General features: G+C 44.7%; 1 protein-coding gene across 4 annotated transcripts; it reads right to left on the bottom strand.

The window, feature by feature from the left end:
• Positions 1-16,576: 16,576 nt before the first annotated feature.
• Positions 16,577-58,188, bottom strand: LOC119461000 (uncharacterized). Of its 4 annotated transcripts, XM_037722171.2 has the most exons (21): positions 58,079-58,188; positions 52,551-52,714; positions 50,001-50,194; positions 48,797-48,950; positions 47,083-47,199; positions 45,920-46,048; positions 45,616-45,720; positions 45,180-45,319; positions 44,197-44,756; positions 42,521-42,687; positions 41,228-41,310; positions 40,331-40,400; positions 33,935-33,980; positions 31,057-31,265; positions 30,252-30,328; positions 29,757-29,825; positions 28,518-28,567; positions 27,332-28,066; positions 26,547-27,262; positions 24,113-24,530; positions 16,577-20,806 (listed from the first exon to the last, which is right to left on the bottom strand). In XM_037722171.2, exons 1-21 carry the CDS (start codon positions 58,134-58,136, stop codon positions 20,778-20,780), a joined length of 4,290 nt encoding a protein of 1,429 aa, XP_037578099.1. In that variant the 5' UTR covers positions 58,137-58,188; the 3' UTR covers positions 16,577-20,777. The 4 variants fall into 4 exon arrangements, with proteins under 4 accessions (XP_037578099.1, XP_037578096.1, XP_037578097.1 ...); XM_037722168.2 differs by having other exon boundaries at positions 26,547-28,066; XM_037722169.2 differs by having other exon boundaries at positions 26,547-28,066; positions 40,331-40,397.
• Positions 58,189-72,089: the final 13,901 nt, after the last annotated feature.

The following is a 72,089-nucleotide window of genomic DNA, read 5'->3' as shown; positions in this document are numbered from 1 at the left end:
TTTTGACAGTGGTTGTCTGCGGTCATCGAGTGTGATGTATTCATGTTAGCTTGTGCACGCTGACACCAGGCTTGTTAATTCAGTTAGTAAGCGAATGTGTCCAAGTTTATGCAGCCGATAAAACTACTATCTTTACTCCGTATAGCTCTCTACTAATTTGCTATCGAAATTGATGCTTCCCTTTCGGGCGAAACTGTGACTTTTTAGCTCAATGCGGATAAAAACTGTCCTTGAACTTTACTGGACGTCTGGTACAGCGAATCTTACCGAAAGAAACAGAATATATCCTAACCGAACTAATCATATCTAGAATACACCGCGTTCCATAATGGGCTTACGGTGACCAAATGCTGCGTTATCAGCTCCCCCGACTACTTAACACGCTATAGTGAAATATTTATTTATTTATTTATTTATTTATTTATTTATTTATTTATTTATTTATTTATTTATTTATCATACTCGCAAAGGCAAGGGAGGAGGAAAGAGAAAAGCAGAAGGCAGGGAGCTTAACCAGAATAACGTCCGGTTGGCTGCCCTACACCGGGGGAATGGGAAAGGGGAACACAAAGATGGCAGGGGGAGAGAGGAGGGAATGAAAGAAGAAAATTAGCGGTGAGTTCGCTGACGCGTGTGGTTACGCATGCATTTGTACTACATGCGTCCAACATACTATAACACCAAGATACTACACATTTCATTTGGTCTGGCTTCCTAATCGATATAGGCGGCAAAAAGTGCAGTTCTCTTAAGACCTCCCCTCCCCCCCCCCCCTCTTTTTTTAAGCTGCGATTTTAGGTTGTGCACAGAACAGCGCGCATGTTATTGTTCTGGGGGGGGGGGGGGGGGGGGGTCGTTTTTGTGCGTCTGTGTAGTGTTGGTAATTATATCTTGGTTGGTACAGTGCACGTTGTTCGTTGATCGAATTTTAACTGTATATTCTTGGCATCTATATCTTGGTTGGTGCAGTGCATGTTATCTGTTGAGTACATTTTATGTCCCCATGCGGAAACATGTGCACATTATAATTCACTCTTGTTAATGGTCTCTTTGTATTTCACTCTGTTTGTATGCCTCTTTTACCTTTGCGCAAGTGTACATGTCTCTACATCATCATCATGATGATGATGATGATGACATGTCTGTACATATATATGTTTATTACTGTTTTCTTTTCCCACCTGCCTTTCACTTCGGGGCACAGTCCTTTGTCAAGCCGATTTGTGGCTTTTTTTGGCTGTGTCTCTACGACATATTGGTGTCGAAAATAAAGATGTCATTTGATTTCCTCGTTATTCTCTACAACAGCATTATAGCATTAGCACCAAGTTTTACTACCGCTCGAGCTCGTCAGTTCCACTAGAAGTCTCCTCCGTTTACTAAAATAAGACTGCGCGCGACGCCACTGTTCTAATCGCGCCATTCCTCCAACGAAATAGTTTCGACACTGTGCAAGCCAATTCGTAGGAATGATTAATAATGCGTTCGGGCTGAGCGAGCGAGATTTCGCTTACGGAAGCCTCAGCTGCAGAACGGGGTGTAAACAAGGCCTTCGCGGAATCGTTAGCGCGGTGGCGTGCACGGACTCGGCGGGACGTCCTTGTAAATGCCATCGCAGGCGAGCGCGCTCTCGTTCGCAATTTCACGAGCGCCGATACAATTGCGGTCTCAGCGGGAACACTGTTCAGCGGAGCAGCATGGTGCTTTGTCTGTCGACGCTGGGCGACAGACACTGTTTCCTCGTCTGCTACAAAGTGTGCACGCAGGTAGGCCTAAGTTATATATCGCCGCCTTTCTTTCGCACGCTACATTTACAGCGATAACTCTTAAGGGGAGTCAAGGGTACGACGAAAGCTCCTCTGGTCAGGTGTCGATCGTTATGAAGAAAATATTGTACTCACTTGTCAAGTCAAGACATAACAAAGAATGCGTTTTCGGAGCCCTCACTGGTCCCTAACAGATCAACCACTCAGCAAATTAATTATTCAATAAATCAATATATCAATCTAAATTTTGATTATCTCAAAACGAAAAAGGGGTCGACAGGAATGAGTGACAAAAGTTCTGCTTGACTAAACCCGGGAGTACACCACCAGCGATTACAACTTCAGGTGTCCTCCTGAAGCGTCCGTTTGCAGGTATTATTTTCATTTTCACATGCTATGATCTCGACGCAATGCATATCTTTATTGCGGTGAAGCTTACCAAAGCACATACGCCATTATGGAACGCGTATGAAACACCTGCAGACATGACTCTGAACACTGCATAAGGAACAAAACAGTGACAAAAAAAGGTTATCGTGTAGCAGATACAGCTGCAAGACGTGCAAGTCTGACAAAATGTAGCAAAAAGCGCAAGGACAAACACGCAAGAAAAGCACGTACAAAAGAAAAATAATAAACATGTGTTTAGTACTTAGTAAACGTGTTCGGCTGTCAAACTGTAGGTGGCCAGCTAGCAACAAACATGTCCTGTCACTTCGTCGTTTGTCCTCGTCCCCAACGCGCTGCATCTACTGCTCGTCACCCATCAGTGACTTGCCAAGTCATTTCAGTCGTCGACATCTCTAACTTATGGAACGCTGCGTGGTTTTCAGCGGACCACGACAACCGTGGATTCCATTCGGCCTGAGAAGAAACGTTACATCCGCGAAAATCATACAAAGGGAAAGAACTGGCCGTCAGTTTGCTAAAACGGAGGTTAAGAGTAAAACATAAGGAGCGAGAGAGAGAGAGAGAGAGAGAACAGTCACTCTTCACGATCAGCAAAAATCGCAACGTTTCAGAAACGTCGAAGATGGCACAGTCTCAATCGAAGAACGAAAAAGGAAAATGAAAGGAGTCAGAAAGCCACGAACATATATACCTAAGAGACGAGAGGCATGATGATATTCACGAGGACTAGAAACAATGGCAGATAAAGAAAAGAGACAGGATGTACGTAGTAAAGGTGAGCCCAAGACAATGTCAGCAGTGTGCATTATGTATGGCAGGACGAAGCGACCACTGCGGTGGAAGATCAATCGCTTTTTTGTCAGTCTGCACTATGCGCGACGGTGGGGTACGTGGGGGAAAGAAAAATTGGGAGGACGGGGCAAGAATATGACACGAGATTAAGGAAAATGGCGGCGGGAAATAAAACGTAATATGCAAGTGTACGCAGGAGAAAAGGACAGATACAAAAAAAAAACGGGATTGCTACCTCAGAAAAAGAAATGTGGGTGCACCTCCCGTCTAGTGTGGTGCGATGTCGGTGGTCAACGAAGCAGATGACATCGTGGAAAGGGAAGCAGCAAGAACGAACAAGAAAAAAAGTAAACGATACCAACGCCATGTGTCGCCTTCGTGCAAGAGTTCTCATCGGCGATCATCGCGTTCTTGTTCCCCTCTGGCGTTCCGCAGTTGATATTCTTCTCGTCCGTCATCAACGCAGAACGAGGACGAACATCGTGCTTGTTGTGTCTACAGTACTTGTATGTACGACACAAAGAAGTACTCACGTGGTTAAAGAAAGCGTTGACTAGTGTCCACGGCTGCCGTATAAGAACGTATAGGCCTGGACTCGGTCTCTGTTTACTATGGAAGGCCCGTCTACGGAAACGTATATATTTGCCTCCGCGTACGATACAAGATCAACACGAAGGCTGAAGAGACAACAAAGGCGAGCAGCCCGGAGCAAGGTGAAGTAGAAAATACAAAAAGTGCTGTCTACTTCATTCCCTACGAGTATTGCCTACGTCATCGCAGCACTACCCATACATTGAGTACGACTCCTCGTGCATGAAGGGCCGAAATATTGTTTTACCCTCTCTGAAGAGAGTGCATTTATCAAAAGGCAATGTCATCTGTCACACGCTAGACGTTTCCGGGAGTAAGGAGATTTATTGCGGTCCCCTAAAGACGATTTCAATGATTCGACCTCGTAGCTACTGGACGCTGGAGCCAAAGTAACCATGGGGGTTCTACTGCGCCGACTTCCGGCGTTGAAGGTCAACCTTGTTCGCTCCAAATCGGGAAGTGAAATTTGTGAAGGCTGAAATTCAATAGCTTTCCTCGGGACGCGGAAGTTGCTTTATTCGATCACGCTTTGATTGCAAACTCGACAGAAGGCGATGTGAATAAGGCGCTTGCACTCTGTCGTTACTTATTATTGTCAAAAACTCGGAACTACTGAGCTCATGTTTGGACAGGCGTAGTGCCACGTGGGTAGTGCTCTTTCATGACGCTATTCGCATTTCTTCGTCTGTGCTGGTTACTTCCTGCGAAACAATTTCATCGGAAGTCACCGCGGGTACACTTTCCATTCTTCGTCCTCATCCAACGTTATACATTCTAAGCGTCCTCAAACAGCTCGTCAGTCGCAGCATCCGCACAACTTCTGCGCTGATACACATCCAAACAAAAGTGCTTAATGACCGTTAGCTGACAACCTATATGCTCGAGCATGGCAGACTGTCTTTTACCTGTATGCCTTCGTCAGTGCCCAACCAGCCGCTTCGTGTGCCACGTGTGAAGTGTTATCTGCGTACGAGATATATTGATGTGTTCCACTCGCGGAGCAGACGAGATCATTCAGTAAAACTAAGAGTGTCAACAACATAGTAAAGACACGAGGAACAGGCGGAACAGCGAACGCGACAGAGACGACATTGGTAGCTATAAGAGATCGCAAGGAGCAGCGAACGCTTGTGGAACACCGCGATCGCACACTCGTAGGAGCAGCGCAGACGGCGTGGTGCAATTGTAAAACCCAGTCGGGAGCGAGTGATTCTTTTATACTTTCTTTTACCGAAAAAAAAAACGCGTCGAAAGAAAGAATGAGTACATCCCTGAACCTGGACCTAGAAGGATCACCGTTCCCCGTCGAAGACAAGGAACGGTGATATCCACGACGATATCCATGCGACAGAATCGATCCTCTATCGACCCACAATACTTCCGCGCGCACTCCGAGGTACATACCTCTACGCCTCGGGTATCGCTTGTCGGCATGCATGATTGGGTCGAACGCGTATAACCCCTGCGAGCTCCGACAACACGCCTGCGTTCGTTCGAAGCCTCGCCACGAGCACTCGGCATCTCGTACATACGTCAATGCTACAGCGGCCCGCGATCGTTCTGTGTGCCTCGCCTCAAACACGTCGTTATGTTTGCATGTGGATGTATCGATAGGACATGTTTCTGCTACTTGTGTCTTTCCTTGCGATTTGCCCCGCTACGGTGTTCGTAGTATGGAAATTGTCTAGGATAAAGTAACACGCATTGGGATTTTGGCAGTTGGTCCGGTGCGCCTCTTGCGACACAACGTGCGTGTTGCATCTGTCGCTAACAGGCTAAAGCATTTCAGTTTATAGAAATGTCACGTTTGACGCTTGGTTGGTTAACTTGGGTGGCAGGTTAGGCTACTTAGTTATCCCTTATTGTGGCACAGATGTGCAGCGCGAAGCGGGGATAACGACGACGAAATACAGACAAGAGTACAAAATTCCAGCTGATGCTTATTGCGAAGTTCGTTAGATTTGTACTGGCTAACAAAAGTATCACAAGCAAGAAAGCGAGGAAAACGCCAGAACAGGCTGAAAACAAAACAAATACAAATGATCTACAGTGAAGCATAGGCAAATCACAACCGCCTAAGGCGCATGCCAGCAACCTCCATAAAACGAGGTCTTACGACCAACAGGAACGGCATGCTCGCGCAGGCGTCACGTTCCCACGTCATCTCTGCTGCATGCAAACAATGATGCGAGTACGGTCGTTCGTGTGTCTATAGCGAACAAGAAGAAAGGGAACCGAGGGGCCCAATACTTAGTAATCATAAGAAGCCAAAAAACACAGACACCAAGCGTACAACATAGGGAAAGTACTTGTACTTACTGATTGAATTAAAGAAATGATAAATTAACGTAAATGAAAGTGGATGAAAAGACACCCCAAACACATGGCGCCGAAAGCCTTTTCGCGGAGCAGTTTGTCTTAGAGAAACGAGATGGCGTTTACGGCGGCGCGCCATACGTTGCCTCAGCGACAGCGCACGAATACGAAACCGTTACCGCTTCTACCTTGCTTCTGTGCGATCAGCTGTCGGAAATGCAACTGGGTTTTCACTAACGCACTGTGCTCCATTCATGCTGGTTTGAATAATGTGGATTGAAGACGCGTGTAGTAGTTGGCCTGCAAAACTAGTGACTGGCATATTAAGGAATGTAATGAATATGTGGGGCCAAGTTCGCGGACCGCTGCTGCAACTGTCCATACGTGTTTCCGGCACTTCTAGATGTACTGCTTTCCTCGAAGGATACGCAAATTTGCCCATCCGCCAGCGTTGTATCGCTAACCTTCAAAGAAAGGGCTTCAGACCCAGTACGTCGGCAAGAGTGAGTACCGCTCGTTAAACAATGATAAATGGAGTAGCGCCGCTTCCTATCATAGTAGGCTTCGCGCACAGTGGCCATAAATATAGGCTGATGATGATTATGATGATGATGATTACAGTGTACAGAACCGCTACGTCTCAAGCCCTATGCGCAGCAAGAACAAATCTAACGAAACCTGAGCACGACCGCGAGCGATTAGGCAGAACATAATCAGATAGTGACCGCACTGAGGAACTTTACTGAGTCAGAAATATGACAAGCCGCTGCTTCAAAATTTATGCCAAATAAAGAACGAAGGGCAAAACGCACTAATCCTGATCCATTTCATGAGCGGAAAGTTTGGAATTCATATTTAGACCCGCTTTTAAAGCAAGTACCGTATCGCTGCTCGCGCCGTTAGGACGTAGCTTAATCAGCTCCGAAAGCGCTTTTGCATGTTCTCTGAAGCTGTGGGCAAAGCTTCGTGTCGTCCACCCAATCACCGTCTACAATATCTCCCAAAGCAGAGGTTTGCTAAGCCGCACCGGCGTCATACGTACACGTCCATTGTAAACACGGAGGCAGTTGAGGCAAGCAATGGACGCGTCACCACGTGATCAAACATGGCAGCGCCCACGGGATCACCGCGAAAAGGGTCAATAACGCTGGTTGCGTTCAAAGGTGCGTTGCATTGCAGAGCTCCTCGTCGAGGCACCCTTGAGCCAGATTAGAAGCTTCGCTGTATATAGTTTCCACCAGGGCCCGTTGGATCTGCTGCATTTTAACGCGAAAGCGCTAAGAGCCCCATGTCGCAGAAAATCCGGTGTCGGCACCGGCATCGGCGTAAGCGCCGGCATCCGTGGCGGAGAAAATCATCCCGAATCACCCCGACCGCGCAGACCCTCCGCATGGCGCAAGGTGTTGGTGAACAAAAATTGAATTTCTCACAGTAAAATCCGTCAGCAGAATGGTAAAGTACGACTTAACCCCAACCTACAGACATGGTGGCGTTGGATTGTAATTTGAATGTACGAGAAAAGATAATTCTGTTACGAGTAAACTCAAAAACAAACTTCTTTTTCAGCATTTCTACCATACCAACAGCGGCGCGCTCGGTAGTTTACTTGCGAAAATCCTATCCAGATGGCGCTCGCATCCTCGGCGGGTCAAATTGGGACTTAGCCTGCCTAATGCGTTTTGGACACGCGCGCGCGTCGGGGCAATAGCAAACAATTAATAAATAATAAAAAAAGCTCCTAGGGCCTTCACTTTTTAATATAAGACGACTTATATTGGCCCTGGAAAAACGTCTTCCCAGCAATGCATTTCTGTTTGAAGCCGACTTTAAGGGGATCGGTGTAAGCTTGGTCTTTGTAAGCTGGCTTTCCCACGTTCTGTCTACTCATAAAGAAAAATGCGATGCGAACGGCGCCCGATAACGCTAGCGCGTTCCACTCTGAAAGGTGAAGCTTAAGTGTCCTCCAATTTTTTATTGCTTACATTTGAATTATACCTGTCCGACTCTGTGTGCCCGTGTGTGTGTGTGTGTGTGTGTGTGTGTGTGTGTGTGTGTGTGTGTGTGTGTGTGTGTGTGTGTGCGTGCGTGCGTGCGTGCGTGCGTGCGTGCGTGCGTGCGTGCGTGCGTGCGTGCGTGCGCGTGCGTGCGTGCGTGCGTGCGTGCGTGCGTGCGTGCGTGCGTGCGTGCGTGCGTGCGTGCGTGCGTGCGTGCGTGCGTGCGTGCGTGCGTGCGTGTGTGTGTGTGTGTGTGTGTGTGTGTGTGTGTGTGTGTGTGTGTGTGTGTGTGTGTGTGTGTGTGTGTGTGTGTGTGTGTGTGTGTGTGTGTGTGTGTGTGTGTGTGTGTGTGTGCGCGCGCGCGCGCGCGTTTATGAGAAAAGACACAGTCTAAATTTCTTCACTATGTGTTGGGATAAACACGACATAGTGTCTTGGGATGCCATAGCTTTGTGCTATGACACTGCGCTGCTGGGCTGTCGCGGTGGCCTCATTTTGATGAGGGCGAAATACAAAAACACTCATGTACTTATATTTAGGTGCACGTTAAAGTAACTCAGGTGGTGAAAATTAATCAGGACTGCCACACTACGGTGCGCCTCATAATCATACCGTGGTTTTGGCACGTAACACCCTAGAACCTAATTTATTAATTTTTTGCCTTGGAATAGCCCTCTCTAATGTTGCCTTCCTTGCCACTTACCTATTTATTAGACAAGAACCACACAGTCCAGTCGAAAGAGCCAAATCAATTTCTCGAGGGCAGCGACTGAAAGCGACCTGAATAAACTCCTTTCGAAGCAAGCACGAACTCGCGCATTCCGGTGGCTGGACGCGAGGTTGACCTCGATTAATACTTTCTCGAGGCCCGACGCTGCGAGAACTTGACCTGTCACTCCGCCTGCTGCCGTCGGGGCAATCACAACGCGGAAATTACACGCGAATAAACTCCTCGGGTGACAATTTGCAAACGTCGCGCCGGAGACTCTGTATACGCAGCGATGTCGCAACATTTCTCCAGAGGTTGGTCACTACAGTAACCGCGTGGAAGACTGCCAAACGGCCCCTTGTGGCAACAGCTGGCGCTTGCCATTTACGCAGTGCAGACGTTCCAACGACGTTCCAAAATTAGTCGCATGCGTGATGCGTTTGGCGGTTATGAACTATACGCTATAGCCCGAGCCGTGTAGTTTGCTGCAAGCACCGTGTGTCAGTGCAAGACGAACTGCGTTGTTATATGAGCGAGAATAAGGGGAACCAAAAGGCTCAATTTCTTTATTAATTAAAACCACACATGAAGCCAAGAGACAATGAAGCCAGGGAAAGCGTAGGGGGAAATAATTGAAAATGAAGCGTACATACAACTTACCGCAAGTGGAAGTCGAACTACCGAGCCTATAGATCGAGCTAGCACAGAGCCGGTACTCCCATATGCCTTTTTGGGAGGTATTTGTTTTAGTGCGCTGAATCTCACACTGGGAATGTTAGCCAGCGCCACTAACGACCGTGGCGGCGGATGTGGATCATTCGGTTTCTTTATGTTCTGTACGTATAACCAGCCAAATCTTTATCGCTTACGTAAATGCGTTTTTTTTTTTCTTTCTTTCTAGTGCGTTACGGTGGAACGAACTTGCGAAACGGTCGAGGTTAACTAATGCTCACAAAGCTCGTGAAGATAGTATAGTCATTTGTTAGTTTGTTCCTAATTTAAGGTGCTGGCGCACAGCAAGTCGCCGCTCGCGCACGCTAGTTAAAGATTTGGGTCGCTGTACGTGCGTGCGTGCGGGCGCGTGCGTGCATGCGTGCGCGCCTTGTCTTTATGCTCATGATCTCTTTTTTTTTTTCTGTTTGCTCACGCACGACATTATTTGGTTGCGTAGGGACTCGCTACGCTTTTCTCTGCATGTTAGTGTACGTACCCTGTGTCGCGTTTGTGTCGCGTAGCGATGCTTCTTTTGATGCTACCTCTGAATTCTCACCCGTGATGAATTCCGTGCTTAAATCTAGCAACTTAAACGTGACACCACTCAAACACCACCCACACTGAGAAGTGGTGACGCAAGCAGCGACCATATACTCGTATCAGAACGATTGCCGTAATATATATTTTCTTACTAAAATTCACAAAAGTAAAAGTACGGAAAAAGAAGTATTAAGTTTGACTTCGTAGCAACGCTGCAAAGTAGACGAAGTAATTCAGTCAAAAACAAATGATAGAGCTTTAGAATCGAAGAAAACCAGCATGAGAGTCCATATCTTGCGCGGAATTTTAACTCTTTCAGAGAAGTTCCGCAAACGTTCTATTCGCAAAATAGTGGCATCTTCTACAGTCGTGTGTGATTTATCAATACCGATCAAATGTCTGCTATTTATTAAATAATAACTCGTTGCATCGTAACGTCGCTTTCACTGTAAGTCAGGCTTCTCCAAGTCAATACCCTCAACGAGGGAAAGCCACTCTTCCGGGGAAAACGTAGGAAGGGTGCTGTCGCCCCAATATCTTTTCATGCTCCCCACCTTCCTATGATATCGTCCACATCCTACCAACGACACGTGATTGAGTGCCCTCCTGCACCCCCAACAAAAATCGATAATCAAGATATGCCCTTCTATAACCCCCTCTCCCCCCCCCCCCCCGCCCAACCGAGAAATCCTGGCGCCACCCTTGCTTCATACATGGAAAGTTCTGCTAAAACAAATCAAAAAATAGAAATAGACTGACATTTCGAAATTAATTGTGGCAGCACGGTCGTGTTTCGGCCGTAATTCCAAACGGACCTTGCCCTTTTTACAACGAGTCGACATAATTCAACTTCAACGTTCTAGCGTTCACTTCAACAAAGAAAAGCAGACAGCATGAGAAACTCTACCAGAGGACCTAAGGGATACATTCCCTCATTTACACTGCACAAAACCCATCATATTCAAACAATTATTTGAGATCCTTGGACCCCTTTATGCAACAGCAGATAGAGGCACTCGTTGAGGCTTAATAAAAATTGATTGATTGATTGCTTTCTTCCAATCCTTGGACTTCTTTATTGCGACAGCAGATATTTCTTTATCTATCAACCAAATGGGGATTGACTAAATCAATTTGACTGATTGATTGATTGATTGATTGATTGATTGATTGATTGATTGATTGATTGATTGATTGATATAAAATTCATCCCGTGTGCTACGCAATATGTAAATGTTGTTCACCCTTCACAATTCGATTAAATTCCCGCGACCTTCTCTTTCCAGAGCATCCTACAGAGAGAGCGAAAGCGTTCGGCACCCGCCCTTACATCGCCCGTCTTAATACACATCTCCACACACCGCGCTACGTCTCCTTCATCTGCAGCGCACCGCGCCGCTGCTTCGTCCCCTTCGTTATTCAGGAGACTCGCACTACGTTCGACTTGAGCGCCGCTCCGGAATTAGATAGATGTACTCCTCTACAGACTCTAGAGGCTGACTGGCGATCCTGAATTCTTGTTCCCTTGCCAGGCTATTTAACATTATCTTTGTCTTCTGCATATTAATTTTCAACCCCACTCTTACACGTTCTCTGTTAAGGTCCTAAATCATTTGCAGTAATTCGTCTCCATTGTTGCTGAATAGGACAATGTCACCTGCAAACCGAAGGTTGCTGAGATATTCGCCGTTGATTCTCGCTCCTAAGCCTTCCTAGTCTAAGAGCTTGAATACTTCTTCTAAGCATGCAGTGAATAGCATTGGAGAGATTGTGTCTCCTTGCCTGACCCCTTTCTTGATAGGTAACTTTCTACTTTTCTTGTGGAGAACCAAGGTTGCTGTGCGATCCTTGTAGATATTTGACAATATATTCACGTATGCATCCTGTACTCCTTGGTTGCGTAATGCCTCTATGACTGCTGGTATCTCTACTGAATCAAATGCTTTTTCATAATCTAAGAAAGCCATATGATGATGATGATGGTTTTGCCATCACAGTTTTGAGAACACCACCCAGCAAGGACAGATAGCGATCATGGCGGTCAACTTCACATTATATTACGAAAGACATTACAAACATATGACTACTGCTACTTACGCATCCACATCCTGTGTATGTATGTACCCAAATGAATAAAAATTGTATTTCGAACATCTGGAGCATGCACTGATGCAAAGAGGCTACTGACCTGAAAGGATCCCTAGTGGCCGTCATGGCCTTGACATTGCCACATTTTCCAGGTCTAACAGGATCTGTGTGATGAGTATCAGCATGATTTCGTAAGTTCAGTGGATAGCTTGGTGATCTACAGCTTTAAAGGGGCACTGAACCACTTTTTATCCAAGTGGAGAAAGGCATTTGAATTGAAAATAGGCTATTTCAGAAATACTTCACCGCGCAAAGTACTTCAATGCGTTCAGCAGAAGCGGAGTTATTAGCAATCAAACACGGCCTCCGCTGTGCTTCTGCTCCTTCAATGCCTTGTACTAATAATAAAGGCTACGGCGGAGTGAGGCGTGGCCACAACGCTCGGCCTTCGAAATGTCACCGTGGCGCGCAGTTCAAATTTCATTTTGGAAGTTATCGTAGGCACCACGACTTCAGATTTTGTTGCCTACTATAGAGCACTGCACGGTCCCGGGCCGGCCCGAAAGCCCGGGCCGTCCGAAGCGTTTGTCGGCGGGCTCGGGCCGGGCTCGGGCCGGGCCCGGGCTTAAAGCCGCGTTAAAGCCCGGGCCCGGGCCGGGCTCGGACTTGAGGCCGCGGGCCCGGGCCGGGCTCGGGCTTGAAGCCACGGGTCCGGGCCAGACTCGGGCCCGCTCATTGAAGGGCCTAATTAGGCCTTCGAACACACGTGACCGTTATGCATTGCATGTTACAATGCATTCTGTGCCAAGCTGAAGTGACACGTGCAAGATGACTGTCATCATCATCATCAGCCTATATTTATGTCCACTGCAGGACGAAGGCCTCTCCCTGCGACCTCCAATTAACCCTGCCTTGCGCTAGCTGATTCCAATTTGCGCCTGCGAATTTCCTAACTTCATCACCCTACCTAGTTTTCTGCCGTCCTGGACTGCGCTTCCCTTCTCTTGGTATCCATTCTGTAGCTCTAATGGTCCATCGGTTATCCATCCTACGCATTACATGGCCTGCCCAGCTCCATTTTTTCCGCTTAATGTCAACTAGAATATCGGTTATCCGCGTTTGTTCTCAGATCCACACCTCTCTCTTGACTGTATATCTTATCAGATGACTATATCTTATCAAAGAAAATAGTAAAACAGATGGAGTTCTCATTTTTAACAGCGGAGGTGTTTCAGCCGGGTCTAATGTGTCCGCTGAATCCAAAAATGTCGGCCGATCCTGGCAGCAGTGCAGAAAGGGTCCAAGCGCAATAGCACATACACCTGTGAACTAGCGAAGCTGAGCCTGGTTAAGTCTAGCTAAGAATGGTGGGGACTAATTGCATATCGATAGCAAATTGATAGCCAATCAATAGCTAGTCGATAATCGATCAATAATCAATAAATTCCCGAAAATGCTGGGGATGACTTTAGCCTAGCCCAAATACGTGGCCGATACCTTACGATAGCCAATCGACAGCCAATCAATAGCTAATCGATAATTGATCAATAATCAATAAATTCGGATAAGTTGGTAGTGCTTAACCTATCCCAAATACGTGGCCAATATCTTGCAATAGACAATCGATAGCCAATCAATAGCTAATCGATAATCAATCAATAATAAATCAATTCCGGGAAATGCTGGGGATGACTTGGTAGTGCTTAGCCTAGCCCAGAAGCCAGGACTAGCTGGTGCCCATCTTCTCTGCTGTCTCTTTAGCATTGCGCCGCCAGTGCAAGCTACGCTAATTTTTTTTTTCTTTTCCGCAAAAACAAACATTGTTTCCGCGTAAGGAAAAATAAATTATACAAAGAACCACTCCTGAAATCATTTCCATGTTACCGCTTTTGCGATCGCACTATTACCAGTTTTAATACTATGGCATTATTTTAGGGCTGAGGCCAGTTACTTTTGTGCTTCAATGCATAAAACAGCGTTTTCCTCAAAAGGTTAACTGGAACGCCCATGCATTTCGTCGGACAATTGAAAGTTAGTATACCGAAACTGGTTCAGTCCTGAGAATTCGTTCGAAGTGGATACGCCTTGCGAACTCTGCGTCTATAATTCGTAGATTGAAAGATGTGCCGTAAAATAATTAATTAAAAAGTTAATTCGCGTAATTATGTTAAATATTCAATTAGGCCATCAATGTCAGAATTAGCTTGGAACTACATAAAACAATTAGCATCCTTAGAGCGTCGTCGCATTAATGCGAACACAAGAAATCCTGAGATATGGTCCATTCCATACTTCAGAACACTCTATAAGCTTCAGTCGTTAATACATTACCTACCATTCACTTTGAACAGATACAAAAATGGCGGTAATTTCAGTAAGAAAGAACTCAGCTGACATTTTGGTCGCTTGTAGTGTATCTGATGTGATTATTATTCTGCCTTTGTGTATGGTTCTGAGTATATAATGTAAATCCTGTTTCGTTTTCTTAGCAAATGTTGATCTTGTAAAATTCAGTCTCATGCTATGTTGTATAGGTGGTGTTGCGTTGTTTTGTATAGCTAGTATTGTTATTGTAGTGTTGTTTAAAATGCATTCTGTTAAAAGTTTTTCCAATTCTGTTAACTCGCCGTGACGCAAATATTCTTTGTCTTTCCGCTCATAGCTATTTCGTCTATGAGGAATTCCAGCAATAGCTAGAAATATATGTGAATTATTGTGCATGTGTGCACACTGTTTGCTGTACTATTGCCTTGCCTGGTCTTTTGGGTCACGTCAAGCTACATCATCATCATCATCATCATCAGCCTATTCATGTCCACTGCAGGACGAAGGCCTCTCCCTGTGATCTCCACTTACCCCTGTCTTCCGCTAGCTGTTTTCAACTTGCGCCTGCAAATTTCCTAACTTCATCATCCCATCTGGTTTTCTGCCGACCTCGACTGCGCTTTCCTTCTCTAGGTATCCATTCTGTAAGCCTAATGGTGCACCGGTTATCCATCCTACGCATTACATGGCGTGCCCAGCTACATATGTAGGTTTTAGTCCAAAATGACCGTCCAGCATGTAAACTGGACAATAAATTGATTTGATTCGATTGATTTCGTCGGACACTTTGAAAATTATCTCGAAACTGGTTTAGTCCTGAGAATTCGTTCCAGGTGGATATGCCTTGCGAACTCGGCGGCTATAATTCGTAGATTGAAAGATGTGCTATAAAATAATTAAAACGTTAATTAGCATAATAATGTTAATTCTTCAATTAGGCGTTTTGATTTCTCGTGGAAATAATGGCCACCTCATCGAGTAGTTTAGATCAAGGATTATAATTGCGCTATCTGCCACAGGCAATCTTTAAAAATTTCGTTCAGCTAAAATGAAACGCCCTGTATATTTGCATGCTAAATGACATCATAGAACTATATCGTACAAATCAAGGTAAGTGCATGCGCACCACCAGAAAAATAGTAGCACAGGCAATGGGCCGGATTACTGATGTTCCCGTGGGAGAAACAAAGATTTCTGCCTTTTATTGCTGATATACTGCAGCTTATTAAACCTCTAGAAGGTGAGGCTGACAGATATGGCACTATCTGTAAGTAAAAAAAAAGATTTTTTTTTATTACAGGCCGGGCCTGGTCATGCACACGCGGGCCCTAGCTAAGCTTAGTAATAAACGCCCGGGCCCGGGCCGGGCCTGGGCTCAGTTACACGGGCCCGGGTCGGGCCCGGGCTTGGAACCACGGGCCCGGGCCGGGCCCGGGCTAGTCTTGGTCATGTACGCCCGGGCCCGGGCCGGGCTCGGACTTTGTATTACAGGCCCGGGCTAGGCTCGGGCCTCGTAAAGCGGGCCCGGGCCGGGCTCGGGCCGAAAAATCAGGCCCGTGCAGTGCTCTAGCCTACTATGCACATAAACGTAAGCCAAACGTGGTTGTCCTAAGCAAGTTAACGTAGACGAGACGACTTTCGATTTTGGTGCCTATGACGTGCTAAACGTAAGCCAAACATGGTTGTCCTCAGCGAGCCGCAGTGCGTTAGCGAGTGTGCTTAGCGACTGCTGTGTAGCCAACCGGAGCGACCAATAGCAGCCGCGCATGGGAATGTGCTTTATTACGAAATAAAGCACACAGAAAAGAGTGAGGATCATGGCTTCTGTTGAAACGAGAGCGTTTGAGAGAAAGGTCACTTCGCACTCCGCTTGCAAACTCCATGCACCGCGTACGACAGCAAAACTTGTCTGAGATGTTCACAACAGCGTATGCTACCCGCAGACTATGTTATTTCACCAAGCCCGAGAGGTAGTTCAGGGCCCCTTAAATATGCTACATGCTGAGCAATGTTGCAATGGCTCAAATGTTGACATGACATGCTGATGACACATTTGATGCTCACATTTAAGTGATTTCAAGGTCCATAATGCTGATGTAATGTAAAGCTTGTCCGCAATGTGGTCAGTGCCAATGAATACATGCTCGGGTAACAGATGCATTAAGTTCACGGCAAGAGACTGCATAAGTCATAGATTTCAGCTGCTGAAATCAACTCCGAGTGTAGCAAAATCGAAAAAGGCTGGTCATGCTGGACGGCATATAACCACAACTTTCACATGTCAATTACAGACCAGATTCTGACAATAACCACGCACACCAACACGTTGCTTGTTATGAAGCATAACACTGAATAAAATATTTAATATATGCACCTTGTGTATACAATCCTATGTACAATATGGGGACAAAAATATACATTTGTACAAGACTGTTGCATCGAAAAAGATAAACACAAACTATACCACAACTTCTTTACAAGAAGCAATTCTTTCGAAACCTATACTACTCTTTCCCCCAGAACTTCATTTTCTAAATGTAATGACTGTCCCAAGTTTATGCTACCCCAAAATCACCTGTTGTTATCAACAGGTTACCAACAATGGCACACCAAACAAAGTTGATTGTGTGCACTAACACTATTGTACAGAAAGGCATATATAGCTCAGACAATCTGGACAAAAAAAAGCTAATAAAGGTCTAACGGTTTAGAACGTCCTTGAGCAAATCCTTAAGAAAAACTGGTGCTGTCAACACAGCACAAGTCACACATAAGATAAAGGTTTTGGGCACGTTTCACAAAGACATCTGAATACAAAAACATTGAGTCTGATACTGACTCTTTCTCTTAACTAGTATGTGTTTGTCATAGTCTAAGCACTGGACTGGGGGCTTTTTTTAGCAAAGCATAATTTTACCCCTCTCCTTCATCAGCCTGCAGAAGAGCTGTAATGGTGGGTTTTGGTGTTGTTAATAAAATCTTTAAATATGACAATGGTACCAACATCAGAGGATCACTGCTGGTAGTGTTCTAAACTGAGAACTCGCAGTTTTTTAAACAAGACGGGCCTAGCTTCCAGCATTTTTGTGGCAGCATTATCAACAAGATGCATTTCAACGACATACATCTACGACCTATGAGTGAAAATATCATAAACAAAGGAGCATACAGCACTGAGCTCAGAGCAATATTATATATATATATATATATATATACACACACAACATACAGAATGTCTGCTTGAATTTATGCAGCATCCAATAAGTGACCACAAATGCTTGTGTGTGACTTAGCTCTTAGTCAGAGCGCTCGAAAATGCGCTCACTTTAGAGCTGGGAGTGCAACCGAGATCTGACAGAATTCCAGTCATGTGGCTCCTTTCCCTGCTCTAGGAGCAGCTGAATATCAGTTCGGGCAGGCTTCCCCCTGCTCCAATGACAGAATGACAGAGGGCCTCTGCATCGCTGCAAATAGACTTAGAGCCCGGTAGGAACCAATCAACTGTACCATAAGTTTCACATGTGACCTAAATTGCATAGTATAAAGAAAGCCACAAGAACCACAGAATCAATATTCTTACAAAACAATAAACCAAAGAAGACTGGCAAAGTAGTCTAAGACAGAAGCTGGCAAAGAATAGCTTTGACTTGCTCAAGGACGTGCTAGAACAGGAGGACCCTCACTATAGACCTGAGCCTAAATGAACAGTGCAAAAATGTCAATGCTTTTTTGAAAAGCCTTTTCAGCATTTCATTCCATAGCACTACTACTACAATGACTGCAGGCAACTTGCAGACATCCGAAAATGTGCATCAAGATTTAAGTGATGCCTGTCATACAAAGGCACACCCTTTCGCTGACAAGTTTCTCTTGCAAGCAATGCCCATAACAAACACCTGTTCACAACAACTTGCATGCATCAAACAAGATGCATTCACTCCTAGCTGGCACCAAAAAAGGCAGCCCACATGGTGAGTCGGGGCAAGTTCAATAGAAGTCAAAGCAAGATATTGTCAAGTTTGATTAGATGTTTAAGTTGGCCCCTGAGTCAAAATGACGGCAACACCCTCTCCCAGCTCTACCGCAAAGAACAACTCTTCTATACAAATCAAGAAATCAAATATTCATTTAAAAGAAAAGTAGACTAAAAGCACATGAAACATACAAGTCACCGCTTAAAAAGTCATGCTGTCTACACTAGGCTAACAGTCGTAGACATCGTTAAGCCTGACATTAAACCATCTTCACTACAATAGTAGAGCAACTCCAAACACACAGAGAGCATGGAGAGAGAAAGACCAGATAAGGTTAGTGCTAAACACTGCAGAACCTTGCTGATGCACCCTCAGTAAATATGGCTTCACGATTTGTACATTCTCAACAGGAAGCTCTAAACCCTATTTCATATCATACACGTTAAATCCTAAGTGCTCCCGTATATCTCTTCTTTGTCATCCCTCTTCATTTAAATGCATCAACAAGGATCTACAGAAGTCACTATACGCTGCACTAGTCTCTCTTACACCATCCTGCATATCTTCTGCACACATCTTCAACAGACACAACGCCCACTGGCCCATGGCATGTCTCAGGGCTCATGGCATGTTTCCATCACAATCACCTGGCTGCAGTCGCAAAGCTCATCTGAGATGCCTTAACTAACACACAACTGACAGCAAACATAGCCGGTGCAGCTAGAGCACAACCCTGGTATTTTTTCTCATGTAGATGATTTGCAGTAAGGAACACCATCAGATGGCAAGCTGTGTGTAAAAAACAGGAACATTTTACAAAGAATAGCAAGAGTCAAAAAGTTTGTTCATGAACACTTCCAAAGGTCCAGTCTCGTCAAAGTTACGTCAACTGGCTCTCCATTACACTAAACCCTACTACTGCGAGAAAGCACAATAAGAAATACAGATCAGCGTTGGGGCATGAGAGAGCACAGAAAATACTGACAGCTTTTAAGATAGCTTGGCTCAAACACAAGCACTCTCAGAAAGGTGTGAAGTCACAGAGTAAACTATTGCAAGACAGCAAAACATATATAGAGTCTCACACTCACATGCAATTACAACAGCAGATTTAAAGAATGAGTGGCTAAAGCCCAGGAAGAGTTAGTGAACAACACAGTTTGTGTAATATACTAATATACGCTATGGAAGTGTCGCATGGGAAACAGGCTACACTAATCTAAAAACATAGCCTCAAAGCAGGTCTGTCACTCACAAATACATTACAAGACAGGAAACATGCTATAGTACATAAGACATGGCAACTCACTTAAAAACAACTAAAAACAGCGCTCACTGCGCAACAGTTCTAGGCTCTGCAGCACGCTGGGGCGCAAAACATTCCTCACTCCACCCATGACAAGGTGCGTCAAAGACACTTTAAACAATCACAAAAGCTCCGCACAACCTTGTTTAAAATGCCTCAAGGACAGTGAGGAACCAAAAGAAAGAATGGCACTGTATACAAGTGTGGCGCTTTCTCGTCACACTGGCCTAAATATTGCATGGTACACAAGACTACATCATGCCCAAACACCACAACCTTGCATTAGTCAGCACCTCTGAATGAGCATTGTATGTGTACCTTGTGGTACCCAGTTTGGTACAAGAAACGGAAAGCTCTCATCAAAGTCTGTCAGCACCTGCTACAAGAGTATGCGCATTAACCAGTGCAAAAAAAAAATGGGGCAACATAATTTGCTGGGAATGCTTAGGACTTGCAGGATCTTGTGAATGACTTGCAGGAAATTGTGGTGTAATAACTGCAACTGATTTGGAAGCAGCAGCTACTTCCAACAAACAACAGTATGTAGTGCTTGACCATTCATTCTCTTGACATAGCTAAGCGACCGGCAGGAACATACAGGCACTGGTGATTTCAGTCGACGGTTTGTTATTACATGATGATGTCTTGTTATTTAAGAAACGATGATCACCAGAAATTTTCTTCGTCAGTTATTTTGGGCGTGAAACTTGATTCAGAGGCTGCTACTGGTGAGTAAAATATCATTAGTGCCAGCGATGATTTATTAGTTCCTCCAATGCCACCATCACACTGAGTAGGTTAGAAAAGTCAATTATTTCAACATCACAACATGGCATCTAAACTGGTTTTGCACACCATCATCAAAAGTAGTAATTATTGTACGAGGCACTGCTATAAATGTACTGCACTGTACCTCATCAGACACTAGCCGTCCATTGGCCCTGCAAGATCGAACAACTTTATCACTGACAGACGACACAGGAACTGACGGCAGGAAGACAGCTAATCTCACTAACAGGCAAACATGAGAGAAACTCTGCAGCAGTACATATTACTTATAGAAGAGTGGAGAATTACAACGGGTGAAAAAAAAAATGTAATGGGAAGAAGGTTTCGTCTTGCAATATCCTGTATAAGTGTGGCGCATTTTAAATGTGATAATGCCTAAACACACAGAATACTGGCGAGAGAGCCTTGGCTCAGTGCAAGTCTCCTTCCGTCCTAAAATGCCACTATGATCCAACGGACTTGTCACTCCCTTTCAGATCCACTCCCTAAAACTGGAATGAAGGAGGAGAAAGAAAAAGCAGTGTTGTAGTGAAAAGCCATGTTCAGGGGACCCCACAAAAAGCAGCAATAACTGACGGCGTAGGTGTACAGTCGACTTGTGTTAATCCAAATTTCTCATATAGAAAACCTTTTCAAGCTATCATAAGCATGAATTATTCGAAATTCAATATTACAGGATTACCAACCAAGTTATATATGTTATCACATAAATAAGCAGGCACAGCATGCGAAGTACATCTCCAGTTTCCTTTTTTCCTTTTTTTTTTCTTTAAGTGAAGGTTGCTATTAGCCTATGCCACCATTCCAGTATACTAGTGGTGATGCAATACAATAATCCAGATAAATGTACTTGCTTAAGCTAACACAAAATTTAACTTGTTGAAACCCTATTCTGGTAACTCTTTTGTTACTGCTAGAAATGTGCTCATTTTCGATGCTTTTATGTTTTAACATTTTATTTCAGGATGTAGCAGTCGAAACGTATAGTGTATACATAAAATTATAGCCTGATCACTGGTGTTTTGAATGGATGTATAGCAGTAATAATCACTCAGATAATTTCTGATAATTCTTATGCGAAACATCAAAGAAGCACCTCAAGGAACAGGAATGAAAGTAATACTTTTCTATTTTTAGTAATAAATACCGAGTGTGAAAAAAAATCTGAAATATACAAAATATGCACCTGGTTCTCAGTTTCCAACTTTCGTAACTCAGATCATGCAAAAAAATTATTATAAAGGTTTGTTGGCATCAATACTAGCCCTTGTGATGCCCATGCTATGTGGGAAAACAGTAGTTTCGCAAATGTGAAAACAGTTAAGTTCCTATTGTACATGGAGCATTTGTTTTTAATCATTGCAGCAGGCACTTGGTTTGTTTTTTATGGCATTCCTTAGGCTCACGAAGCAATGGTTGTCAGGTCAGGGAGCCTGCCTTCCCATACTTGATTATTGTGTTGAATCAGCTTTTCTGTGCAAGCAAGGTGGTCAACCTTGCTTGCACAGAAAATGTACCTTGCAAGGTGGCAAGGTACATTCAACTGGTGCTGGAGCTCCACATGCTTTGTTCAGTTCATGTGCTGTACAGCAATGTGGAGTGTTGCACAATATTGTATAGCAATGAATAAGGGCACTTGCACAGGCATGGTTCAAGTGTAAGAGGTTAGACAGCCAGCCAAGTTTCGATTGAAGGTCAGTCCAACTATGTGTTCTTGTGTGAGTGAAAACCCCATACAACGGGAAGGATTGTTTATAATAATTTGTACATACGCTGTTGAAGCACTGATGGATAAAAGCAATCCATAATAGGGGAAATAAGATTGTGCTTGATATTATACGAACAAAGTTATCAAAATAACATGCACTCATGAGCATAGGATTGGAAAATGACAACTCGAGAGAAGCTTCTATGTCTTCAATGCTGGTGTCATTTAAAAATTATGTTGCTGAGTCGATCAAAGCGCAAATTTTGTGTATTTTCATTGAAGAAGTGCTAGAAGCACTAGAGGCTAGTTTCAAGGATACCTCCTGTCGCCAGCTTCATTTTTCCGCTCTCCAATATGCCAAAAATCATCAAATCTCACAAATAGTTAAAAGTTCAAGTCGTCATTACAGACGGTGCATTATGTTGCTAGAAAAATTCAAACGGAAATGTTTAACAACGTGTAGCACAACTGTCGATAAAACTGATCGATTTCTATAATCACGATAACAAAGGAGTTAAGCCAACATTAAGGGGACTCAGTAAAGCTTTCGCAGGTAGTGCTCAATGCAACTCAAATCAGTTTTGGAGGTTCACTGGAGACAGATGCAAAAAGAATGACAGAAATTGGCTTGCATAATTATCAGTTATTCAGCTGAGGAATATTTAAATACAAACAAATGAAATGCCATTTCCAACAAGAGCTAGCTGCATGTACATAGTTAAAGGTCATACCACGAATGGTTTTCAATAACCATGGGAACAAAACTGCTACCTTGGTTATGACAACAACCTTAATACAGAAATGTTTCATGTATAAGCATCCAAGTGGTCATTCATTATCATTTCAATGTATACCCACTAAACAAGAGAATACAATATATTCTGTGCTCTTCTGCTAAGCTGAACTTCTGGTATGATATTCTTCCCATGTACATTTAGGTTATATAGTGAAATAGCAAGCAGCCCAAGGTCTTGCTCATATTGGCATTGTGTAGTGACGGTGAAGGAGAAGAAAACACTACCAGAAATAGTGAATAATGAATATAATGCATTAATTAGTTATTGGTGCTGTCAATTTGGATACAATGTCCATGAAGTTTCAGATACACTAAACTTATCTTGAGCAAAAAGGCAATAGCCTTATAACAGTAGTTATCCAGTGAAAGCGGTCATTGGCAAAAGTAAGACATTGCTTTAGTGCAAATACAGTCCACTTCCGTTACTTTGACTATGGTTATCTTGATTTCTTGGTTAATTCAATTTCAACCGAAGGTCCCAGCCGCCACCCATGCATTTCAATGAGCTTAAGCTTCCGCTATTTCGATCCTAAAATTGGCCTTCGCCGGATAATTCAAACCTGACCAGTCAGTGCACATGCGCCTGACCACTATGATGACCCCAATAGCGGCCCCCTTTAGTGGCAGCATCAGTCTCGGAATGGCTTAGGTGACTGTGATTGCATTGTACACACATTATCTCCCATCGAAAGCTCCTATTTTCGGCCTGCCATCGGAACATTTTCAAGCAATAACCATAGCTCACAATGTCTGCTTATGGTATTTACTCGATTCTAATGCGCACCTTTTTTTTTTTTTTTTTCCAGAACAGCTGGGCCTCAAATTGCTTGCGCAGTGCAATCGGATACGAAGCTAAAACCGCCTTTGCAGCTTTTGTATACTGTACAACATGACTGGTTTGCGGCAAAGCTGACTTTCAAAACTATGCAGCGAAAGCTAGATTTAGGAAAGTGGGCACCATTGTGCAACACATATTAGACTCTTGCCGATTTCTCTTGCTGAAAAATTGCCCCAAATTAGATTTCTACTTTGTTTAGGAGCTTTAATGTCATCTCTACTTTACTTTTACACTTTGGATGCATAGAAAGTGAACATGTGTTGGAATCAGGGGAAGGATAGAATTGGGCATATACTGCCAAATGAATTAGCGGTGTGTTTTGCCGTTTTTTCTGAATACTGCTGAATTTGACCTGCCAAATAATTCGATCTATTTCATCGGCCCTGTCAGGGTAGAACTAATGGAAGTCGATGGGTCAAGTAAAGAGATTCCTGTACTTCATCACTGCTGCTCACCACTTTCAGGGCTCCCATCTGTCCCATGCCCAAACTGGAAAGCATCGCCACCACCAGGTGATGTCTCCTCGCCAAAGACACTGCCATCATCCCGCGCCCACGGCGCGCCACTGCCACTCCCTCCGGCAGACGACGCAAACGAGCAGGGTGAAAAAGAGCGCTCCTCAGATCCCGCCGCACTTGATGAAGTGCGCCGCTTGCCCCGAAGCATAGACACTCCCATGGTTGGGCGTGCACGCGGCGTCTCCGGAGTCTCTGGCCTTGCTAGAGGCGCTGACCCAGGTGGTGCAAACACTTCTGCGTAGCAGTGCGACGACGACGATGATGTGACAAAGCTGCCCGCCGAAGTGCTGCTGTTGAGGCTGCTGCTGCTGCCACTTTTGTGTGTCAACGGCGATGGCGATGACTCTTCAGGGACCTGCGAAAGCCAGCACCCACCGCAATAACAGGAAGATGGTTACTCTCACTGTATTCACCACAGGTGCACTCATTTCAGCCCCTTCTTTGTTCTTATGCATCATTTGTGCTTTTGCAATAGCACACTGTAATGCCTGCCCAGTCGTGCAAGGTGTAGGGGAAGCAGAAACGGGGTCAATAATAGTGTCCTTTCCCAAATACGGACGTTTATCACAGATTGAAGGGTGCTGTTGAAATTGATTGCAACCTTCATCTAGTATGTGTTTGTGCTGCTATAACAGCTGCATGTAGATGCAGAGGAGTGGCAACAGTGCATGCAAAAATTGTTTGTGCTGTGAAAACATGTGGAAAGTGTCGCACCATCACAATAAACCACTGGCTCCAATTCACTTCAGAAAGAGTAGGTAAGCACTGTAAATACACAGGATGTAGTATCAATTTACCTTCATATTATTGTGATAGCAATTATATGGACACTTCAACCGGATTTCTGCCATCAGCGTCGTCGGCGTTGTCGTGAGGTTCCGTATAAAGTCCAAGGGCGATAAAATCGTCGCCGCGCGCCGTATGCGCGAGTGAAAGCGCGCGGGGGACGCGCGCTATCACGGAGAGCGAATGCACGGCGGAAAGCAAATGCGACCGTCGCGCAAGAGGCCGTGGGGGTATGGGAAGGAGGGAGGCGGGCCGACGCTGTGCTGCTTCACCAAATGCTTATCTTGCAACCGGGCGCAAGGGGAACTGGCCACTCAATCTCCCACGCGAAAGCAAGAAAGCGGGAAGGCAGCGCGGGACGGAGGGCGGGAGGGGGGCAGCTTCTCCTCTGCCAACAACTTCTCCTCTGCACAACTCCTCTGCACTTTGCCCGGCGGTGGCAGTCGCCCGCACCGTCTCTTATCTCCACACGGCTCTGACCTTTGTATGCGCTGTGCATTCGCCGCTCAGTTTCCGTTGAAGCGATAGACCGCGCAAACCTTTGCCTGCTGCGGCGGATGCGCTTGCTGCCAGCGTTTTGACAGTCGTTGTCTGCGGTCATTCAGTGTGATCTATTCATGTTTGCTTGTGCGCGCTGACACCATGCTTGGTAATATAGCTAGTAAGCGAATGTGTTCAAGCTTATATAGCCGATAAAACTACTATCCTTACTCCATATAGCTCTTACTAATTTGCTATCGCAGTTGATGCTTCGCCTTTCGGGCAAAACTGCGACATTTTAGCTAAGCTAGCACAAACAAGACACAACACATGAAAGGAAGGAAGGACAAGTACTCTAGTGCTTGCCGTACACTTGTCCTGTCTTCCCTTCGGGTTTCTTCTGCCTAGTTTGCCAGCTCTGCGGGTTAGCTGTCACAATTGCATTTCAATGTGGTCTGTGGGCCCCCCAAAATTTTTTAATTATACATTAAAAAGCACCATGCAGTGAACCATACTGTCTAAATTGTATATTCTTATTCTATAATTGTCTAGGCAATTTATGGCAACACGTGGGTGCACATCACCAGAAGTGCATGCATGAGTCCTCGTAACGTCAGCCATCATTTGTAGATCCCCAAGTGCCCACTTGATGCAATCTCAACTACACATCCGCATCCTGCACTAAGAAATAGTGTAGGAGGAAATATTCAGGCCCCACCCTCATTTCTAAACCTTGTTCCACTTGCTTACTCCAACATGATGTTCTAGAGTGCAATATGCGCAAAATGCATTCGCAACATCTACAGCACATTAATTTATTAAGTGATAGATCCTATACATACTGCTAAGCCACAGGGAAGTTCAAGGCAAGCACAGCCTTAAAGAATATTGCTTAGCCTTGAGCTTTAAAACAATTTGTATCAACTATTTTTTCAAGGGTGTGATTAATAACAATATTAATAACATGTCACCACAAACATTATCCTAAGAAGTGCTATGTTCACTGTTGGTAACTACTCTGCATGCTTTATCAAGAACTACCAGATGGCACTTTTTTTCAAGTCACACACACACACGAGGATTCATTGTTATTCACAGCACTCACCTCTGCAGGTGAAGATGACACTGCAGATGCAGATGCTGACGACTTCAGTAGCCGGACACCAGCAGAGCGACTAAGCTTGGGAGACCCATACATATCTCGTTCTGTAGTCAGTTTCTTTCGCTCAAGCCGTGGCGAACGTAAGATGTTGGACAGGCCCTCACGTGTCGAGGAGGCAAACTTCTTGAGGAACTTCGGCGAGTGAAAGAAACGACTCGATGTCTTGGTTGGAGTGGGGGATGGCGCTGCCTGACAACAAGATGACGCAGGTGCCGAACCGGCTCTTAGGAAAGAGGACGATGGCAGCTTCTCACCTCTACCTCTCGGTGTTCGTTCAACACCTTGCGATGGACTTGGGGCACTACGGGGGACCCAGGGGTCAGTGCCTGCCTCCTCGGGTTGGGGTGGTCTGGACCGACCCTGGTGGTACTGGGAAGGAATGACGTCTGGCCTCTGTGATGCGTAATCGGGTGATGCATAGTCCCGATAACTGTAGTCCGGTGACTGCACACACCCCTCTAGAGGAGAACCGAGGTCACTACTGCCTACCGATGAAAGCGGAATCATCAACTCCTGCTGGGAGCCCCTCCACGAGTTTCGGCGATTCGTGTAGAGGTCTTTAATCTCCTGGCTTGTGGCACAGCGTGGCAGAAGAGAATTAGTCAGCACTGGCAGTGGCACCGGGGAGGTGGCTGGACTATCCGAGAGAGCAGCAGGATCTGGAGAGGACGACGCCGATGGCGATTTCTTAAACACCCTGTTGTACTCTCGGTCAAGCAGCGTCTCACCCTTTGGCGTCTGCATCTGTGGAAAGCTGTCCGCAGTCTTGCTTCGCGACAACTTGGAGGAGTCTGATGGGCGGCGCTGCACAGCACGCGACAGCGCCGGGGACGAAGGCGCCAAGGTCGGCACTCTGGCTGGATTGCCAGGGTTGGCTCCGAGAATTTGTTCACTCGGTGGGGGCAAGCCTGTGCAGGTCGGCGTGGACGGTTCCTTGGTGCTGCTGCTGTGCTTGAAGGAAACATTCACATAAAGGCCTGACGGAGGCTTTGACTTAGCAGTACTGAAATCTCTTTTTGCTGGCTGCACAACACCTAAAGCATCACTGTATCTATCCCAGGCACCTGACAACCTCTGCTTTGCAGTTAGGCTGCATGTCGAGCCATCACTGCACTCTGAAGACAACTCCAGTGAAGAAGGGCACAGCACCGATGGTGGGGACTTGGACGACTCGCGATTTCTGGGCAGTGAGGAATTTGAAGCACTCGTCGTCGGTGGCTCGCCGGTGGTGCGCCGTGGGGAAAGAGTGGCTGACCTGTCTGTCAACTGCGGGGGCACTATGGCTGAGCGCAGAAATATAGTTCTGGGCATGGGCTTTGGAGACGGCTGTCTCGGCCTGTCCAAAGGTGCCGGCCCTAGGCTAATTTTGTGGCTGGAAAACGATGAGGATGACGATGCTGGCTTGAACATCTTGCTGTCCAGCACCGCGTCTTCATCACTATCACTTGCCCAGAGGCATGAACCTAGCATTGCAAGGACAAAGCGGGGAAGAGAAAGCAAATAGTCAAATTATTGTCATCATCATCGAAAGCAAATAGTCAAAGCATCATCATCACAGCCTAACCCAATTGCAAGACAACACTTTTTCCCAATTACTGATATCCTGCTGCCCGAACCATACCCACTAATAACCATAGATAACTCTTTCTCGGTATCCATTTTACTGAATAGCCCCCTTAATTATCTGCTGTATGTTCTGCATAGGTTGCTAAACTGACTTCTTCCTGTCTCTCCCAATTTGATGCCCTTCTAATATAAATACTATTAGAAAAACATCACCCTTGCAGCTTTGCCAAGATTGTTTCGACAGTACATACTACAAACCTGAAACTACTACTAATCTGAAATATGTAGCAGCTGGCCTTTATTGTGCGTTTTAAAACAAGGTGTAGCAAGAAAGTAATTCCTCTTCACCTGAGTAGCTCGGATAATGTTTGGCCGCCTGCTGAAGCTTGGTTAACCATCTGAAAAACAAGAATGGGTTATTAGCTGTGTTCAGCAGTGTACACGTTCTTTGATTTTCTACACAATGTCCACCGGAGAGCTGAACCAGGCAAACATTTGCTTTATTTATTTTGTTGTATTATACAGAAAAGGAAGCACATACTATATGTACAATAAAGTCACACAATCACAATAGGTACAAATACAGATAACTATTTCTACACCTGTATGTGAGGTAAAAAGAGTATTTTATGACACCAACCTAATAGGTACACATCACAGCATACAGAAAATGACTTCTGGAAGTTCCAATGAAATACACTGAGCAATAACAAAGACATGCATATGCAGGCATAAGTAACACTGGCTAGATATCAGACACTGAGAAAACAAAAGAAAACAAACGTCCACTATGGAATGACAAAAGTAACCAAGTCGAAGTCAGGTCTAGCTGGAGGATCAAAACAGCGATTGCAGACACTACATAGCACCTGTGAAGTGACAATTTGCTACATGTCTCACAGTATTTATAAAATAGAATTCCATAAAAAACGCAAACATTTCCATTGTTCTGAAAGCAGTTTGATACATTGTTTCTGGCAGCCTTATCCAATGGGCACACGCTGTGAAAAGTGAATGCTAACAACTTTAGAAAGAATGAAATCGAAGTTGAATCACTACTGAAGTGGTGTTGAAACTTCAAGCTTCTCGAGGTGTAAATAAAGAGCAGCTGAAGCATGTTCTCAGTTATTGTGTTTTTTGTACACACTAGTATAAAGGCTCAAGGCACCGGCACAAATAAAAGCACAAGGCCACATTTAATTCTTTTTTTTTTCCCCCAATGCTTCAAACACACGTAGTTCAACTGAATCTGCACATTACCCCTAACATTTTTTTTTTTTTTTAACTAGCCTCACACAATGAATTAGAACTGCCAGTTTATGCAGAAATTTTCCATTGGAGGTAGTTTAAGGCTGATAACCGTAATAACAACACCAGCAATTTAGCTGTAATTGCACACTTTAAAAAAATTCTTGCAGAAGAATGTGCCCTGGACAACAAATTATAAACACCACTTTACGAAAAAAAGCTCTGGAGGTTGTTTTAGAGTTTCTTTGAACAAATCTTATATAAGGCAGAAATCTCTACAGCTGGCAAACACAAGCAGTTTATGCAGTAAATTATAACCATAGTAACACCCAAACTCACCTTGAAGTGTCTGCTTGGGACTCTGTAGCGAAATAAAAAGTGTTTTCGGAGTTGGAGAGCTTGAAGGCACTGCAGAAAAACAGGAAACATGGTACTCTTCAGGAACAGAGAGAATATGCGAAATAAACAATTAATAGGTCATAAGCCACTGCTAGAGTGCTTCTAAACAGTTCCATCTGGTGAAATCCCCTATGCTAAAGCATCCCAACAAAACTTCTCTGATCAGTATTCTACCCTAGTACTATGCCTTAAAATAAAAAGCTGGAACACAATTCACTACTGGCCCTCTTACAGGCCAACAGCAAGAGTTTTCCAGCATTTTTGTGCAGGACATGAAGTAAAAATATTTCTTTGACATACATGGTCTAAAAAAATATTTTAAAAAACTGTATTTGCCTTTTTTAACTCATGTCACACAAGGAATCACACAAGGAAGCAATAGACAACCACAGCATAGGACGCCAGTCATCCTGGCAGTTTAGACTGAGTGCTTACCCGTTTTTGGATTTACAGTCGGGCGCAAGGGACACCACAAAACCAGGCACATACAGCAGGCATTCTGCTTTCTGGTCCTGAAAAAAAGTGGCAAAAGTTTAGCAATCAGTAAACTGTCAAGAAAGAAGGAAGAGAACGCAAAGCTCAGTTCAACGAACATTCTGCCAAGCTTTCTTTTAGGCTATGCTGGTTTTTTGATGCTGTTAGCATTTGCAGGTTACAGCTGAGCTATGGAAAACACCGTAATAGACAACACTGGTTAGCATGCTCTGAAAGCTCAGTGCACGAGTGTCTTAGCAATTCTGTCCCCACTGGAATGCAGCCACAGTGGCCGCAAGTCGGGTCTGTGACTTCCTAATCAGCAGCAGCATGCCTGAAGCCACTCAGACACCACTGCAGGTAGGGAGTTCTTACCCCCAACATGAAGAATCCTGGCAAGACAAAAGATCCATTACAGTAACTCAATAGGTACGGCAATCAGCTGCTGAGCACAAGGTCACAAGTTTGATTTTCCGGCTGCCACGGTCACACTCCGATAGAGGCAGAATGCGAAACCCTCACGTACTGTGCTTTGGGTGACCGCCAAAGAACCCTGGGTGGTGAAAATCAATCCAGAGTCCACTGCAACATCTCTCGTCATAACCTGTGAGTTGTTTTGGGATGTTGAACCCCATAACTAAATTCCTCTTTTGCGAGAAAAGATGGCGACATGGCTTGCCATAGAGCACACAGCACCAAACCTTTGCCATTATAGCGGCATCAGTTCAGAACAGTAACCATGGCAACGGAGATAGGAGGTGCGCACCTGGGGAGTGGCGTAGAGGAAAAGCTGGGGACCCCGGAGGAGGACCCAGCGGCGGCGCCAGGGAGGAAGGGCTGCCATCGCTGGCGCTGCCGTCCTCCCCCCTGCTAGGAGGGGCGCTGCTTGCTGCTGCTGCCCCCCCCACCAGCGCCGAAGGAGCCACCCTTCGCACTCGGCCACCCCCAGCTCCGGGCACGGCACCCCGCGATTCCCTGCAGACAGACGACAGCAGCAGCCATGGTGGCAGCAGCCACAGTTAGCCACAACGCCTCACTCAAGGACAAGGCACCTTGTTCTGAGTGCACATTTCACAACAATGACTTTGCTTCAACATGTTTATAGCATACAGTGATACCAACTCGTTTTAGAAGTGGTGGCACAGCACAAACAATGACGAGAAAGGAGGAAAGACGACCCACCAACCCTCAGCTGTGCTCTGCTGCCCACAACATGTATGTTAACCTGAATTACACTGCGCACAAGCACAGGAAAAAATGGGGAAAAAACAAATAATAAAAAACTGAACTTTTTACTCTCCACATGTCGCAACTGACTGCAGAGAATAGACTGGCCTAAGGTTGATAAAGCTATGTATGTTTCTGCTGTGACAAGAGGCAACTGAAAGGGCACCCCTTATGTAATACCCCCAAACCCTAGGGGCCTTTAAGGTAATAAAGTGAAGTGAAAGGTTTGTGTTTTCTTTTAGTTCTTTATTTTATTCTATTTCTTTTTTTTTTCCTGACCACATTTAAGAAATTTAGGTGACTTAAGAAATTTAAGGTAATACAACCTTACAGAAAGTTTCCTAATCTTTCTGCCCCAAAACAAAATGACGACCACAAGGCAACATACCACACAAGGCAACCAGAAATGTCAACAATGTATGTCAAAAACTTCTGATTTTAGAAAGACTGTCAGCACTAGGACAGAACCAGTCTCCCTATCTTAATACTGGGTGTGTGCTCTGATGCCTGCTCAAATTGGACATTATGCAACAAAAACAAAGCACAGAAACACATGGGAATTTGTACACTTATCATTTTTCATATTGCAATATAGTTCCCAACTATACATCCTATAATGTTGTAGATTAAGAAGCACCAAATGCAAAATACATTTCATACAAAGCTGGGAGCCCTTTCAATACTGCTTTCTCATATCTTTTGACATTTGATGGCTGAACAAAGTATGGACCTAAACTTTCATGTCTAACAAGATTCGCTCATACAAAGCACAAGAGATGAGGAACAAGCTAAAGGAAACACAGTTTATTGATTTTGCAAGCCACTGATATGATTGAACTCTATGTACAAGCTTGTTCACCGAAATCACTATAGCAATAGTGACATCATGGCTCTTAAGAGGTTGAACTTACAATGCAGTGTCTTTAAGCATTCTTAGCATTCTTAGGCAAGTACGTTTGAATTTAAGCTACCTAATACTTACTAGTAGGGTACTAATATTAACTCTGCAGGTATTGCATGTACAAGCAATAGCTAGCACAAATTTGCTCTATGTAAGCATTTAATCTGTCATCATTGTATAAAGATTGTGTTCACTGCATAATCTTGGAGCAATGCATGTCTGCTTAAATTTTTATATTTCAGTGCCTTGTTAAATTAGGCAACTGTCCAGAAGCGACATAAGCATCTGTACAAGAATTCAGGCAGTTAAGCTAAGCCTAATCATCATAGAAAGTAGAAGAGCAGCACTGAGTGAGACTTTTTGTGCCTGTGAAGAGCATACACCTGGTGAATGAAGGAGGTGTGTGTTTTACATTCATATGATTATTTTAATTATTTCCAGTCAGAGTGCAGATAGTTTCAAGATGAGTGAATAATTGACAGCAAATTGGCATCGCTGAGTATAACTACAGTGGTCTTGGCAGTTGTTGTAAATAACCTCAGAGCCTAATGGCATGAATGTTTAGTTTTACACCTCGTATTGTAATGCCTTAAAGAGAAAGACAGAGCCACATGAGACCAAATGACAGAATGCACGCACAATCAGTCAACATACGCACTCTGCCTCTTCTTCTCCCATGTCCTTATTTGCTTCTTGCTTTCTTTATTCACTGTTTATAATGTGATGTAACAATATCTCTCCCAATTTAATATTTTTCTCAACTCCTGAACGCTTCATTTTCTCCATAGTCATGCACACCTGAACCTCACCTTAAAGAGCATTTAACTTTCACAACTTGGCAAAATGAGTGGAGCTTGAGTGCTAAAACTATTACGAAAATCCAACGCTCTCATTAATCATCCTTACTGCGCACAAGTTTTAAAGGCAATTCTGATTAACATGCAATGAACATGCATTGGCTCCCTTCTATGCATGCAAGTGGATGTTAACACACACCTACACTCACATGTTGTAACATTGCACAGTTCACAACATTTACAAGACGTATATGCTCTTGTACCGCGTCACAAATGACAGTCTGCACGTCATCACAGAATTCACTTAATAAACAACCATGACATACACACATTGAACACTGTACCCACATAGACACTGATCCCACATAGACACTGAACCCACATAGACACTGAACCCACATAGACACTGAACCCACATAGACACTGAACCCACATAAACTCACACAGGAAAACAAATAACAATAAACGCACAGATAGCCCCAGAATGAAGAATAAAGTTGGCAGTACACTTGACTGTTAGAAGCCTAACGCTGTTCTACCATTTGCCTGTGAGCACATCTTTAAGTAAAGCTGCTTCGTAAAATGATTTGCTATCCAAAAACACTCTTGACTATCTTGCAAAAATTGGCCATGTGCTACAGTGATAGCCAAAGTGCAAAGGAAAAGAAGAAAAAAAAAGGTTGAAAAAGTCAGCGTGTACCAACCATCAACACACTCACCTAGTGTGCTCTCTGAACATTGTGTCTTTGTGTTCATGGCTGGAGGCTGTAATGGCAAGTGTAAAAAAAAAAAAAAAGGCAAAAAGAAAGAAAAATCTATGTAAAACAAAACACAGTGACCCAGACAGCCAAGAAAGGAAAGACAGCAAGGACGCAAAGAAGCATTCTGAGAAAACAGCAAGCACAACAAAACAAACACAACAAAATACACACTGCAAGCGAAACAGGCACATAAAAATATGAAGGCACGCACACAAAAAAAGAACACAAAGGCTAACACACAAACAGCTAGCTGCTGCATGCACCTAGTCCCAATGTTCCTACAGCTTTCCCGACACACAAAGTGACTGGCAATTTGGCCACAAGGAAGCTGAACGAAATGGACAACATACGTGAATAAACACAACATTGATGCGAACTGCTAGAACTATAACTCTGAGCTGTCTCAACACGTACAAGTTATGGACAATAAGCCTCCCCCCCCCCCCTTCTCTCTTTTCCCAATACAGATGACTTTCATTATTTTGACCCTCGTGGGACCGAACGTTTTGGTCGAATGAACAAACAGCAGCAAAATTAATGGACTGAATTTTTATATATATATATATATGTCCTGCGCCAAGCGATAACGTTTAACATTTGTTAGCCGGTGAAAAGCGGCCACTGGGGAAAGATAAACAAGTATACGTGTCAATATATATATATAGAGCTCGAAGTAGCCTGTCATCGTAGTAGCCTGTCATGACTACTTTAAATACAGTATTACGATAGCTGTACATGTCGTCATCGATCAATGGCCCACGAACCTCAACACTATCACCGGGGCTGCCAAAATTTTTAAAAGAGACATCACCCAAGGCACAGTGCCCATTGTCATCATCACTACATCATCACTGCAGGAATGTCATCATCACTGCAGGATCTGTTCAAGTGACAGCCATCTGTGCTAGACAGTTACAGTGAGGGTTGCAATAAATTTTCTTTCCTTCCCTTCCTCTGTATTTTGTTATTTAGTCTTTCTGTCTTTGTTAAACAAACAACAAATTACTACTACAGCAGGACAGGTTGCTACCATCTCTGTCATCACTTCGGAAAGCAGAATTCTTTGTGGTTTCAAGCTTTTAGCACATGAGGACCCAGTGGAGGTCAAATTACCCAAAGCAGCATGCTTTCACTGTTCAAACTAAACGAGTTTTGCTTTCATAGCCGAATGTGTGGTTTCTTGCCGAGACATTCCAGTGCATTCAAATTAAATGCAAAGTCAAATTATCCGAGGTCGAATTAACCAGAGTCGACTATATAGGATGAAAAAGGCTTCCTGAACATCTCCCAAATATACTGCGCTTATGTTTCCTGCCAGTACAACTTGAAAGCTGAAACACAAAAACACAGACAAGTACACGCACAATGTGCACTGTTTTCGATTCTATAAACATGTCATTCTGTGTGTGAAGTTTTTGTCAGAAAGCAAGGCCACTTGGAGCATGAATGCTGCTGTATCTTGGCTACATTGTGCCGTTGTCAAAGAACTTCTAGTGCTCAAAAGGGCTATAAATTTCGCCTCCCTCCTCAGAGCTTCTGAGCAATACTCATGCATCAGCAGGGTTGACTAAACATCCAAGAGTCAGCTACAAACGCAGAAGCAGTAGCTTCATTTCTTTTACAAAGGCTGCAAATGTGTGTGCATGTGTGGTTCCTTGCACAGTGTGTTGTGCATGTTAGTGTAGCAGGTGCGGATATATACGGAGCGACCTCTTCGTTCTGCTTCTTTGATTGCGAGGGCTATGGCTGCTGCCTCTACGGTGGCGCTTGATCTGGTGCGTATAGATGCGCAGGCCACCACTTTCTTTTGGTTAGCTACTGCCGTTGCGTATGCCGGTTTTCTGGGGCCTTGTGGTGTTGTGGAGTAAAGGCTAGCGTCAGTGAAATAGGTATCAGGATCGTTCCTTCTCTGGAGGAGTTTTCGTGCTCGTGCTTGCCGGCGCTTTTGGTTGTATAGCGGATGCATGTTTTTGGGGACCGGTTCCACGATGATGTGAGCCCGTAGGTGCATCGGTACGATGACTGTGTCGTCTCCGCAGTACTGGGGGGTGAGCGGGTATCCCAATCTTTGCAGTAGTTTTCTGCCCTGGTGTGTGGTGTTGAGTCGTTCTCTTTGTGCGATTAGCGTTGCGGCTGCCAGTTCTTCATATGTGTTATTTATGCCTATCGACATGAGCCTGTCTGTGCTCGTGCAATTCGGTAGTTGGAGTGCAGCTTTGTATGCGATTCTTATGAGCTTTCGATGTTTTCTATTTCAGTCTTGCGTGTAGCTTGGAAGGGCAGAGCGAAGGTGATTCGGGTGAGGACGAAGGCCTGTACGAGGCGTAATGTCTCGCCTTCTGTCATCCCATCTTTACTTCTTGCTATTCTAGCTATGAGGGTTGTAATACTTTTTACGGTGTGTTTGAGTTTGTCTATTGCCGTCTTTACGCTGTTATTTTCTTGTATGTGCATGCCCAGGATTCGTGCTCAGAGCTTCTGAGCAATACTCATGCATCAGCAGGTTGACTAAACATCCAAGAGTCAGCTACAAACGCAGAAGCAGTAGCTTCATTTCTTTTTACAAAGGCTGCAAATGTGTGTGCATGTGTGTTTCCTTGCACATGTGTGTGTGTGTGCATGTGCTTCCAATGTAGTGTATCTCAACGAGTGCAAATAGAACTGACTCAGCCATCAGCACAGACTGCTTCAGCAAAACTAATGAGGTTCACGGGCGCAAGAGTACTCAGCCCACACATTGCAACCACAAAGTTACTTGCAGTTCCTCTGTTTTCAGTCTTTTGCATATAGCCCCAAGAAATGTGCAAAAATATATGCCAACCGGAAAACTGCATTTTTCTGCGTTCATCAATGTTACGTCCTCTGCGCATGCCATGACCGATAATAAATGCAGCTTATCCGCACCAGAGTCTTGAAGATGAAGATGAAAATGTGGGTGAGTGTTGACCACGTTGAACAGTTACAACTTAAAGACAAGGACACAAGCAAAGATGCAGGACAAACAAAGAGCTCTTGAAGTACAGCATCATTTCTTTAGTCATTGTCCTTAAACACCAAAAACTATTTATACTGCTTGTCTATTCAGCCGTTGAGATATTCTGTCCGTGCTTATGTAACTCGAGCAGAAGCTTCATGAATTTGCTTACGAAAGAAAGAAACATAAATGCATGACAGAAAATGAAGTGTCAGGGATAAACTTCATTTACCAGAAATCCAGAAATTATTAATCGTACTGAAGGATCTGCAAAATCTTGCAAAACTAAGTGAGGTTGTAAGTTGGCCTGGCTGATATATATCGCACAAAATGAAGGGGCAGTTCTAAGACAGGACTCCGAAAGAACTGCATCCTGTACATATTATTTGTCCCAAGACCCTTCCTCTTGCTGTTCCCTTTGCTTTTCCATAAATTAAATTGTCTTACCCTGTAGACTTCAAAACATAATTGACTTAGATAGCACAAACACTCAGCAGCTATGGCAATTGTGCGTAAGAAACTAAGAAATGGTAGCAAGCAATATGCAGAAACCTAACCATGCTTGCATGGCACACATCACTAAATGGCTCTTGCTGAGCCAACAAATAAAAAAAATGCATGAATAGAGACAGGATTCTAAATGTACACAAAATCTGGTCCTAGATAAATTCTTAAAGGCTGCTTCAGGGAGCCTTCACAGATGCATAAACGTAAAATAATCTTTCCATGCATAGTCCTGTTCTGTGTACCTGAATCACATAGCCATGTGGCCACTATGCAAATAAATCTTAAAGCTACAATGCATGCCTCAAGCTACTGCATGGTTTATGCACGCACTACTACTGCAAATAAAAGACATTTTTGAGCATGATTTTGCTGAATGGGAATAATGAAAAAACAAAAAAATATTACGATTATTACTGCGAATGGACAGAAATCCGCAGCCAGCCATGGTAGAGCGTAAGCGAATCACATTGTCCAGACAAATTTTTAGTGTAGTTAACAGCTGAGCTGGACAAAAGGAAGTGCAGCTAGATGACAAAAAGAAACAAAACTACTTTACGCTAAAAGCTAACAGCGACACAGAAAAACAGAAAGCTATTTCCCTCCCAAACTTGACAGGGAATAAACTCATATTCAGACTGTCTTCATTCAGCATTAGTAAACTAAAGAAAAAGCAGTGGAGAGGGTGACATCTGCGCAACACCTTTGACGAAAAGGCAAGTGCCTTGGGCAAGGACATGAACGGCAGGAGGGATAGGGGTAAGAGGCATGGACAGAAAATAGATAGGATCTGCATTGAGTACAGCAAAGATAGCCGTTTGCCAGCGCAGTTCGACGCTCTTCGTACGTTTCTGTCTACCAAAAAACATCCCATCTCTATGCATGCACATAACCTCTAATAAAATTACAAGCCAAGCAAAACCAAACAGGAAACAAAGCCAGAACATTGTACAGTGCCCACGCCAGGGCGATCAAAGTAATTCTCATCCAACACGCAACCGAGAAGTACATAAGCATCGCCTACGAAGGCCACCCAAGGAGAGGCATGCTACAGCCACTTACGCATGCTAGCCACAGGCCACCGGCACTGCGTCGAAGCAAGGAATATTGCGCCACAGAAATCACTCGGCTGAACTCTTGTCGTGTGTTAGTGTGGTCAATGAGGAAATTTCATGAAGGGAGAGGAATCTGATTACTGGCAAAAAAGCACGCCATGTGAATTGCAGTGTACCTAATATCAGAAAATATGCCCTGCCAAAGGATCTCAAGTTCAAATTTATGCTGACAGCCGAAGTCTTCTTTAAATAAAATGGGCCTTGTTTAGCTGACGTTAGAGGAAATGCACTTGGCAAAAGACTCCTATATTTCTTGAAACTTGCAGTACCCCATCATGCACAATAATACTGGCATTCTGGTACTACGGTGCTTCATTTAGACAGTTGACTGACTGACTGACCTGGACAATAAGTCTTGGGCATAACAGCGAATGGATGAAAGGCCGATAGGAATGACCGTAATTCACTTCTCTAACTCGCCGCTGATAACAACAGTAAGCTTGATTCCATAAAAGCCTCAATTCGCAAAATATACAACCAAGATGTGACTCTAAAGTACCAAAAATCCACAGCTGGATTAGGTGAATCAGAGCATGGCAACCATTTCCCACATACGAACATGCGGGATTTCTTTTATTCACCATATTCCAAGCTTTTTCCAAGTAAAGCAAAGGCAAGACTGCCATTTATAGAGAAATTTTCTTACTTCCACCGTACAGCAGTCACAGCAAGCCCTATGCAGTAGCTTCACTTTTGCTAATTCCTTTATCACAGTCAGTCTTATGCATGTAAAGGTCATAATGAGCTCTAATGAGCTCAAGAGACGTAGAATGGCAAGTAACCATCAATGTTAATATCAAAAACTACTTTAAGAGGCACAAATGCTGCTCTGCTCTTTCATTATTAATAACTCATACAGTAGGCTCCCTTTGAGACAAACTAGAAGGAGCCTGTGAAATCTGATCACCCTATGCATACATGGGGAAAACCGAACAAAATTTTTTTAACTGTTCAGCTTATTAGATAGTTTATCTTAACTATGTCAAATATAGTGGTCAGTACGGATGACCCCTAGTTTATAACTTTTTCCCAGCTTTCCTTCCTTGTAATCAATTTGCACTGCATTTCAACTCCATTGCACCTAATTTCTAACAGCAGTTACTTCGCAGCTCTGCTCTGACACCCATGGCGAGAACCTTTTTTGCTAGCTCAACAACAGACTACATCACCTGTCACACACCTGAATGTCCAAGTAATTTAGAAGCCACTGAAAAAATATTTTAAATATATAATTACAGCAGCATGGCTGTTCAGGAGTTACAATATGGCTTCCTGCCTTGTGGAGATAAAAACTGTCTTCCAGAGTTTCACAGGAAGCTCAAGGAACCATTCTAGTAATGCACAATGGCCTAAATGTGTAGATCATGCCATGTCAAATATGCTTAGTTACTCAAATCACAATGATGTTTTCTTAGTAATTCTAATTCTTTTTTTCTTCTTTTTTTTCGTACAACATGCAGTTTTCTCATAGAAAAAGCTTATAATAATTAATTTTGGGGATTTAGGTGCCAAAACCTCGATCTGATTATGAGGCACACCGTAGTGGGGGACTCCGGAATAATTTGGAACACTTGGGGTTCTTTAACGTGCACCTAATTCTAAGTACACGGGTGTTCGCATGAAAGAGAGTAGAGTTCATCTTGAAGGGTGCCTATTGTATCACTGAATTCCTGACAAAAGCCTGCCTGACAAAAGTACGGCAGTTACTTTACTGTCCGAAAAAGAAAGAAAAAAAGAAATAAAGCAAGGTATCCCACTCACTTGGGCAAGAGGCTTCTTGGGAGATTCCTTGGCACCGAAACCAACCTTTGCACCGTGTGCATCGCTGCTACTGTAACGAAGAGCACAATTCAAGACTTGTGCTTTCAATCAAACAAGTGCACAGCAGTATAATCCACTTGCAACAAGGCAATGATATATCACTGTAACAGTTAGTCAATTCAACACTATATTCATTTTTTTTTCCGCATCTTTAGCAACAAGCCTATACAGCAACACCACACAACACCTTCAGCTATTCGTACAGAAGAAAAGTACCAATTCACGGTACCATTTCAGGTAATAGAATTATCACTGGAGCTATGGTGCGCCAAGATAACAGCTCGTGTGTTGTACCTCTATCACAAACATAGATAGAAATATTTCTCTGTGGTATACTGAACCATATGCACTGAAATGTAGCGCAGAGATGGACACTACCACTAAGTTTTCTCCATAATCATTTTTGTTTGCTGCATGTGTATTTCCTTCCGCATAAACCAAAATAAACTATCACCAACAAGGAGGAATGACCAATAAAAATGCAAGAACCCTTGTCAAGCAAGGGGTAGTCCCGTCCTTTATTGGCCAGAGAGCACTTCACTATTTCTGTAATATTTAGCTGTGCAGGACATCTTACACATTTGAGTCTTACAAAACACTAGGAATCAAAAACAATTTCAAGTTAATAAGCTACAGGTTGACATAATTTCAAAGCCATTCATCAAGTCAATTCTGCCTTCAGATAACTGATGCAAGTTCTACAAACCATACCCACATCAAGTTAGCCAAATTCAGATGTAGCTTCTTGAACGTGGCTACACCATACAGAATGCACACACTAATTAAGCCTTCTACAAGCATCAAGAGCATCAATAACACAATGAATTAAAAGCCTACCTAGAGTTTGCCTGGGCATTTGAAGGTGCCTCATGAGCCTTGGCCTTGCTGGACCTACTGTGCATGTGATTGTGCTTCAGGTCCTGCAAGAATCACAAAGATGACATGTCAGGCACCACCCCAATGATGGCACAAATAGTGTGAGCTGCATGACATATCAATGCGAGTGTCTCGAATGAACTGAACCTTCCCAATGTCAACTTCTGCTCTTCTGCTTAACGCAATAAGGTTAGAAATCCTGAAAACAAGTCAGCGGTCACATGCTTTTCTCTTGCTTACTCTTAAAAGAATGCATCCTTCAAAGAGGGGCAACCATGTAAACTGGGTAAGTGCTACCACTCTCTCCTTTGCTTGCCCACCGCAGTGACTCAACTGCTATGACATTCTGTTGCTAAGCATGAGGTCGCAGGTTCAATTCTCAGCAGCTGTGGCTGCATTGTGAAGGGGATGAAAAGCAAAAACACCCATGTACTGAGCTTTGGGTGTACATTAAAGAATGTCAGGTGGTTAAAATTATTCCAGATCTCTCCACTATGGTGTGTCTCATAACCACGGTGTTACCTTGGGCCAGTAAACCCCCTCAATCAATCAATCAATGAACCTCTCTGTGTGCTTGCCAGATAAAACAATAATCCAGTAATACAGTAATGCACATCAGGCAGTTGTTGAAAAGGTGTCGATATTAAAACCACAACAAGGGGCTTCATTTTTAGAATATTTTACATTTTACTATATTTACAAATGGGGTTGTTTTGACAAGCAATGTTGATGCGCTGTGCATTTAGTGGGCAGAGAGCAACTAATGCCATTTGATGCAGTTCTGCTGCAGAGCTAGAAGTTTTCTTGGCAACATGAGAACTTGTTGCCAGGCAGGTTGGCACTCACATATATACATTTTAGGCCTAGAGAAAAGATGACCACGATAAGAATATGCACAAAACAAAGACACTGAGCCACATATATGTGTGTATTTTAATTGTGTGGTTGTCGTCCAGCGTAACTCAAAATGTCAGTGTTTCCAAGAAAGACATTCATACTACATAGGCCGCATGTTTGCCACGAGCATGTACTAGATCGCAGATACTCATCATCATATCATATATTCTTCCTTTTCATACACTTCATTCAGCTGCATTGCCATGGTTTCAGAATATGATGTACAAGATGCATCCTTCTGCAAGTTAGCTTCAAATTACAAGGTTTGAAGGCTAATTTCCTTTCCATGGGATCCTATTTTGTATTAACAACTATTGGTTTATTTCATGCCTACTCAGGAGTCAAGACTACACCAACCTCTATCTTGGGAACCTTGAGTGTGACCATGGGTGATCGTTTGCCCGTGCCAGGTCCGAACAGCCTCCTCTCCCGTGGCGACTGGCTCCCAACTTCTGAACGTACATCAGCCACACCACGACTTCCACTAGCTGGAGCAGGAGGTCCACTGGAATGCTTTGCCGACTCTGCAGGACGAAAAAGTATATGCTTGTCAGTGCTCCACATCACTTTCGAGGCAGGTCTGGTACACAGATAAATACAAGCAGCTTACGATAGACCAACTCCACCATGTGCACGTTTTCTGCCATTACCCGGATGCCTACAGACTTAGCCACCTTGCTACTATGCTTAGGTACTAGAAAAACTTGAGTCGTAGTGCCTAGGCTGGAACCATAGTATGAAATTATCACTGCATTTCATAAAGCCCACATAAAAGACCACATTGAGGAGCCGATTTCTTCTTATTTCTTCAAAATGTAAAAGAAGAGGAGAGAGAAGAAAATGCAAGGGAATCTGCCACACAGGGAAAAAAAATAACGTTAACTATTGTTGTTATGTGCTCGTCTAAAGAGAACTGCCAGTAGCCAATGCAGCAGTGGATTCATATACAGAGTGATCATTTTTAAGTTTTACAGAACTTTTAAAAATAGCCTGTTGCAAATAACATAATTCTAGTCCTTGAGCTGGATTACTCAGATAGGCGGACAATATTTGCACTGCAACTCGAAACACATATTCAACTAATTAACAAAAATCCACTAATTAACATCATAATTAATTAATTTATGGCACATATTGCAATTTACGAATTGTAGCCAGTGAGCTTACAAGACGAATTCACTTGAAATGAATTTCCTGGATGACACCAGCTTCGAGATATTATTTCCCAAAGTGTGGGACGAAATACATGGTCATTCCAGTTACTTCTGTGCTCCAATGCATAAAAGAGTGTTTTCTTAAAAAATTAAGTGGAACAACAGTGCATTTTGATGATGAGTTTGATGGTGCATATCTCCAAACTGGTGTCATTCTGGAAATTCATTCCAAGTGGATACGCCTTGCAATATCACCGGCTACAATTCGTAAATTGTAATATGTGCCATAAAGTAATTAATTCCAAAGATAATTAGATATTTTTTGTTAATTAGTTGAATATGTGTTTCGATTTCTCATGCAAGTAACGTCCGCCTCTCTGAGTAATCCAGCTCAAGGACTACAATTATGTTATCTGCAACAGGCTATTTTTAAAAATTCCGTAAAACTTAAAAATGATCACCCTGTATTTACCACATGGTGAAATCAATCTACTTAATGGTCATGGAGACCAGTGAGCATTGCCACTTTGTGCATTCCGAAAGCAAGCTCAGTACACAGTCCAACCCCTTTATTTTCATAAGCGTGCAAATTAGCAGGTGTATCTGCCAACTCTCCAAATTCCACACTCATGGTTGCTTCAGACATGCTAATAAGTTTTCCACCTCCAAAAAGTGCCCCATTTATTAATTTCTTAGTTCGTCATCCCTTCTTGTCAGCAAGTAATGGGCCTAAACCTTTAAAAAGAATCTGAGGTTCAGCCGTGCGCACTTACCATAACAGACAGAGGCATTAGCACTCGGCAAGAAAACAGCACAAGTTCACCACCAAACACAGTCAACTGTGCTTTGCACACAAAGGTAGTACTGCAAGTGACTTACCCCCAGTGGTCAGGCCTCGGGCTTCTCTGAGGCGTGAAGAAAGTGTTCCCGCCATTCCGAAGGACCTCCCTACGAGAGGAACAACCGCCGAGTCCGATGCTGTCCTGCCCTTGGACATCATGGGTGCATCTTTGGCCGCGTTTGTCACTGACTCCTGCTTTTTCTCTGGCTGATGCTCAGCTCCCTTTGTTTCAGGCTCCTTCCCTTCTTCCACACAAGATCCGTCTGCCACCGTCAACTTCCCGCCAGCACCATGACAGCCAGGATCGTGAGAAACTGAACGAAACACTGCATCTTTCTTCTTCGAACTACCACCGAAGAGACCAGGGATTCCACCAGCAACTAAATCCTGCAGACTGACAGGTGCCTTCGTGACTGTAGGGGATGCACCACTGACTGTGGCTCGCCGATGAATGGCCGCCCGTGATCGTGGAGGGAATACTTGAGCTCGGATGGATGACGGTGCTGCAACTGAGGCAGTTGTTGTCGATGTGGCACTCTGCACAGCTGCATCCGGCAGAAAAGCAGAGTCGTCGTCCTCCACCTCCCGCAGCACCGCCCTAAGTGTGGGAAAGCATACGTGCGCTTCAGCTTCACGCACTCACATCCAGCTCCCCACTCCAGGAACCAGAGGATAAAGTTCACACATAGGCCTAGTACCCAAAGCAAGTTTCAAGAGGCCAATATACGGGCTTTGTTTATTGACAAGCACACTTGAGGGCACTATAATTCAAGTGTGCAAATGCATTGTCAAGCCATGTTTTAAGCCAAAAATTACTATTACTACAAACTATTTGAAACAAACATGAATAGACATTGCTAATCTGTTCACCTCACCAAAGCTCAGCTTAAGATAAGCGCATCGAACAGAGGTGTCTCAACTGCTAGTTGTTCAGAAAATATGCTGTAACAGAGTTTGTATTGAAGAGCATTTACTGTATTTCACATATCTCACTGGCAAAAGGACACAAACTTCTGCTTGCCTTGGGCTTGCAGGCTCTTGCTGTGTCTTGACAGGAAAGACTTCTTCAATGTTTACTGGCTGGACACCATTCTCTGGCCACATCACCTTTCCATAGGTAACCTTCTTTAATGGTATCCTGTATGGCCTCAACACTATTACCTGTGCAAGGTCAGACACAAAAAACACAAGAAATACTTCACGGAGGCACTGAAAAACGCATAAAACAATAGTATCTGCTGCGCTCCGACAAGAGAAGAGCTCACATGCAACAATGACCAGCCTCTCAAGTGAACATTCTGTTGCAACACATTCACAGTAATTTGGGTGTTTGCAGAATGAAAAGAAATTGCACACATAACCCTTATATTCCCTGGAACACAGATCAGAAACCCCTCTAAGAAAATATAACAGCACTGCATAAAAAAGATAAACAAAGAAAGCTTCACAGTACTGACCTGCCCCAAGATATTTGTGTGTCGTGGCCTTTTCTTCAGGGTAAGCAAGACTTCAGTGGGGTGCTCCTGAAGCATGTAGACCAGATGCTTCAGCTGCCATCCCACCTGGAATGCGGGACATCAGAAAAAAGAAAAGTATGTAGGTTCAACACTTGGCAAACAACAGAAGAATATAGTGCATGACATTAGCTCTGATGTGACTGACCATGATATGGGCCAAGCGCATAAACCATTATGACAGAGTGCTTTATCTAGAAGCACTCAGCCAACCACAGCAACAAGCATAACAGAAAAAGGTGCTTACCACCGTCTGGTAGTTGATCTGAACAATCTCGTCGCCGACGTCCACTTTGCCACATCGATGGCTAGGGCTTTGAAACTTGACTCCACCAACCACGTGGATGCCCGAGTAGGATGAATTGATCTGCATGCCCTGTGAACGCAAGTGAGAAAAAGAAAGCGTGGTCCATACTACCTTTTCAATGTCTTTGCAACATAAAGTGCACCTGTTCCCACTGGTAGTCATGATAACCTTGGTGTACTGAGCTTGTACACGAACCAAGCCTAAAGTCATGAACACTTTAAGTGTGCTTAATACAAACAAGTCCAGCTGGGCATTACGAAACGATTGTACCACAACCTGCAGTGACATGGGTGCCTAAGTATAGACGTTAGGAGTCTGTCACATCTGTCGATGAGTACACCAATCCACTGTGGCAACCCTCATACACAAGTGAGTACCCTATCATATTGTTTCCCAGTATTGTGGGAGTTGAATGAAAGCTACAGTTGCTGTCAGCTCATCAAGTATGCAATAATGTGAAATCACGGATCCATATGTCTTGTGTCCTCCCGTGCAAAAGCACTGGGCACAGTCTCAATCACAAATTTTGAGCACCATGACATGACTACACTACAGCATGAAAACGTCGGTCTGATACCCACTAGGCCCTAGTGAAGTCTTTGATGTGGGAGAAATTCAAAAACGCTTATGTACATAGATTTCACTGCACATTGGAGAACTCCAGATGGTCAAAATTAATCCAGAGTCTTCAACTACGGACATGCCTCATAATCAGATTGTGGTTTTGGCACATAAAGCACCACAATTAAATTGATTTATTGAAGTTTTCAGGAACAGTGAGCAGTTAAATCTCATCATAACAAAGTCAAGTCGCATCCGACATGAAAATACTGTCATTATATCCAATATTTCATTATATCTGTATTATTTATATTCAAGCTCAACTGTATTATCATGTATAGAGACACAATGAGGGCTCATAAGAGGTCCAGCAGTAACAGTACAGTACACATAGACACAGACACAACAATAAATGCCTGTAGTAATCTTCTGTGTACAGTGGGAAAGCACAACAAAAGGAAAATACACGGACTCGAAATAAAATTGCTGGAAGGAACGGAATTCCGCAGGTTAGCTAACACGCCCGGAAATGCAAAACATACCCATTCTTCATCTGTCTTCTTCTTAACAGTGGCTACGTCAAGGGAAGCAGGCTGGATGATGAGGGAATCATGGCACTCTTGAATGATGATATCACAAATGTCAGCCAGGTTGTAGCACTGCAGCAAAGAAAAGGCAGTCTCTTGGTGAGCAAGGGGAATGGGAACTACGAATGTTAGACCTCTCCTAATGTTGAGCAAGTTCAACATGTAGCAATGTGCATGGTTCGCAATATATTTATTTCAGTGAATATATCAATTTTAGTATATCTACTTTTTTATTCTTATTATAAGTATTTATGGAAGTCCATCTGTACACAAGAACAAACAATGCATGTTTACCTACGGAAAATATATTTCTGTCACTTTATGGCCATTCTAAAAAAAATTGCGGTAAATTTTTTTCGGAATAGGTCGCATTTGGCAAAAAAATTGACCCTCAAAGAGTTAACTCTCGCCGTACCGTTATCGTCATCGCACCATTATCATGTCGACGTCGTCGTCGTGCTATCAATTTACAATCGTCACTTCAGTAACGTCATCCCATTGTCGTCACACCTCCTTTGCAAATCTATTGATGTCATTCCTTTGTCATCCAATCGTGATTATGCACCAGTTGTCATGCCATGGTCGTCATTGTGTCGTCGTCAGACAGTTGCTATCATGCATCCATGTTCACACCGTCGTCGTCATGCCATCGTGTTCGTGCCATCATCCTCATTCCAGGTTTCTCATCATATCGTCATCATCACGCCATCGTCAGCATACACTCATCGTCATCCCATTACCTTCATGTCGTTGTTACGTCGTTAATGTACCATGAACATCATTTCAGAATCGTCATCTTATTGTCCATGATGCCATCACCATCATGCCACCTTTGTTGTTCCAATGAAGTCATTCCTTCTTTGTCATCCATTGTCATCACTGTGACAGCGTCATACAGTCGTCATGCTTCATATAGCCATATAGCCAAAGCAACGGAATGACCACTACAAATGTTAAATAGATATGGCCTTACCATCGACAGTCATTGTGAGATGAGTTCTCCCATAATTTTTATGGAATTAGTACATGTCAGTCACACGTAATGAACCCAATACAGAATGGCCAAGGTCTGTGTACTCGCGCTCATGCCTCAAATTATTGGCCTATGCTAAACCACCAGCATCTCTACAGCCATCTAGTCAATTAGTATGAACCTAAGTACCTATTAAAATGCCCATACAAATTCGAGCAAACTCTTCCCAAACAAAAAAATATATATATATATATATCATCAGTTGCATTTTGTTCCAGTTATGATACAAACCTCCTAGCAAAATTATGCACACAGGGTGTCACTGAAAAAATACCAACTAAGTCATAGAAGAAAAGGAACTGGCATCAAGATCTCAAGAACAATCATTTTGAAGCAATTTCTTTTCTTTTTTCCAGCACATATACTCGGCATGATAGAATCACAATCAAGAGTGCACAGAATGTGCTGCTCACTTGATAAGGCTCACTCTATCTACTGTCCTCTGTTACCACAAGCTCGCTTAAGCATACCCATACTACCTTAACAAGAAAACATCTTGTTACCTACTGCCATGTTCAATCAAGAGAAATGAAGCAAAATCATTAAATCAAGCTACAGTGCTACTCAGCACAGCAAATCTGCATATACAATGAAGACATAGGCACACACTAAACAATACATTAGCAAAACACTCACACTGCTCTGTATGACAGCATAGGGCTTGGCTGCAAAGTGGTCTCTCTGCGCTGTGGATGCGAGCTCAATGCCCAGTTTGAGCACCGTCTGCCGGATGTTGGTGTAACGCTCTTGACCTTCGAAGGGCGCCCTGCAAGCAGCCAGAAGCCAGAGGCTGTGCAGACTAGCCCGCTTGATGAAAGCTCAAGCACTAACACATGTGTCACAGAACACAAGAGCATGTGGAATCAACTAATATGTCCTGCTGCAACATGTATGCAAGCATCGAGGTTTGCAGCAGACCTGCGGCATGTGGCAGTGGTTATTGCCTAATAAGTGGTTCTGCAGTGCATTCACGCTGCTTTTGCTAGCAACCCATCTGTAATGGGCCAAATATCAGCACTGGACGCTCACGTTTCCTTTAACACTGGGTTGTGCTCAACAACACATTGCATAGACACTTGTGAAGAAACTAATACTCGGCATGTCACAACCATTAGTATGAAATAGTAAAAGGACATCTTGACATTTGCATCAGGTAACTGTAGGACTTGACGTGTAACAACTAGCCATCATTCGCATAATGTTTGAAATTAACCTTCCCTTAGTGGTCATGATGCTAGGACTAGGCAGTATTAAAGTGATTTGGGAAAGCCTTATTCACTGAACATTCGACATGGCACAGGTATCATAGCATGCACACTTACGAAGAAGTCAGAACCCGAATAGAAAGTGCACAAGAGTTACCAGTTAAAGGTCACAAAGATGACTCAACTTTTTTCACAATGTAGCTTGTGCCTTAAGCGTGAAGTATAGTTAATGTTGCGCATACAAGTGATAGCAATGAATGATTATTAATCGTCAATAATTCATTAATAAACAGCTGCAGGCATGAACTCTATGGGATGAGTTCCTTGCACATTAAAGTATTATGACAATGCCAGTGCAATGAATATGCTCAGCAAACGCACGTATTATGACATTATTTACACAGTAGCGCAAAAGCACATGGACAACGTATTATGACAGCTTAATGCACTGACTGACATATCAAATTTACTACCTGATGGGCAAAAATGCAGCAACGAAATGCTCCTTCACTTTTACATTAGATTTTCAGAGGCAGAGTTATTTTAAATACACAAGTTTCATATACAAACATGTCACTGCGGTAAGGAACAGAAGGCGCTTTCAAACACAGAAGAAAGATGCATGCTGTCCCCACCTATCCAGCCATGAGACGAATGACTTGACAGCAAGCAGCACCTCTGAGACATCAGCCAGGACGCTGGTGGCAATATTTATGAAGTTATCCTGGTCTGTGGTTGTCATGCGCTTGATGTCATTGTAGACACTGCGTGCTCTGCAGCCAAGCTTCAGCGCCAGTGACTGCAGGTTTTCTGTGATCAGCTTGTAGTGCTGCACGTTTTAGCATGAAAACAGACAAGTCAGTGTTTCAAGCGTTAACCTCAATGAGCAAACTGACAGACACAAAAAAAGATAGTAAGATTTTCTTAAAGGGCACTAAAGGCAAATGTCAAGTTAAAGTCATAGATTAATGCTCAAAAACATCTAAGGTGTCAATATTATCGCGAACAGAGCTTTAGTAATCGAGAAATTAAGGTAAATGCAGGATACTTCTTGAGACTCCCCCACGATATTCAGGTACTAGCCTGATCATGTAGGCACTCCCTTATTATAATTCTGTCACTAGTACTCAACCAGTTGTAATAAAAAGATCATTGCATTACATTATAAGACAGAAGAAAACACTACTTGTCCAATTCTATTCGATTTTCAGAAAAAAAGAACTCATTGATGTTACCCATAACAGCGACGCAGGCAGTCGAGAGGTTTAGTTTTCGCTTGACTCTGCGCCACCCGTGCTTTCGTGTTTCACTAGTTTTATTACTGCGTAGTGCCGCACTGGTTTTGCTGGCTAGCGAAACTTTCACAAGCTGCTAGTAGCAGAGAATGCCACATACATGTGATGTTGGGACATGCCCAAACGACCCACGGCAACAAATCCAACAGTCTGTCCTAGCTCAGTTTCTCCATGACCACGCATTTGCGTTTTGTGCAAGGAACCATAGCTTCACCTGTCTGGTGCCATTTTACTCACCAACAGCAGTATAGGGTGGTGATGGAGTATGCAACGTCGTCACTATGCACTTGAGGATGGGCAATTTTAATTGCGCTAATGGTATGCGGATCCTTCAGACACAATTTTTTATTAAGCTAAGACTTTACTTGGCCCAAAACAAGTGCTGCGGGGTTTCTGGAATGGTATTTTAACAGTCAACGTTACTTAATATTTGCCTCTAGTGTCCCTTTAAACAAGTGTCATATAGATGCAGGGTCTCCAGTTCGATTATGATCAATACACAGTGACATAGCAATTATATAGAAAAAGAATGCAAGAAATGTTTACTCACCACCTTCCTGAGTGAAAACTGAAAACATATTGTTCTTACGTGGAAAGAGCCAAATGGGTACAGCTCCATAACTAACCTCATCTCGTTTATTTTTGCATACAAATGATGAACTAGCAACTTCTGGAGCTTTGCTTGCCACAAAATTACCTTTTCAGAGTTAAGATGGTGGAGTATTCATCAGTCAGCAGGCTCAATCAGTGGTTAGCTGCCGTAAACGACATTCTCCTAATCACTATGCAAAGCACTATTCCTCTAATACCACACAAACACTGACATGATCAGGAGGTGCACACATTAGTCTCCTTGCTTATACTACAATTAACATCACATTAGGGGCATGCTATGCACAGTCACATTCCAGTGAGTGGTACTGGTGTGCACAGACAAAGGAAAAGAGGCACGTTTAGCATTGCACACATAATTACCAAAAGTGTGCGCCTAGCGGCAACTGTCCTCTCGGCAGCTACTGGCTAACAATTACAGCTCAGATGATCCCTGCCAAGTGCCCTGTGCCCCACTTGCACTAAAGTTTGAGAGCGTGATGACAATTTTCGTAACACCCTTCGCTAGAGCTGAATGTAGAGGGCCATAAGCTCTTACGGTAAAATAGAGCTTTGAGCCCAAAATTTGCCATTTCTCATTGTGGTTGATGCCACATCGTGAGTGCTCCACATTCGTCGCACACTCTGGATGTGAGCTAATGGTTATGTCATCTACTTAAGCCTGGTGTCAGTCAGTTTTCCCAAAAGTGCAAACAAACTGAAGCTTTCTGCGAAATAGATTTTACTTCCATGTGTGTGTATCTTCGTGTGGCAACTCGTCAATGTTAACGAGTGACAAGCATGCATTATGTGGAAGCGAAACGACACTTAATTCAAGCTTTGCACAAGACACCATCTGAATGGTGCATAGCAGGAGCAGCCCTACCATAATAGCTATAGGCCCTGAGAAGCAAAAGCTATTTCATTTAAATACAAAACACAGATGGGAAGGATGAATTAAATCTTGCCTAGCGATGACTGTCACCAAATAGAGACAATTTAGAGGCAGAGACTTCACTTTGTGGAAGCTTTAATCTTATTCTCGTATGCTGTTAGTTTGTCACTATTTGATGTCCTTGACTCTACTAGTGCTTTTTTTTTTTTGGTCATGTCTGACAATATGTGCACCGGTATAAGAGCAATATTTTGCCTTGCTGCTTTGCAACATGCAGCTAGCTCATGAATTCCTGCAGTACAAATCATGACTCCCCATCTGTAAATGTTTGCTGGCAATAGCGCATTTGCCCAGAGATTTACCCACATTCGCCCTTTATCCTCCAGCAGCCATGACCAACTCACCAGCTGACGTAGCTGGTCCACTGCCTCGAGGATAAGTTCTTGGTGGCCGACCTTGGAAATGTTGAGGCTAGTGAGATCATCTGGACCGAGGGTGAGCAGGTGGTGGCCATCGATGTTGTTGTTGAGGAAGAAGTGCACATATGGAATAATAATGTCGTCCAGGCCTGCATGTGCAAAACAAGAACAAAGTTGTGAAAAAAACTTAGCTAGAAAATCAGTTTTTCCAGTGTCAGTGATACATGTCGGGAACCACAGACCTCCCCTTTTTATGCACATAAGACACTTTTAAGCACATCAGACCCACTTCATCCCTTCAAACATACAATGGAAGTTTGAGGAGCAGTGACGTCCCTGTTGAGCAGGTTTCACAAGAGACCAGTGTCACGTTCCAGAGTTGTTGTTTTGTTTTCTTTCACTGTGGAATAGTTGTTGTGTGCAATATCTCTTATCATTAAGTAGGATTAATATAGTTGTAAAGCAGCACAGAAGAGCTACACAAATATTATCCACCGCCCTCGTGGCATTTCCACATGGTACTTATAAACAGAAGGCGGCTTCGAACGCTTAGCATTTTCCTAATCGGCCTTCCTCATGCACTTTATGGTAATACTATATGGAACACCAATGCCTTTTGCCATACATCTGAAGAAAGGTTGTCTCAAAATCAATGCTTGTCTTAGAATATATTGTCATGTTGCAGTGACGGTGAAGATCCAGACACTGCCAAAAGTGTGGATTGCGAATCTATCTGCTTATTGGGCAAACATGTGCCCAGAAAGACAAGCAACACTTAAATCTTAACTAGGCCTGTAATCACAGTCGTTGGTCGCTGAATCTAATCCCGAGAGTCACATTCGTCTGCTATTTACACATGTCTCACTGTTAGTTCGAGATGAATCACTCGCACTTGTGTACATTTGAGAATGTACAACCCTATTCATGAAGCACATGAAATATGATCAGACGAAACTTCCTCTTCTAGAGAATTGGCAACAACATTGTACTGCAGGCGCACTTTGCACAGAGCAACAACCTGATAACACTGATAATAAGGTGAAAATAGACACAAACAAAAAGTGAAACAAGGTGTGGCAATAGAGCACCAGCAATTGTCGGCTTAAGTTCCACTATTATTGCATGTCCCAGAAGATCAATAATGTTAAAATGACACTGAAGAGAAGCACTAAATTAGTTTGAGTATTCTTTGAAAATTGTAATTTAATTACTTCACAGTAATAGGTTGATTATTAGAAGTCAAAATGAAGGTGAAAGTTGCATTTTCTTATTTCGAGCCGGAACCCCAGGGCCGGTGCGTCAACGTGACATCGCAGATTTCAAAGCATTTTTTTTTCATATTTGGGTCGTGTTGGTGCAGTAAAAGTTCCAAAAACTCGTTATGTTGACTCTTTGACTTTGTTAGAACACAATGTAGTCCATTTTTACCAATAAACAGTTGACTAGGTCCTAGCAGACACAGTCAAAATTCATGATGTCACAACAAGCTGGTGCGGAAACTTTAAGGCGGCATCGCCACCCGTCTTTTTCTTTTTGACCCTTTTCTAGCTTACTAAGCCCCTTCTCGTGGTAAAATCAGTGTTTTTGGTATTGTAGTATGGTAATTTACTAATATATATGAAATCATTTTTCTCTTAAGCGTCTGTTTAAAGAATACTGAGCAATCGATGGAGTTATCAGTGAACGTCACCCAATTCTTGATGAAGACTGCCAGAAACAACTGTTTTGCCAGAGAGATAGCTTCTTTATGTCACTGTTGCAGTGCGCTCAGAAATGTTTAACTGTCTTAACAAAAACATCCAATAAGTAAATAAGACATCAATATGAAAATATGGAAGAATTACAAGTAAGCTTGTGCAGCACAGGATACTGTGGCTGCCATCCAAAAGACATTGCAGAAATTAGCTTTGGTATATGCGTAACTACCCTTTTCAGTGGAGTGCAGTCAAAACTCCAATGACCATACAGGACATAAACTTAGTTTCAGCCCACAATTTTTCTTTATATGTGTCGTGTTCCGGTTTGACGTTAGCAGTTTCTTTACATGTACTAACACACTTTGACAAGCGGCATTCCATTCCCAAGCTTCGGTCGTGCGTAAGAGCTTGTTCAGGGGAAACAGTATAGATGACAGAGTCGGAACAAACTTTCCATAGTAATTTATGAGCCCTAGCAGCAACTGCAGTTGCTGCTTATCTGTCGTAGTTGGTGCATTCGTGATTGCGACCAACTTTTCATTGCATTTTGCCCTTCGTACGAGGTGTGACACAAAAAAAACTAGACTAAGTGTGTAGCTTGAAAAAGAGTGGAGTTGGCAACAATGTTTTGCTCACGTCATCCCACACACCTCCTCTATTCATGCGACCAGTTTCGACTGAACCGATCATGCCAGTTGGGAGTGCTGCGTCATTGAATGAACACGTGCAACTGCATTCTGCTGGAAAAATGTCTCATGTAAAAACCGAACAGCGAATCAACATCAAGTTTCTTGTGAAACTTAAGAAATCAGCCACGGAAACATTGCAAACGTTAACCAAGACTTACGGAGACGAAACTTTGTCTCGTGCACTTGTGTTTGGATGGCATAAGCGGTTTTCAGGGGGAAGGAATAGTGTGGAAGATGATGAATGTGCTGGGCACCCAAGGTCAACGATTACAGCCCAAAACATTGCCAAATTTAGTGACGTGATCTGTGGTGACCGAATATTAAGTGTTCGTGCAGTGGTGGAGTTGGTTAACTTGGATAGGGAAGCTGTTCGACGCATTTTAACTGACGAATTACACATGAGGAATATTTGTGCGAAGGTTGCTCCAAAAGTTCTGTCTGATGACCAAGAACAGTGCCGTAAAGACGCATGTGTGGACATGTTAGAACGCACTGCAAACGAGCCAAATTTGTTGTAATCTGTTGTAGCATGTGATGAGATATGCGATTTTTACCTATGACCCAGAAAGTAAGCACCAGTCGATGCATTGGAATTCTCCAGGATCTCCAAGACCCAAAAAAAAGCATGCATGTCGAAATTCAATGCAGCGTAAATTGTCTTTTTCGACATTAATGGAATTGTAATGATTGAGTGGGTTCCCAGTGGTCAGACTGTTAAGCAGCAGTACTACATTAAAGTACTAAAAAGACTTCGTGAGAAAATTAGGAAAAAAAGGCCACAGTTGTGGAGAATGGATGGCTGTTGCGCCAGGACAATGCACCCGCTCACACAGCCCTATCTGTCAAGCAGTTTCTTACCAGCAAAAACATTACTGTGATGGGGCATCCTCCTTATTCATCTGAGTTGACTCCATGCGACTTTTTCTTTTAGTTCCTAAAGTTAAATCTTGCTTAAAGGGAATCCATTTTACCTCAGTTGAAGAGGTTCAGGCAAAAACGGAGAATCTCCTGAAGGGCCTTCAAAGAACCTTGTTCTAGAACTGTTACCAGCAATGACAGCACGAAATGCAGAAGTGTGTGAATGCTGAAGGGGATTACTTTGAAGGCAATGATGTCATGGAGTACTGATTCTGTAAGTACAATGATTTATTGGACCAATCTCTTTTTTTTTTTTTTTTTTTTGTCACACCTCGTATTTCTTGGCTGTCATTCTGCCACGTTAAGTTGCCGCTAGTTTCAAGTACAGTCTGCCTCTTCATTCACGGAAGCCATGGAACACGACAATTTGTTTACATTCTGTTCTACTGCTGCAAAATATGCCTTAAAGCACAATGAGCACTTGCTTATATGCACCAAATGCATAAAAGCACTGATACGCTGGGATGTTCAGTACACCTGTAACATATATATACACAGCATAAACAGATGAAGACGCATCACCTTACAGCACAAAAAACCAGTTGTCTGCAAGTGTCACGTGCAATTTTCATGCGCTGCCAGAACGACAGTCACCAACAATTTGCATACATTGGCATAATGCTTGGCATTGGCATACATTGGCAGAGATTCATCGGCTGGCTAACACAACCAGCTTTTATAACCTGGACAGCTGATTAGGCTCGCGTCCATGAAAACATAGAACAATCATGCACGTAATTGCAGAGTAAAAATTAGGTCACGGCTTGTTCCCGTCGGGGCAGTATTGTCTCAGATCCTTTAATGACACCTTTCCTCAACCACTTAACGTGCGTTTGAGCAAAGCAAGGGCGACAATGAAAGACCGTCCGCGGGTCTCTCAGTTCACACGCACTCTCTCCCACACTTTCTTCGACCGCGAAAAAGTCGCAGGAAACGCTATTGGCAAGTAGCGCGAAGCAGAGGCCCAGCCGCATAAAACAAAGCACTAACAAACCGCCTCTCACCGCCTGTCTGGAACACACGGTCAGAAAAAGAGTTAAAAGGAAAAAGATACAGCACGCAGTCAGCCACGGAAGCGGCGCGCGCTCTTAATGAGAGCGCAGTATGACTCGGGCGGTAGACCTTGAGTCATCGCGGCGTGAAACAACCGCCACCGTAATCATCTGAGTCACACAAAAAGGAAAGAAGCACGACACACGGCTCGCATACGAAAATACGAAAGCCAAGAGAAACACCGCACGGTGAAGTCCGCGCGGGAACCCGAAGCCGCGCTAACACAACACCTAGACTAGGAGGTGTTGGCTAACATCGCGCGACAATCGAATTGGCATTTTATCTACCGGCACAGCATCGAACTATCGCGAAAAGAAAAAGCAGCGTAAGATGCAGGAGGTGTGAGTATAAACCCGATTTCGCTCAGAAAATAAACAGCGCACAACATTTGACAGGCAAGTTGAAAGGAACAACACAAGTTTAACTCGATCCGTTCTTTCATCCGGTAATCAAGCAGTCTCGTTGGTTTCGCTCCTACGGATCAAAAACGGAAGCAAAGGCGAGCACTGCGACGCACAAGACCGCCACGTGCGACAAAATCGATTTTTCTTCGGTCCGCGCGCGCACTTTTCATCCTGCGCTTTAAATGCGCCGGTTCCGGAACGACCAAAGCGAACTGCTTCATTACGGTCGGGAAAACGAACTCTCCAGTCAGCTGTCGATACAAACAGAAACCGGCAAGTGCGAAGTGATCGAAGATAATTACGCAATCATTCGGTAACCTTTCACGCGGCGATGCAACTGACAAGCGCGCTTCCCGAGAACGTCGTCGTCAGTGTAGCAAACCGCCGTCCCTTTAAACGGTCGATTTCACGCTAACTCGATAATCTAGAAGCACGCGTTACTACGCGCAATCAGAAGTCTAGACGTTCGTGGCGACTCTCGCCAAAAGTCCTCCGTAAGTCTGAACTTTGCAGGACGCACTGACCTTAGACAGCGATAAGGCAAGGAACTCGGCTGCATCAAGAATTCCTCCGCTGCTAGGGAACATCCCATCACCTAGCCAGCGTTGGTCAACTCCCTTCGACGGCGGCGAGTACGAGACGATTTCTCGCGGCCAGACGCATGCAGCAAAGAGTTTACGCATCTAGGACGATCCGGCATGCTTGTAGGCACGTTAGAGAGCTAGATTCAGAAAGGATTAATGAGTAATTACCTCTTAACCAGTCCGCGACGTGCTCCGGTGTCCATTCTGCAATGTTGATATACGCCATCTTCCCCTACTACCGTCGCTCGCCGTAAGGTGGCGCCCACTGACTCATGCGCAGTCGCTAGAGGTCCGCTTTCAGTTTCGGAGCGACTGTGCGCGCGGCGCAGGTGCGTCTTCCGGTGTCGAACTTGTTATTTACGCAACCATGCATTTAGATTAGCCTAGGGCAGCGATCCTTCTATAGCGGTCACACATGAGATACCGCTTTCCGCTGCAGTGGATGTCCGTGCGGAGCGTCGGAATTCCTGAAATGGCTGACGCGTTCCTTTGTCGCAACGTTTCTTGGACTTCGTACGGTTGGACAGCAATAAACCCAATATAATAAATTCTGATCATACCATTTTTTTTTTGCTTTTTGCTCCTCGCTACTTTGTTCTCGATGTAACTCAGAGAGCATACTCAAAAAGCCACTGCTTCGTTGTATAACCCATATACCCTTATAACGAATAATCGCTATAACGTATTTCTAAGGCGCATCAAGCTCGGCTGTATAGGCGGTCACCGAAATGCATGCGACAGATCAAGAAATATTTTCTCAATCATATATTTCACTCGAAAAGCTTTCCACTGCTATGTTCTGATGAAAATTGTGCGTACGCCGCAGATACATTGGATTTCATTCATATACGAAGTTACCATGCTGAGCCGCTCGCGTTTTTCTTCATTATTACTACTTATCCTTTAAATGTTTTCTCCCTCCGTCGAACACATTTCAATATCAAGGTAGTAAAGTCATATTGTATATATTGTTAAATAATAAAAAATTAGTTATGCCTTCATTATTCAACAGGGTTTGATACCGTATTAATCACGTGCGTACACTTAAGCTAATCACTGAGCTCTTGAAGCTTATGGAACGGCCATTTCTCGTCATTTGATTCGATGGATACTAGACTGCCACTACAAGAACTTATCGTGCTGCCGCATAGTTGTACAGCCGCTCCGTCGGATTCTTTGCCCCTCAACGACGGTTCGCCCCTTGCGAGTGCGTGCCCAGGCAGGGTTGCCGGCACGGCGGCGGACAACCTGCTCCGCACTCCCAGGGAGTCTCCTCCCCTCCCGCAGCAGCAGCCCGTCACGATTTTCTCCTCGGCGACCGGAAAAAGCTTTCGTTTTTCGCTTCATTTTATTCGGCGGGAGATGATAGAGAGGAGGAGGAGTAACAGAGGGTACAGAAAAGCGGAGCGGAGGAAGGGAACGAGGCACACCTCCTCTTTCTTTGCGCTTTCGTTTGTGTTGCTGCTCGTGTTGCTGCATTGTGTTGCGCCTGCCTGCCTCCTGAGGGGGGCTTGATCCGCTTTTTTTCGCGTATTATAATGATCGCTCGTCGGCGCGAGACGAACACCGGAGCAGCAGCAGCAGCGGAGGCCAGTACGGAAAAGCAGCGGTTATAAGCCGCGCAGAAGAAACAAAAAGAAACGGGAATGAAACACCATCACGGGCCTAGGTTGCGTGAGCACGCAGCGATTCGACGGTGACGATGGTCGCTCGTGTGCGAGTGTGTGTGTGTGTGCGGCAGAAGCTATGGGGCGCTCAACTCCTCAACGTTGGCTCCGCTCCGCTCCTGAGCTTTCTGGAGAGTTTGGGAAGCGGCGGCGGCAGCAACAGCAGCAGTGGTGGGGGAGAAACGAGCCGTTTCCGCCGTGCGCGGCTTCTTTTTTGGTGGCGCGGTAGCCAAGTTCGCGCTGGCTTCCTTTTTGTCTTTGGCGTTTCGAGAGAGACCACCGCTCGCCCTTTTGGGGGTATTCTGTTTCTGGCCGCCACCAGTGCTGGGTTGCTCTCTGTCTGCCAGAAAGGATCGTTACACCGATGTCACCCTACGCGGGGGCCCCCGTGCCCCCCGCGCCAGCCTCCGTTGTCTCTTCTCCCCCGACTTGCGAGGCTTTATCGTCCTAGGGAGGGGGGAATCGCTGGGCGCGCACTTTTGCTCTGCAAGTCGTTTTGTCGCCGAAACGCCGCTGCGCGTCTGGAGAAGGCGGAACTGTAGCGTGGGAAAATGGGAAACGCGTCACTCGTCGCCCGCTTAGGTCCGGACGTTCGCTGCCTGCTTGCGGTGCACGTGTTGCACGCATCGCGTGCCGATGTGCTGACGCTCGCACACGTCACGCGCGCGCGTCACGTTTCGCGGTAAGGACCGACGCACACTCAGCCGACTCTTGATGATTTGTACTTTCTTTTCTTGGTTTCGCCTTTGTATTATAGCACGCAATCAAGGAACACTCTTCATGTAAAAATCAGCAACTCGAAGACGTACTAGCACGACTGTAAAGTTGAAAACGCACATCATTACGTAATGTATATAGCAAGCGCACATACAGCCTCTGTCGAAGAAAACACTCCGTGCATGACCAGCTGACGCCGGTGTGCCCACGTCGGCTTCGCGTTGTATCGCACACTGGTCCGAAGTTCTGAAAGGCGAAGGTGCGACTCGACACAGTTGCGGATTAGTAAGGCAACACTCACACTACTAGAGGATTTCTTTCTTTTACTACGGTTGTTCTTCAAACCCCGACCATTTTGTTTTATGCTGATGTTTCTTTCTATTTTGATCGAGCTCCTCAGCGTGGGTAACAGTGTGCAGGCAGGAATTGAACTTACACTGTCTGACAGAAAGAAAATGACGCTGTTCTATCTAAGAATAGGTTCCGCTGAGAAGTCACGCTTTATGCACCAGAAAAAAAAAACAAAGCTAACTGCTTTTTAATTCATCTGACGTACGCTCACTCAAATCGAAACAAAGTAAACGTACTCCGCAGAGAAGTACATTGACTCACAAAACCAAATTAAAATACTGAACACGCAGTTACACCCTCGTGAAGGCCGGAGTAATCAGTACTCCAATGTTTCTCAGACCATCAAAAGTGGCCCTTTTTTATTGAAAATAGGAGCTAGGCTTTAATCTCAGTATCAGGTCACACTGATTAATAATCTTATTACTAACGCTATTATGTCACTGTTCTGTTGAGGCGCAAAAGTTCAGTTTCAAAAGAAGAGCGTATTGACGGGACGGTGTACACATAGACTTCACCCCTTTTCTTTAGACGCAAGTTTGGCTGCGAAAAAATGTAATGATGCGTTATTAAAGCGCGATGTCATTCTAGTTTCATTCGTGTATGTACATATTCACGATACATATACTCAGTGCTCGATACCCTCCATCGGATATGATGAACATTCAATAAGAGTTCCACACCACGACAAAGAGTCACTTGGCACGCCAGAACGACGCTGTAAATGCGCGTTAAAGAGCCGGCCCAACAATTTTGAAATCGCGCACAGTTGATTTCTCACAAGCGCAAGAAAGTGTCGGTCATGCACGGACGGACGCACATCAGTATGCACGCCTTTTGTGCCGCAGCGGAAAACATGCAGATTCATTCTGGGCTCATCTCTCCATCTTTCACGTCTTCTTTCATTTATTGAGGTTTTTTTTTTCGGTGCCTGCCTTTCGGCACGTGGCAGCGAGGCCACGATCGGGGCGTTTTCCCCTATACCATGCCAACTAGTAAAACCCCAACCGCGAAGAAGAAGCAGGAGCTAGTCTACGATTGGGCATATAGATAAATACACTGGACTTCGCAAACAAGGTTTTCTCAGTTCGCTGTACCTCCGCGCTGGGAATGTAAGCAGCTTTTAAAGGGCAAGACAAACTGAATAAGAAGGAAAGCTAACGCAGAAATAGAAAAAAGGAAGAAAGAAAGAAACCGCAGTTTGCCGCGCGCTCCCACACTTCGCTTTCTACGCGGCGTCACAGGAAACGACCGGCAGACAAACGGCCCGCAGAGTGTGTATGTGCGCGGCGCACCGCTCACGTGTGTAGGTTTCACGCAGAAGCGTATATTCGCCTTGTACCGGCGGACTGTATATGAGCCCGGCAAGTGTACGTGCTGCGGCGTTCCGGCGGCAGTGCGCGGAATAATAATAATGGCAGGCCGCCGAGTTGCAATGGGACACCGCGCTGGACTGCCCCCGAGAACGGGGAATTGGTGTATCTGTATACGTATATGCGCTATTCATAGCAGCAGCGGCAGCAGCCGTGCTGTTGCTACACCCAGCCGGCCAGAAGCAGTTAGAGCACCTAAAATGGCTTTTTATGTATTCCGACCGCGAGAGAAATTGGCCTGCCAGCGCGTGCAGAAGCTTGACGGGCGGCATTCATTCTCTGTGCCAAGCAGCGCGTGCCTTTACTATAGCTAACCTTACAACACCCTTTTAACGCATGCGTTCGTGGTAAAGTGTAGATGCGTCTCTCTCACTCTCTATGTGTGAGTTCATGCGTGCGTCCATTTGTCTCCGTGGCCGAATATGTAGGATGGACTAAAGAGGACGCGAATGTGGGTTAGTTGGTCCTGATCGCGAACGACAGGACGAACACAAGTACAACAAATATTGCCACTTCGGTATACGTGCAATGTGCTTCGCGTCGATCTTCATATTCTGGAGTCTAGACGATTCAATCAAGGCTGATGGTCTTTGTTTACATGTCGATAATCGAAGCTTGCTATTGCAATGGTAACGTTCTATATAAGCAAAACCTCGTTATAACGAAGTTGAAGGGGAGGGGTAAGAATTAATTCATTGTATCCATCACTGCTTTATATCCATTATTGCATGCACTGCACTATGAATCTATAGTGGGAGTTCAAGGGGAATTTCACTTATTTCGTCATATACATAGTTTCGTTATAACGAGGTTCGACTGCAGTGTCTGTGCAGCATACTTGTACATGTTACAGAAAAAGTAACTGATTACAATTACAATTCATTGAAAACGAGGAATAAGGATTATAAACAGGGATAAGGTGCCTCAGAAAGGCTGGCCAACGTTTCGATAGGAGGACCTATCTTCGTCTCGAAACGTTGGCCAGCCTTTCTGAGGCACCTTATCCCTGTTTATAATCCTTATTCCTCGTGTGCTACTCCATTAGTCAGCCATCTTTTTTGATTTTGGAATTCATTGAAAATGTTATTCATTACAGTAACCAATTACAGCCCAACGAAAGTAATTGGGGAATTACTCGAAAGTAATCGATTGCTCGTAAACGGAACGAGCTTGCCTGAAACTTCTAGTGCGTCCTCTGCAGCACTTCATATGCATTGCTTATCTGCAATAACAATTGCTATTTAAAAAAAAGAAAACGGCAGTTATCGTCCTTCGTTTTATTGCGATAACAATTATATGGACACTACAGGCGCATTTCTGCCGTCGGCGTCGCCGTGAGGTTCCGTATAAAGTCCGAGGGCGATAAAATCGTCGCCGAGCGCCGTATGCCATATGTGCGAGTGAAAGCATACGAGGGTGAGCCGGCGATTGCGGCTCAATCTCGCACACGCAAGGGAGGAAAGCGGGAAGGAAGAGCGCCGTCTTCAGTCGCGCGGAGCGCTGTATCTATAGAAAGCCATCTGCGACGGGGACACAGTCCACCGTGCGCTGTGTTTTCGCGGCTTAGTTCGCATCGATGCGAGACGCAGCACGCAGGTCAATTCGCTCGCTGCTGCTGCCGCGCTTCCACACTCCAGCGTTTTGATAGCGAGTTTCCGCGGTCACCGAGTGAGATGTGTTCATGTTTGCTTGTGCGCGCGTGATCCCATGCATGCTTTTTACTTTAGTTAGTGTGCCTATTATTGCAAGTTTATATGGCCGATAAAGCTAATACGGCCACTAATTTGCCATCGCAAACGATGCTTCGCCTTTCGTGCGAAACCGCGACATTTCTGTTGCGAAAACATCCGAGCAGCGACACTGAAAACTGGTTCGAGAAGGAAAAAGAAATACAGGGGATTAGCCAGTTCGCTCAATGTGCGCGCTGTGGGGTATGGTGGTGTTAGAACTTATGTGCATTTTGCATACAAGATTGTGGTTACTCAGCATATGGATCCCTCATGAAGTGAAACGGGTTTCATTGTTGCTTGGATTTGGAGAAGACGCTCCCAGTTGGGCCAATGAAAAGCCAAAAAAATTGTCCGTATGTGATTTCGTGCCATTCACGTATACGTCCTTAGTGCGCTTCGCTATCGAAACATGCCAGCACCGGTTCAACAAGGAAACAAATACTGAGCCCCCAGTTTTGCCTGTCGGAACATGCACATCCGCGAGGCTCCTGCGCGGCACGATCTCGGGTGCTGGACTGTATAATTATCACCAAATATAGACAAAGTAATTGCTAAATTACAAGATTACCCAGAAATGTAATGAATAACAAATAATTAATTACGTGTAGTTCTTTACGAACTAGTCTGTTGTGCAGTCTTATTCGTTCCTGTACCGCCAGTACAGGCTATATACCTTTAATTTGTGCTTATGCGTGCCCGGCGTGCAAGATTCTGCGGACAAGAGTGATCGCAGCGTGTTACAAATGCCGAGCATTCATGGAACATTCAAACCGTTGTGTTAAGCAGTTTCCCTCGCCACCATTTTTGCCGCTTATTTCTTTCTTTATTTTTCTGGGCATCCTTTTATCGCATTCCTTTGGTTTTAGTTGTGATAACCGAGAGATTTTGCTAGATGCCTTCACGACGGCGCAAGAGCTGCGCCGAATGAAAGTGAGTTCCGACCGGGTCATCTGCTTGGATTGCATGGCCATACGCTCATCTGTCATCGCTCTCCGGGCATTCGAGCGTCGAGGGGCGCCGTTAACGGTTCCCGTGCGTTTGCAAATCCCTCCGCGCTGTGTACTAGTACACTATAGCATTCGCCTTGTGTACGCGTGCGCACGGCACTTACCATCAAGGCCCGAATCTTCCTTTTCACTCTTTTCACGCACGTCTGCAGCCATCCGACAGCCAAGTGCATTACAGCGGGCGCGCAAGAAAACTTGCCCAACAAGCCGGCGGGACGGCCACGTGCACGACCATGCATGTAACGATCTGGACCTTGTTAGTTCCGTTCAGTGACTCGTTCAGTGGTGCATTTAACGCAAAAAAGGAAGTTTAATTGATTGGTTCGTTAGCTTTAACGAACGAAATTCAGCACTGAGACCGGGAGTCGAACCGTAGACCTCATGTGCAGCAGCACAACGCCATAGCCACTGCATGCGCGTCACCGCCGCGGCTGGTATGGAATATAGAGTTTTAGATTAGGGGACGCAAGCGTCTTGCGTGCGCAAGAACTGATGACCACGTTACTGCGCATGCGCAGACGCCTCGAACTAAGGGTCGCGGTATTGCGTATGCGCATACCCAGGACCGCGCATGCGCAGTAGCGTGGTATTTAGTTCTTGCGCACGCACGCCGCTTGCGTCTCCTTATCTAAAACTCTCTAGTAATAGGTTGTGCTCGGATCAACCACAATCAGATTGTTTTCTGTTGGCAAGTGAGCAAAACTCCCCGAGGTTTCTAGTGGTTGTGTCTGCATACGACAGCTGCCCTGTATAGGGATATTAGCAGCAGGCGCTAAGTTTCTCTTTGCCCCACAAACACGATGCGGAAAATTTTCAGGAAAAGGTAGTTCTTCAAGCATACATTCCAAAGAAATTAACAACTCGCTGAATTGCAGAGCGAGCGCTATAAAAGTTGTGGTAGCCTTTGTGGTTTCACTATACTTCTTAGCTAAGAATCGTATACTTGTTGCCTATAGTTACTGGAGGGACACCAGAGAGTAATATTAAGTTCTATTATAGCATACGTAGATTGCTCGTGCAATATCAAAACGGCCACTCTCAACGCAAGAGCAGGCTTGGTAAGCCAGAAAAGACGCCAAACCAATGACGATGATACACAATATTAAATAAAAAGATAAGAGTAGCAGTTGTGGAGAGGGTCACTCAGTCCAGGGTGCCGCCGGGCACGCCTTTCATCGCTTCAGCGATGAAGGTTAATTAATTAAATTAAATTATTGGGTTTTACGTGCCAAAACCACCATGTGATTATGAGGCACGCCGGATTCATTTAGACCACCTGGGGTTCTTCAACGTGCACATAAATTGAAGTACACGGTGTTCTCTGCATTTCGCCCCCATCGAAATGCGGCCGCCGTGGCCGGGATTCGATCCCGCGACCTCGGGCTCTTCAGCACACTGAGCAACCACGGCGGGTGCGATGGAGGTTGCCAGGTACTGCTGAGCCAGCAATGATGCTGCGAGAGTCAACCAAGCCACCGTAGGTAGGGGATAGGTTGGTGGACTTTGGGGAGGGGGGACGGCAGAACCACAGTGTGTGAGAGCCAATGACTGGGATGCTCGGTACACCTGTGACATCGCGGAGGCGATTCTTCCGCGAATGCGCGAGGGAGATGTAGACGTGTGGGAGAAAGAAGAGAGCCCGTCTGGGCTTGTCGGATAAGGACGCCGTGTGCGCGAGACAGACTGAGTAGTAAAGGCGAGAACGCCCGGCGGACAAGTTAATAGGGCTGGAGAGAAATGGAAGGAGGTCGGGAATCATGTGAGCTTGGCCCGGGGAAGTATAGGGAGACTAGCGAAGAGTGTCACAGGCGAGCCGATTTGCCCGTTCGTTCCTCGACAGTCCCGCGTGGCCAGCTAACCACACGATCTAAACAGGTGCAAGAAGACTATACTTTGGAGAATGTGTGTCAGAGGAACAGGAAGTTCCTCACGTAAAAGAAGACTACAGGCGGCCATGGAGTCTGTGGAAAATGATAGGCAGGTGAGGGGTGACGGGGGGGAAGATAGCGGCAAGCAGCTACTATGGCATGTAGTTCAGCAAGTGTGGGATCTGTAATCGAGAGGACTTCTCTATGGATAGAATAGCTGCTCCAAAGAACCAGTATGGCAGAGCCGAGTGAGGAGACGCTATCGTCCGTGTAATAGAAATGACGGTTTGGATGAGTGTGGATGAAATGCTGAAAATAGCGGATTCTATCCGCGCGGCGTTGTGTGTGTGCACAGGGGTTCATGGTGCGAGGTTTATAGAAGTACCGCACAGGATGACGAAAGTGCGGTAGAGGTGGTGGAGAGGGCGTGGACGCCAAACCTAAAAGAATGATGGCGACACCACCGCGAAGTTCCCGCACGGGCTCACTATGACATGGCGGATTTTGAAAGCGTCTGCTCGAGTTTGGTTCGCTGTTTATTGACAAATAAAGATTGCATTGCATTCTGGTTGAGTCAATGACTCAATCTATCACCAAGTTCCGAGTTCTTCTCTGGCGCCAAAACGGCCGAAATTCTAGAATTTTCTTTCTGAAATTCGTGACATCACATTGGCTTAGTGATGCGATGGCTATTCCCGCGAAATTCAAAGATCAGGAGTTAATTTGGCCATTCACTTCTCGGTCGATCGATTCCTTTCGCGTAATGTATGACGTCAAGCGCGACGCGTCGCTGAGGAGTGGCGCGGACACCCTGTCCTGCAGAATCATCCAATGAATATGCATTGAAAGTGATGTGTCTGTAAGTGATCGACTGAGAATACGGCCTGATCAGCTCACGTATGCGGTTATACGATTCGGTATTAACAGGAAGACGTCAAGCTGGACAAGCTATGAAACGCACAGAACAGATAGCCAGTGATGCATTGACAGATTTTGTCATTGCTTGACAGAATGGTTACAACTTGCAAGGCAGTCGGATGCAGTCGAGGACATCAGCGAGCGCCGACTTTCGGAAATTAGCAGTAATATATGGTGTGCTCGGTTAACACACCAAAGGCGTGACTGGCGACTTCTGGAAGAGGCCTCACGATGATGATGAAAACGACGCCCACGGCTACACAAACGCTGCACATGCGTCAACTAATCTGCATGTTATATAGAGAGAGGGTCTTCCGGTTACACAGGTCGCAGTCTCCGTTGCACGAAGGTGGCTTTGCGTATGCGCATGGACTCTAAGCGACGCATTGACTTGGACGAATCAATCTTGTCATGGGTGTTTTTCATCCCCATTTCACTGTGAAATGGACACTCCAAATTGTCCTGTCCGTGTACGTGCTTTTCGTTCCCGTTTGACTATGAAAGGGGTAGTAAAGTTACACGGTACAGAAGAAGGCGGAACAAGAGAGGGAAATCAGGGAGGTTCGGCAGTCCAAATACCGGCTGGATACCCTTTGCTGGGAAAACGGGCGTTTTCTTTCTCTCCTTCTATTACGCGCTGTAGATTAGGGTATATAGTGCCAAAGATATACCTCATTTAGGAGCACTCTGAGGGTATATGCCGGGAGAAAATTTTCCATTGTTTTTCTGGCTAATCTACCGTGCATGCAAGTAGGGGCCCGTTCATTGCAGAGTTAACGACAACGTCGGTGAAAGTAGAGTTGTAGTGGTTTTTACTCTGCGTATACTGTATAAATAGTGCTTAATGTGTGTGCGTGTTTTCGTATACGGAAGACACAGCGAAATTCCTTTAATTAGCGTACTAGTCGACTCCCGTTAATTCGACTCTTAATACGAACATTTCATCGAATTATCCGAAAGGTCGAATAAACAAAACGTGAAAAATCAACAAATTCAAATCTTTTTTTTTTATTATTGCTCGAAGTAGTCTGCTGTCCTCGGCAAACTACTTCAATGCAGCACTATAATAACTATATATACATGCCATCATCAGTCATTAGCCCGCAAACCTCAACAATGTCGTCGGCACTCATTGCAGGACAACATGACTGCAGGACATGCAGGTTGCTGCTGCCGTCGCCTAGGAAGCAGTTGCCGAATCTGCCGAATTTCTTTTGTTTTCATTCTTTTAGTGACCGCTACGCGCATGAATGGACGCTTGTGGAGGTCGAAATAACCGAGGCGGCATGCTTTCGCGTTCGAAATTAACGAGTTTTCCTTGCATATATCAACGCATGGGTTCTAGCCGGGACTTCCACTATAGTGCGTTCGAATTAAGCGAAAAATCGAATTAACCGAGTCGAATTAACGGGAGTTGATTGTATTATGTATTCATAGATGTTCGCATATTTAGATCACATCACTGCTAACGAAACGTAGCTCTGCGCTCCGCGGCGTTTCACATACGTGGTCCAGCACTGCACACACCGAAACGGTAAAGAGGCAGAACTCTAGTCTGTGGCATATGCATATGGACAGGCGCGCCAAACTCTCCACGCTCCCGCCTTTTGCGGCGCTGCACTGAACTATTGCGACGGTGCTATACATCCACCGCACCGCTGGGGAATTCAGTCTCGCCCACGCCAAATTGCGCAACCGGCGACGTCCATTATGTATGTCAGTGCTGTTGTGCATCTTGTTGCTAATCGCCGGGTCATGCCCAAAGGTCGACCGCGGGCAGCTATAAGCCCCATCGAGGTTTCGCAAATGAAACTCCCGAGTCGTCGTCCACGCAGCAGGAGGAAACGAAAGGAAAAGAATAAAAAAATAATAAGAAAGAAAATAATCTCGCCCCCGCGCGAACTTTGCGCCACAACTGACCCCATGTTTTAGCGCTGAAAAAACTGCACAGACGCGTTCATTCTTCCTTTCGCGTAGGCTCGAAGGAGCGAGCGACAGGCACCACGCACACACAAACTTCGATAACTGGAAGCGAGGACATCTGCGAAGTGCGATGGGAAGCGGAGAAAGGGAGGGGATAGAACGGTCGATTAAGTGGAGCGCTGCCGTTATCGCTCCCTGCAGGCAGACCATACACGATAGCGAACGTTTCGCAATATCGCAAAGAGAAATCACGCGCGCCAAAGGTGACTGAACCGTATACGCTCTATATATATGTAACGGCCGTGGACTCGCCGCTCGCTACTGTTTGCGAAGCACCGCAGCTGTATTTCGAAAAACAAAATGCGATTGGGCCAGAGATAATAGGTGGTAGCAGCAGTATTAGTGGTAGTAGTAGTATTAGTGGTGGTAGTAGCAGTATTAGTGGTAGTAGTAGTAGTATGAGTAGTAGTAGTAGTAGCAGTATCTTTATTTCTTTCTTGCATACATACACAAGAAAAGGGGCAGAAGCAAAAGGCGCTTTATACGCCTGACATAGGCTTCTGCACCTGTGGTTCGCAATAGACACACACACACACACACACACACACACACACACACACACACACACACACACACACACACACACACACACACACACACACACACACACACACTTGACGCATCACAGAACATCATGAGCGATAACAAAGTGATAATTCGCACTTATTCATACAGTATATAGTAAAGAACAGTAGTTCAATGAACCCTTTTCATGCAAGACGAACATTCGCGCTCTGGAGAGCATACAGGGTCAAGCCCTGCGCACGTGTTTAGGGCTGCCTCGGTGCACCTCAACAACAGCAACAGTAGCCATCGCGAGAGACCATATGACCCAGACACACGTAGCTGCCGACTCCCTCAGAGCACACATTCGTCATCTGTCAAGGATCCCCGACCATCACTTATAGCTTCCCTGCCAGCGGAGAGACCTCACGCGACCTTAAAAAACGTGATTAGCGCCCATCAAGAGTGTATACCGTCATCTTTTACACCGGCGGCGAAGTCTTCATCTCCCCTGTGGTGCCTGCGACAGCCTCAAGTGAAATTTACTATTCCCGGAATCACCAAGAAGGCTAATCATCCATCGCGGGCTCTGAAGCAACTGACGCTTCTATTGATGCACCAGGCATATCACGACTATATATATATATATATATATATATATATATATATATATATATATATATATATATATATATATATATACCGATGGTTCGACCTCACCTACCAGCTCAAGTGCCGCATTCATCGTTCCAGCCAAGCAAGTTGCAGTTAAATTAAAATTATCACATATGACTACGTCTACGTCGGCAGCTCTTGCAGCCCTCCATTCAGCTGTGACCTACGTCACCGAAGAGCCAGCACAGAAATGGGTCATATTCTGCGACTCTAAGGCAGCCCTTCAAAGCATCAAGTCAGCCTTACATCACAGAACTTACGAGCAGATGATATCCGACATCAGGGAAGTACATCACCATGCTCTGGAAACCAGGGCACAGCATAGTCTTCCAATGGATTCCTGCTCACTGTGGCATCATCGGCAACGACATTGCTGACAGGGCTGCCCGATCTGCCCCCGAAGACACCCAGACGCGTACAATACCTTTGGCGAGGACGGACACTGCCAGGGAACTTCGTCTGCTTGCACGAAAAAAGTCACAAGCTTTATGGAGTTCAAGTGCCTTCAGTTGCTGATTGTATAAGTTGGACCCCTTGATATATGCGGCTGCAGGGAACTTCGTCTGCTTGCACGAAAAAAGTCACAAGCTTTATGGAGTTCAAGCGCCTTCAATTGCCGATTGTATAAGTTGGACCCCTTGATATATGCGGCTACAACTGCCATCTAGCCTTTATCGCGGCGAAACAACCTTGCTGTGCCGCTTGTGGCTTGGAGTGGCGTTCACGAACACTGACTCCTTCCGTATGGGAATGGCCGAGAGCCCGATGTGCGACTCCTGTATGTGCGAGGAAACCATCGAGCACCTATTGTGCACCTGCCCTCGCTACAACGTACAACGCCTCTCTCTCAGGACAACTTTAAACCGGCTGGACTCGAGACCGTTCTCTGAGTCAATGAGACTCGAACCGTGGCTATACACCCGTCACTGGCACAAAAAGCGATGCGTGCTTTAGTACAGTATTTGAAGTGCACCGGTTTAAGAGACCGCCTATAGTGTCCCTGTACATCGTCCCACGTGTACGCAGTAATCATTCTCTTCCTATTTTTCTCTTTCTATTCCCCCTTTCCCTTACCCCTAGTGCAGGGTAGCAAACCGGACGCTCTTCTGGTTGACCTCCCTGCCTTTCCTCTCCTTGCTCTCTCTCTCTTCATACAGTAGGTCAATGTGAGAAAACAAATTTTGCGTTTTACTATAGCTTAGATTCATAACACGATGACAATTAATGGACTGAAAGTCGTGAAAAAGCAGAAGGTTTGCCTAAAAATATAGAGTTTAGGATGGACGCAAGCGCGCGTACGCTGTGCCTTTTGCGTACTTAATAGCACGTAAAAACGTGCACCAACGTAAGCAAGCCGATAGTCCAAACTCCGTTGTTCGTATCTTAAAC

The sequence above is a fragment of the Dermacentor silvarum genome, chromosome 8, assembly GCF_013339745.2.
Source record: "Dermacentor silvarum isolate Dsil-2018 chromosome 8, BIME_Dsil_1.4, whole genome shotgun sequence".
Classification (NCBI taxonomy): domain Eukaryota; kingdom Metazoa; phylum Arthropoda; class Arachnida; order Ixodida; family Ixodidae; genus Dermacentor; species Dermacentor silvarum.
Note: the sequence above shows the minus strand (reverse complement) of the source record. Positions and strands in the feature narration are given on the sequence as shown.

Excerpts from the sequence above, each read along its gene's own strand:
- LOC119461000 (XM_037722168.2), bottom strand. The coding sequence starts at position 58,136 with ATGGCGTATATCAACATTGCAGAATGGACACCGGAGCACGTCGCGGAC. Across the intron at positions 40,401-41,227 it reads AATGCCCAGGCAAACTCTAG|TAGCAGCGATGCACACGGTG; the intron begins GTAGGCTTTTAA and ends TCTTCGTTACAG. Across the intron at positions 31,266-33,934 it reads ATGTTCAGAGAGCACACTAG|GGAATCGCGGGGTGCCGTGC; the intron begins GTGAGTGTGTTG and ends GTCTGTCTGCAG.